Genomic DNA, 72,089 nt, shown 5'->3' on the forward strand with positions numbered 1-72,089 from the left:
GTCTTGAGAAATCATTTCAAGGACATGCCCAACTAAAAGGTAGGCAAACGTTTGCTTTTCTGTATCAGCGGTCAAAGTGAGGCAGTATACCACGCGCGGGCAGTTTGAAAAAGAAACGGTTAAGCACTGGAAGGGTGCTAGTGAAACGTTAACGAGAAGGCGGACAGATGATTGCGCAAGTTCGCGTTCGTCTTTTAGACCAATGAATCCCGCTGGCGTAACGGGCAGAAATCCAGAGACACGAGGCGGCCGCACTGCGCCCCGGCGCACCTGGTTATCTCGCTGCATCCCCCTTCTCCTTCCCGCAGCCCTTCCCCTCGCCCCCCTTAGGTCCGTGGCCCGACCGAGTCGAGGATAGCGAGCCTCGCTCAGTGAAGACGTCTCCGCTCGTTTCCTCCCCCAGCCTGCTCCCTTCGTTCATCCTCTCCGCTCTCTCTCCGGTGTTGTGAAAACACCGGCGCTAGGAGCGGGTGAGCGAGCTGCTCCTCTGGGCCGTGGGTGCGCGCCTGCGACCGAGACCGCTCGATGGACCGCGCAGGCGCGTTACCTCCGAAAAAAAAAAAAAAAAAAAGCCTTCTTGCCGTGCGCCCCCTGGCGCCGGGTCCTAGCGGCATCGTGAGCGGCGGAGGCAGCAGCAGCCATGGTTGTTCCGAGGAGGCGATCGTCGACGTCCGCGATGGCGGGTGGTGTTTCCACTGGTAGCGCGCGATGAAGGTGGCGGCGGCGGGTGGCTGGCGGCCGGCCGCCTTGTGTGTGCTCCTGCTCGCGCTGGGCGGCGCCCGGGCCGAGTTCACGCGCCTCAGCTCGCGCACGGTGACCACCAAGTACGGCGCGCTCAAGGGCTACATCGAGACGCCGTCGCCGCCGCCGCCTGGGCCGCAGCAGCAGCAGTCGCGCCAGCAGCACCCACTGCAGCCTGTCGAGGTGTTCCTGGGCGTGCCGTACGCGGCGCCTCCGACCGGGGCCATGCGTTTTATGCCACCGGTGTCACCGGCACACTGGAGCGGCGTGCGCATGGCCGACCGGCTGGCGCCCGTCTGCCCGCAGCGGCTGCCCGACATCGGCTCCGAGAGCGAGGCCGTCAAGCGCATGCCTCTCGGAAGGCTCGAGTACCTGCGCCGCCTGCTGCCTCACCTGCAGCGTCACAGCGAGGATTGCCTCTACCTCAACATCTACACGCCGGCCATCGGTCAGTGCCCGCATCATGCATGCACTATGCCTGTCGAGCCCGCCACAGTGACAGAGAGGCTCCAGAATGAGAGCACTAAGCGGTGCCTGGGAGGCTGGCTGCCTTTTTTTCGCAGTGGCTCAAATTCTTCTTTCAGTACCTCTGTATTAATCTTTCAATGACGGCTATGGTGGGGGTGGTGGTGGTTGGGAGGGGAGGAGGGAGGCGATTATCAGTCTCAGGGCATCGATATACTTAATGGAATGATCAGGTAAACCATGGTTCTCTGTATTGGGCATGGCGCGGGAGTTGTTGCCGATTCTACGCCAGAGTAGCGGGCTGTGGATCACTGTTCACGGGTGGTAAGCATTAGTTTAAAATAAGTACATCTTCCTCACTATCAGTGTGTTGAACGATGTGAGTCGAGAAGCGCATCGGTTAGCTGCTCAGTCCTTTAGCGCGCCCGACCTGTTCTTGGAGTTGTGATTCGCCTTCGTGCACTTGAAGCGTCGTTATACAAGCGTTCATGGTGCAATCCTGCATTTACCGACGCTCCCCATACAGAATGTTTGCATGGACTTCGCATTTTCGTCACTCTGGTCTCGAAAGCGGATGTTCTGTAGATTATTTGAAAATGTGTGGTGCTGGCGTTTTTGGCTGTGCAATACTTGCGGTGTATTTGCTTTCATGGTTTCCTTTCAGACTGTCTACACATTAATCAAACGAACTGTTTCCGTCTCTCTATGATCACCGAATGCCCGAGCTACTTATATATACTGTGCTTATAACTAACTGACCACTAGCGTGGTTGTTGACGAAGACGTGGCTTTCCGTCACAGGTATTGTCGTGCCGATAAGGAACTGGGGCGCTTTTAAGAACATGTGGTGTAAGTTATCCGCTCTAATATATAATATATAACATATTTATAATATATACACACTAATTTCTAAACTAAACATTGGTCCTAACTATTTCTGTAAACGTGATGGTTATCGAGGCAGAGGTCGTTGAGGCACAAATTAGCACAGTTTTTTTTTTCTTAGCATTAAAGAACCAGTGATCTTTGCAAACGAATACAGCTCAGCCTCATCAGACGCGTGTATCAAGAGCTAAATACAAACACCTTTGCGTCTAGCATCAGATACAAACAATATGGAAGGCAAGACCTTGCTTTGGTTAAAAAAAGAAGAAGAAGAAACATGCATACATTTCCTTTCATTATGCATCAGAATGAAAGAAGACATTGAAGTGGTCGTAGGTTTAGAGTAAAGCTGCTTAAAATATACGAATTGGGCGCTCTCATTTGTACGGAGACTGATGTGTTTCCTTTAATACTTCCTCGAGCAGTAAGACTCTCAAGCACACTGGCGACACCTTTCGGCATACTGGCGCCGAGATGAGGTGAAAGGAAGGAAGGTGGTAGTAATTCCACCGCTTTCATTCTCCCGCATGCCTCATTCTCAATGGCCACTGCTGATGAAACACTAAAAAAATTATCCGCTAACCTAGGAATCGTGGCTGCTTTGCTTAACGTTTAGTTTTCGCACCATACGTTAAGGCGACTTTCAAGAAAAAAAAAAAAAAGATTTGTCATCTTTCTGCAGCCTTCACCTTTCCGAAAAAAGTAACCTTCAAGCTAAAGGCAAACATCTGATGAGTACGTCGCCTCCCTAACTAATACCTCTCGGCAGCGAGAATGTTCGGAGGTCTTGATGTCGGAAAGAACAAAGTAAAGTGTACACAGTGCATCCGCTGCGAACAAAAGCTGTCTCTCCGTTCTTTGTTTAAGTCTCACAGTTCCGCCTCTTCCTCCTCCCATCCTTTTTCTTTCTCTAATAAATGTTCAACCGTCACTCTACAAGAAATGAAAAAGAAGACGCAAAAATACTACGTTCAAGAGAAACACATATTCAGCTGCAGGCAGTGGTAGAGAAGAGACGGCTTGAGAAGAGCGAGTCGCGTTCGGAAGGACTGGCGGCGTCCGTGCCGCTGTTTGATTTTTGCTTTTCGGGGCCGTTCGCGATTTCTTCGCTCACCGGCGAGCGGGCGGGATTCGCAGTGCGGGCTACACGTTGCCGTCGTCTCCGTGGAGGAGTCGTTTCGTATCGACTAGCCGGTTAACGGGGGCTCCGGTCGTGCGCCGGGAAACCGCGATTGCTCGGAGGACGTACGTCGTCGTCGAAGCCGAAAGAGCATGAACAAACAGGGGGCGTCACGCGGGCCGTTCGGCGACAACCGACGTGGAAAGCGACGCACGAGTGTGGCATTCTCCTCTGCGTGCCTCATTTGCATGAGCCGGGCAAGTCGCTCCTCGGGCGCTGATTAAAAAGGAATGCAGCCAGCGAGGGCAAGCGCGCGCCGGAGTGTTCGAAATACAATCCAATACTAATCGAATGCGAGGCAACGTACGCGGCGGCGAAGGACTCGGGTAATTGTCGACGAGTCCTTTTGATTTGTTATTTTACTGGATCGATAATATGCAAATATGAACGTGTATTGTTCGACTTTCAGATGGGCTGAGGTGGGGGCTCGCACGCATTTCCCGAATCAATTTTCTTTATTTACAGCGATATCGCGGCCCCCACGTAGCAAATTATTCCGGTGAACGGCAACATGGAATACAAATAAGATGGATGAGGGGCGTCTTTTAGGCTCCACGCGGCGATTATGAGAAATTCTTGTGAAGCGGCTGCTTGCGTTCTGGCCGCCTCTTAAGGCTATCGACTCCATTGCAGAGCTAACTTCTGATTCATAGCATATAGATAGAGACAGTTTGTTTGGCTCCGCGGAACGGAATACGCAATGTCTCTAAAACTAAACATTTTCTGTTCGCTTTGGAAACGTCCCTAAACGTCCCGAAGTCTAGAACGAAAATAACCGTCATACTCTCAGTCGGAAAAAACTACAGAAAATTTTCTGTCGTCACGACAGAATTTCTGTGCGGTTTTTGACGAGAAATCTGCTGTGACTACAGAATGTTCTGTAGTGACGTCAGAAATTTCTGTAGTTACAACAGAAAAGTGCTACAGAACTACGGACAACAGAAATATACTACAGAAAAACTTCAGAACTACAGAAAAGTACCACAGAACTACAGAAAATGCTGACGTTTACGACAGAACTACAGAGTATTTTGTTGTATTTTTAACATGGTTCCGTAAAGTTTTTCGACTGGGCTCTGAAGAATTTGTATAGTTGCGTTTTCTTTAAATGCATATTTGTTTAGAACAAAGGTGTGTTTCAATGCAGAAATTTCAGTATTTTTGTATGCGTGTTTGTTGAGTCTGCGTCCAATCGCTCAGCAGCTAGCTTTTTTTTTTTTTTTTTTTTTTTTTTTTTTTTTTAATGCTGCCGCGCAACTCGCCTGATACTTCTTGGGAATAAAAGTACCCAAACATTTGATTCCCATTAAATAGGGTATTTCGGCACTCGAAAACTTGTCGAACAGCCTGAAAGATCGCCTTTCTGATATACGTCTAAACTGAAATAAGCTTGCCTTGTATTCTGTGACATCTTTCCAGCCTGAACCGCTGCTTGAAGTTGGTCTGGCATCATGATGAATAGTACATGCACACGCTAAGACTGAGCACGCGAATAGAGCACCACCTTAGTACACGTGGCAGGTGTTGTGTATGCGATCGAGATTCCACTGAAAGTGCAATATTGAAAAAAAAAAAAAAAAACAGCAATAAACAAATGCGAGAATCTACCGAAGCTATACTGAATTGAAATTGTTACGAGCCGCACGCGTTAGCTTCTGCTCTTGGTAAGATATGCAAAGGGGGTAGAATTTCAGGTCGCTAGATTGTGGCCTCATTATTGTGGTTATCAGCAATTTTCTTTTTTTGTGTGTATGCGTCCGTAATAGTAATTCGTTGTTTTTTCTTCTTTTTGTTGGAAGGAAAATGTATTTATTCGCGTCGTCCAATCAATAAAAACTTCGTTGTATAAGCCGCGTGTCATACTTGTGTAGCTCCTTCTTATTGTCCCGTATAGTACTAGCGCGATAACCTTTCCTGTCACAGGCAAATAGCCTATTGAAGTTCTAACTCTGAAAAGTACTTCCTCGGCAAGGCTCATATTTTGCATTTGTAAGGCGCGTAGCGTACAGGAAGACAAGCGCGCACTTTCCGGAAGTAGGCCGTCCAGGAAGTGCATTCACGTGGAGCGCTACGTGATGGAAGCAACTTCCGCCGGAAGAGGCCTAGGGAGGCCTCTACGTCAGACCTCGCTTTCTCACCAGTCAACGCTAAGGTACCGTGATGACCCTTTCTTCCCGATATCGACAGGAGTGAGTCACCTTAGAGGGTGCACCACTAATGAAGTTAATTAAAAATTACGTCCTGTGTCATCGTTGAAAACCGTGCTAAGCTCAATGTCATTGAAATCGCTCGAATGGCTTATTTTCGTGGAGGTCCGTGATGACGTCATTCTATTCCTCTAAATTTTCTTTCTATTCTGGCACGCGCAGCGCATTCCACGTGATGTTTCTGCACGCTAGTAGGATTGATTTGATGCTTCATGAAACGGGACTGGCTCACCCGTCGATTCGATATTTACGCATGACTCTGTATTATCTTGGCTCTGGAGGACCTAAAATAAATCACGCAGCTTTGCAACATGCCAGTTGCTCCTCATGTTCTCGAATTTAAACATGGCTATCTTTTTATAGGCAGTTGTTGTCTCAGAGAGAAAGTAATATTCATATACAAGTGATGAAAGGGCACATGCGAAGAAACTGTTGAATAGCTGCATGATTTCCTTGGGTCTTCCATTATGACGCAATTATAGCGCAAACTGAATGAGATCTAAAAGGAAAAAGGCTACACCGCACCTCGACGTCCATCTTGAAAAACTTGCCCTAACTAGTGTGACACTTCCGATGTCCTCCACGACCAAGGTAACTAAAACTGAGGTTGCATGGAGGAAGAGCAGAATATGTTCATGGCTCATGATTAATTGCCACCACCAGTCTAGATATCGAAGTTCTGCCGCTGTCGTTGAGCCAAAAAGTAACATAAAATTTATCCCAAAAGGAAATGACTAAAACATACAATTTATACAGGGCTATGGGCCTATTACCTTGTCTAATGCCGACAGTAAATGTATGCACAAGGCTTGTCGAACTGCCTCCAGTTTGCAACGCCTCCTAACATTGCACTTTATCAGGCGTGGGGGTTAAGGAACGCTGCATACTAACCGATCATTTCAAACTTTTGCTGCAACTCTGAGCTGCAAGTTGAAGTGCTTCGAATTGCCTCCAATAGGCCTCTGATCGTCTTCGTCACACTTTTTCTCACATTTAGAATTACGTCAGTGTCAGTCCAACTGTATAGGAAGGATGTGCCTCTGCTAAAAAACAGCTTTATTTGATTAACTGTTAATTATTGTCAGTTTTTATAAGACAATCCGTGTTTTAACTGCCCAAAAAGAGTACCCATTAGCCACACCTCGGTTGGAAATTTACTTAGAGCTGCAGGATATATATATATAGTGCCGCCTCATGTTATTTCTGTATCTTGGATAATGAAACCTATGAAGATGATATAGAACATTTTTGTACAGAAAATGCAACATGAACCAAGTTGTTCACTTCAGGGAGCTATATGGGTTTATTTTTCGGTGCCAAGTTGAAATGGTGTAATAGTTTTAGTCCATGGTTTCAATTGTGGGTGTCGTCTAACGAAGTGCAAAGGTCATACAGCAAACTATTGAAAGGATCGCATATCGACTCTAAAGTGCCATGCTCAGACATGTGTCTCACATGTTCAGTGGATAATAGGGAGGGTCCCCACTTGCGACATATTTTTAGCAGCAAGAATTTATTACGAATTGCAGATTATTTATTCTGCCTTCACAAATTATTTTCGAATTTTACCAGAGTCTTGTTTGTTGAACATATGAGACGTGATTACCTTTCCCGACCTGTCAGAGCTGGGGGTTTGGTTTAGTACATCTTTATGAGCGGCAGATTGTTTTCTGCGTTTTTTATTTTATCGAGACACTTCCAAAACGATAGATTATGCGTTCTTGTAAACCGATTTAGTTAATGTTTTACCCACTTTTATTGTGTAATGGAAATTCTGTGAGAGTGCTGTTTATGGTAGTTAATCCAGGTACCTTATTGTGCTCTACACTTTACACCAGTTTCGTTTTTAACTAAATTTTATTTTCAGTTTCACAAGAACGATTGCGCGAAGCCTTGATTTTTTTACCTTTCTTTCACCCAATTACCGTGCAGCATATTTTGCTCACTAAAACATGATGTACACATATTCGTGGGGGCGCGTGAAACGTCCCATTCATCATGCATCACGGCCGTCTGCTACAAGCTGCACCCTGATATACTTCACGCGACGACATGGATCCCAAGACGGGCTTTTTTGTGTCGGCTGTAAACTTGCCGTCTCTGTTACTTTCAAGAAACAATTGGGAAAGTTGCTTCATCAATTTTAAACACAAAATGCTACAGTGGGCACCGAAAAAGCGATATAATTTGGCATTCCATAATGTACACAACAGTATTCAACAGTTGCATCTTACTTGTACTCACCTATGGGGCTGAAACGTGGAGGCTAACCAAGAGGGTTCTACTTAAGTTGAGGTCAACGCAGAGGGCAATGGAACGAAAAATGGTAGGGGTAACATTAAGAGATAGGAAGCGTGCAGAGGGGGTCAGAGAAATAACTCAAGTTACCAACATTCTAGTAGAAATTAAGAAGAAGAAGTGGACATGGGCAGGACATGTAGTGCGAAGAGAGGATAACCGATGGTCGCTTAGGGTAACAAAGTTGATTCCAAGGGAAGGAAAGCGTAGCCGGGGGCGGCAGAAAGTTAGGTGGGCGGATTAGGTTAAGAAGTTCGCAGGGGTCAAGTGGATGCAGCTAGCACAGAACCGGGTTAAGTGGAGAAATATGGGAGAGGCCTTCGCCCCGCAGTGGGTATAGTCAGGCTGATGATGATGATGATGATTAATGTACGACGGTGACGTGCCCAGTCTTGCCTCCCTCTTCGTGTTTTGTTGCCTCAACGTGTTTTGATTCTTCAATATGTTTTGCTGTCTCAACTTGTTTTGCTTCCTTAATATGTTTTGTTCCTTCAACGTGTTCTAGTTTGAGATCCTCCTCGCTTCCCGTAGGTTTTGTTAATAATCAATATACACTAGAACAAATTTGAGTGTAACAATTACCACGTAACAGAATAACAGCTGACAGCTCTGTTGGTTTACCGCCATGTACGAAAAGAGAGGTTGGACGTTCGATTCCTTCTACCGCCAGCGTTACGATGCTCTTATTGGTTTTTTACTTTCACAACCAACGATTGAGAGCTTTGGGGTGGAACTCAGCGAGAACATGCAGGCATCTGCGAGTGTTCGGTCTTCATTGATACCGCCCGCGAACACGTCGCGGTTAACGTGACATCTTAAGCGTAGATGGACGTGCGTAAGAGGAAAAACTCGAATAGAACGAAGAGAAAGAAATATCAGTGTGTGCGAGCTTGTGTGCCCTTTATTGATATTAGTCTCGCCTCTGCCTGTCACTGAATCTTTATACAGAAGTTTCCTTGGCACTATGCTGTGCCATCAGTTACAAATAAAACAAGCCTTTAGAAGTTTAGAGTGAAAGCAAATGTTATCCCTCGCGCTTCGTCTTGCCTGAGGCTCGATTCTGTGCTTCACGACGATACCACACAAGCGGTACTGTCACCGTAGGTGCACGGCTGTTCTTCGGCTCGGTGTGCGCGCTAGCCTTTCACTGCCTTAGGCTTGAACTGCGCCGAAAAACAATATAAATCGTGATAAAATAAAAAAACTTGATAAAACAAATAAAGTTTTATTGAACGCCGCTGAAAAGAGTTATCAATTAAGCGAAAGTCTGTCAGGAAGGGCTTGCCATTTCGCAAGAAACTATGATCCAGCGCCTTTTCTTCGTCGTTCAGATAGCCTTCTTCGCACTTTTCGCAGCCTCTTTAGGAGGTAAAGTGCGAAGTAAAATAGAATAAAATCTGTGTATTCGATCAGTATGAGGCAAGTGCATGACAGAGTAGGCATCACCCTTGCCGATGGTTGTTAGTGCGTGCGCTTAAAGAGTGCGTTACCACGAAATGATGGGAAATGGAGAGAGTTTGAGGTGGACTCTGAAAACAAATTCGAATTGGCCTAGGTGGATGCAATGCCTCTTTCTAACAGCAAAGAAAATACCTTCACTAAAAACGAAGCTGTAATGATATAAAAAAAAAAAAGCTTTGAAAAATGAAAGACAGCTGTTGCCACTAACGGCCTTTTTCACAAAGGGGCTGCGTTGCCGTCAAGTGAGATTTTTTGCTGAACACATGTAAAAAAAAAAAAAGAAAAAAGAAAGGAACGAATGGTGCGCGCCCGAATATTAGGGTAAGTATTGGGTCGCAACAGTCAGCGCATGTTTTTTCTCCTTAAGAAAGAAGAAAAGTAGGCCGTTGAAAATTTACTGATGGAAACTCCCCACACGAAGTATAAAAAAAGAGGGGGGGGGGGGGGCGCTTGGGGGAGCGATATTTTGTTTAATTCGAACCTTTTTGTAAATGAAGCCATATGCGAGCCAGACAACGTCCTCAGAGTCGAGAAAAACCCAGTCACCGGCGTCTTGCCAAGCACAGAAACGTGATGACATTTCCTTGTGCGCAAATTATTCAAGGGGCATAGCAACAGTGTCACAAACAAATGCTCTAGATTGAAATATTATTCAAAGCATTTTAAAGCTGCATCTGCCGCGAAATTCTGCTAAGAAGTCCTTCAGTACAAAGTGTACTTTCCACACGCAGTATGGTTTGTTGTTAATCCGAGGAGAATCGATCGAGCGAGCTACTAACCAACGCCCGCGTTTACAACTCTGGCCCTCGGAAACTAGGTTCTAATACCAGGACGAGTAATTACGTTCTCTTTTGTCTTTTTATGCAGAAAAGCAATTCGGTCTATATTTTGCCTGTACTGCCTTCATACCCAGCGAGTCCATTCCGAACTTCATGCATAAAGAGAATTTTTACATTCTTTTATAACCGTCGCTCGAGGCTTGCATTATTAATAGTGTCTAGTCACGGCAAAACCTGAAATGATGGTCGCGTGTCACACTCTCGGGGCAAAGAAATGTGGGCTTTTACGTGGGAGGCAGAAGAACAAAAACAAAAGGAAACTCTAAATATTATGCATAAAGCCAAAAGGAACTGGATTCTACTAATAGTGCACAATAAGGCCTCCTTTTCCATTAAACATCTCCATGCGCTTTTCTTCCCCATACCTTTCCCTACACACCTGCAGATCGGAATTTTTAGCGCGTAAATGACTTCCATCCTATGATAATACGTTGGGTGATTTTGGTTAAGGAGTCTCCTATCGTTAGTCGGCGAAGCTTATGCGGAATGCTGTGCCCAACATCTCCAACTGGTTCCGCCGTTCCGACCTCAACTTGTCTGCTCATGTACCGAATGTTTCCGAGCGTTGCATTAATTCGGCTTGTAATGCTTAGCGCTGCTTTGACTGGAGGGTTGCGACGAGCTCAAGTGTTTCAGTATTAGTGGAAATAAATAAATAAATAAATAAATAAATAAAGAAAGAAAGAAAGAAAGAAAGAAAGAAAGAAAGAAAGAAAGAAAGAAAGAAAGAAAGAAAGAAAGAAAGAAAGAAAGAAAGAAAGAAAGAAATAATGAGCCTAGTCTCACGCGTAATAATAACCTTTCTCATTTAGAATTTTCAATGGCATTTTATTGCCAGAAAAAAGCTCCCCATTTCTGCCTGAAAGCTGGTTTAGTGGCCAGGACATGGCATTTCGAAATATACCTACTTTCTCGAGGACGAGCAGCTTTGCATCGTGAAGGCTTTTCAGAAACAAAGAAAAAAATCTTATATACTAGGAAGCATGACAACCATAGGCAAGAACTGTGGCATTTGTACAGCCTGAACTTCGTCTGGGCGCACTGATAGCTAGGCGATAATTACGTTATGTGTGTAGTGAGTGTGTAATAATCTGTGCTTGACAGGGCTTACTTAGCTCAGCCTACGTGGGGACTTCGACATCTTGTCTCGTCGCCGCCTCGAGGGCCTTGCTGGACGGTCCAGCACTGGTCGCTGAGGCTGGAGGTGCCGAAAACGGTACACCACCTCGACGAAAGGTTTTCATAATTGACATCAGTTAGTTGTGCCTTACATTCCCAGAGTACGTGTTTAATGCGTCTGAGTGTAGCTACGTCTGTCTTGCAGACTTTGCACATATGGTGGTGGTATATATTTCTGGGTATATCCTACTATATTGTAGCGGGTTCGTGTACGTATATTTAATTCCCTCCAAACGACTGCCTGTGCTCTGCATAGTTTATTGCTAGGCGGAGGAAAGACCATCAGACGTTTTTTACCTCCGAGTTAATTTCCTTGACATCTGTGTCCAAAATAGGTTCTTGGATTTTTCCTTTTGTTTTTGCCCTCAAGGAACTCGCGTGTTGACACTTCTGTGCACATACTTCTGCGTAATAACCGTGAATATTTCAAAACTCGCTCGTAGTTTTTGTTAATTCACAAGTTCGATAGAATGCTGGATTTTACCGAGTGATAATGCACCAATATATTTCCGCACCCTATAGCCACACTGCCTCCACAGCTTTGTCTCCTTGATAGTGATGACATTATCGTTAAAGTGGGTAGAAAATGATTTTATCATGAACTGTCAGCATGAAGACTCGCGGTAAAAAAGATTTAAAACGACTGCATTTTTTTCTATACGAAATCGAGGTTTTACCAACGCGGCCAAATTTGGTGTTTCGAAATATTTAACGAGGATTCGATTATACGAGACCAGAGAAGAGAAAGGATGTTCCAGTCTTTAATGACATCGAGTGCCGCCAATCTGGGCTGCGAAATCGTCGAGTTCTAGGCTATTCCGTATTTGGAATGATGGTAAAGGAAACTGAGTGCTTAAGTTAGCTTACGAACGATGAAATTCACTCAGTTTTCACCAAATTATAAGCGCCCACGCACGCACGCACGCACGAACGCACACACACGCGCACACACACACACACACACACACACACACACACACACACACACACACACACACACACACACACACACACACACACACACACACACACACACACACACACACACACACACACACACACACACACACACACACACACACACACACACACACACACACACACACACACACACACACACACACACACACACACACACACACACACACACACACACACACACACACACACACACACACACACAACACACACACACGCACGCACGCACGCACGCACGCACGCACGCACGCACACACACACACACACACACACACACACACACACACACACACACGCACGCACGCACGCACGCACGCACGCACGCACGCACGCACGCACGCACGCACGCACGCACGCACGCACGCACGCACGCACGCACGCACGCACACACACACACACACACACACACACACACACACACACACACACACACACACACACACACACACACACACACACACACACACACACACACACACACACACACACACACACACACACACACACACACACACACACACACACAGGCGTTTTTAGCGTTTTGTGACATCAGCGCCACGACCCCTGTGTATGTTGAACCTACCCACAAAGCTAGTGCACCTATCTGCATAGGCTGTGCAGTGTTTCTTTCTTGACGTTATTTCTTCTTTTTTCTGTTCGCTTCTTACTCCAGTGTCATTTTTTTTCTTTCTCAAAGCCTTTTATATCAGTACGCTCATGGCGGGGCACTTACAAAATCTTCCCTCTCTTGGCAACCAAACATGGCGCCGCGGACACAACTTTCCAGTTCGTGCTTTTTTATTTTTCCGGAAACGCTCCGTAAGAAACTAAACAATTAAATCGAGCTATAAGGTACACGTAACACGGGCAAAGTCACCACCACTAAAGCAGGCGATCCAACAATGCTGTTTCCACGGAAGCCGACTCGTCTTAAGTTGCGGCCAAGTCCGGAAGCGAGAAGCGGGCAGGAAATACTCTGGGCGTCTCTCTCAAGGCGTTCTAAAAGGAACAGAAAGGGGTGAAAAAGTAAAGGAAGAGATGATACAGGGTTGGGAGCTGAGCGCTCTGCGTTTCAAGAGGTGCGCACTCGCTGGCCCTATCTTAACGCCACCCCGGGGAGGCTGAAGTGAGCGATAACGCAGATGTTGCTGTCAGAAATCCGCCGGCAAAGGAACGGCTGGGGAGATGCAGGAAAATAAGAAGTGAGCAGCGAGAACAGAAGGGAGTAGCAGCGGCGCTGGTAAAGAGAGGCCGGCGGCGAAGCAGTCATTTTCCGCAAAACGGTCCGCGAAGAGAACTCGCCCACTCCATATCAGTCAAACGGGCCGTCTCTCCGGGGGGGTCGAAATCGATTAAGGCGAGCACCAAATAGTAGTGGACTGGTGCTGCTGCAACATCTCAGCGCGCCGCGCAATTTGAGCCGCGAGCGAAGGAATGATCCATGATTCGGCGCACGCGAAGAGACGGGAGGAGGATGGTGCCCGCTGTCTGAGTATTATTTGGTGTGTTTCACCAGGCCTTGCTTGCAGTTCATTGCTTGGGTGGCCTGTTGTGTGTATCGGTGCCTACGGCGATAGATGATGTCGTCAGAGCACCTTGCTTAAAAAGGAACTTAAGGGTGGTGCCCATTCCTTGCCCAACTCGCAGCTAGGTTACAACAGGTGTTCAAGGAAGGAAAGCTGACGATGTCTAAAAGAAAAAAAAAAAAAAAAAAGAAAACGTTATGGCAGACTCGCTGGCCGCGTAGCCTGTTGGCCCTAGTGCATTAAGGATTGCGCTAGGATCTCAGCGCCCGAATAAAGAGGGCGGTTACCTTAGTATATACATAGCTACGCAGTAGTGGCGATGGATACAGATGAAACAGTATCCGACAGGTGCGCACCTCCTCGCTCATACAATGTTTGCCTATTGACAGTGCAGCGCAATTAGATGTACACTAATGTCTCTTCAACTAGCCCTGGTCGATGTCTTAGTAAATCATGATTTTGTATCTTCACTGTTTATTAGTCCCTGTATAAGTGCGCTAGCTGATATCAAGACGCATAAATGAATCTAGGTGGACGCTCAGCCTTGATAGATAACAGATGACCCGTTAGTACTTTAGTCGTCGGATCATGTACCCATGGATGGCAGAATGTAAGGTGGGTGGATGAGATAATAGGGTGCGCGCATGTTGGTGTGTAGGTGACTTTCTGGGTCACTGCGGTCTCAGCTGGTTCAGGATCAGGGCTAAAAGGAGATAACAGCGAGATGCCATTGTCCCGAAGCGTATAGGTAATCGTCCTGGCTACGATAAATGCATAAAAATTCGTCAAGGCCTTTTGTGGTGATGAGATCTGCAGTAACGATTTCTCCATGTTGTTTACCGACGGGTTTAGGCTGACATTCACGAGGTGGTCTTTCGCTCGCTCCTCAAAGCAGTTAATGCCATCAAGTGTACTTGACGGAAGCCATCTCAAATAGGAAAGCGGCTTTGAACGTGGACTCAATACTTGTGACGTTCCATCTTCTTGGTAGGCAGCGTTAATATCTACAACGTCTGCGTTGCACCCATATACCAGATTTTGGGTTCTCGTTTTCAGCAATCTTTTATCCAAGCTTGGTATAAATACAGCATACGCTGTATTCTTAACGCATAGCAAGGTGCTCCCGAAAAGATGCTCATGTCTGGTTTCGCAGCCTTGCAATCTGTGTTTCAAGCAAATGCGAGCTGCGAAGAAACAGAAATTTTGAATTCTTTTACACATAATATCTTACGGAGACATTTAAATGCCCTAAAGGAGGAGCTTTGAAACTCAGCGAATTGCAATAAAAAGACACTTGCGAGCTGACAAATATGAATGGAGTTGAACATTTTATTTCGCCCCTGAGCTCCGTCAAAATATTTTTTAAAGGTTTAAAAGAACAGTCTGCTTCGTTTCGTTTCGCAACCCCATCGGCAGATGTTCTTGTCCAAGCCTTGAGCTAGGCAGTTAGGACACTGCTGGCATCATCCCCCATCCTTTTTTTTTTTTACATAAACTTCAGTTAACTCTCGGAGTGGAACTGTCCTCATCGCGAGCGATTCGATACCGCGGTCCCACGTTCACCTCATCAAGTTAGACCAGGTCCTTGCTTTTACAGGTCGATCTGCTCAGTGCTGCGTCACGTATAGTTTGATTAAGTTACGGAAGGGTTTTGAGAAATAAGTTGCACCGAGAAATAAGGGCATCAAGTAATACGACCAAATAGTATAGGGCCATGAATTACGATACCCTTTTTCGATGTTTAATGCCCCTGACAGCTTTGATTAAACTCGTCCAAACATATATTCTAAAACCAGCTTCAGTTGCGCTCGCAAAAATCAATGAATGTGCGCCATTTATGGCGGCTGGATAAAAACATGCGGCTTAGAATGCAGGTCGAAGCAGATCTGCGCATGATATCAGAAAGAACGCCCTTGTTTAATTAAGAGTTTAATGGTTCAAATCCACGCATATAAAAGTAGTTCATGACTTAAATTCTTGTATCTCTAGTGCAATGCGACGGATCGTCCTCAGATGAGAGCTAGGCTCGTACGCGGCCTACTCAGCTTACAGTCATTCTTTTCATCCATATTAATCAGTACCTCCAACCTCTGATACTTTCTGCCCCGTGTCATTTATTACAGCTGCCTTAAATTGCGCCTTATTAAGCGCAAATGCTAATCATATTATGTTCATTGAATGAAAAGTTATCGCGCGTATATTTCATTTTTTTTTATTCGTTGCAAATGATAATGCAATCAATACAAAAAAAGTTAATTTTTTTTTTATGGTCAAGTAGCAAATAAATGTAACCGATGATTTGGCATATTTAGGCGAAATGCAAATTAGATGCACCAGCACATCGGATATCACTTCAATTTCGATTTCAGTTCGAAGCTCAGTTTGCATGCATGCTTCAGACAAAGATCGGTGAAATCAGTTATTGGCGATCTTAGTGATAGGCATTATAAAATCCGTGAGCCGCTTAACGCACTTTAAGGGGGCAATGCGATAGAGATAAGATCTGGATCAATTGCTCTAAGGTGGATTTAGATGGATACTCAGCATGCATACATCGGCGCGACAGACTGGCCTTTAAGCACGCGAGCGGCGATGGGGTCTGTACTTCGCGTTGCAAGCGACCGACATGACAAGCTCTGCTTGATGAGCACCGTCACGTGACTGCACAGCTTATTTCGGGGATACTATGCAGTGATACGCTACGTAACGCACAAGCGAAGTAATGTCCGTACTTGCAGACTATTACACGGCGTTTAACGCTACTCCTAATACACTTGTTTGAATGGCCCCCCGCATTTCACATCTCCGGTGACGTCTTTATCAGAAGGTGATTATTCTGTTGTAAGCTGCTCTTTCATGCGACAAGAGGTAAAACTAGTAATTGATCAGTTACATTATCCCCAAAACGTCCGGTTCTAATGAGATTCTGTGCGCATTCTACAAAGTTTTTAAATTTCTTCTCGCTCTGATCCTGCTGCAGATGATTCGAGATGCGTTTCGATGCAGATGTCTTTTATAAGACCTTTACTAGAAGTCACACAGTCTTACTTTGGAATAACACTGATAAAGAAAAAAATTAGGACAGAATATCCTCTCGTGTAAGACTGATGACACGGCGATGCTGTTTGCGTTTGGTTCGGCTAAGTTACTCGTGATTGTACTTCGAGACTTCTTATTTCTGTCCGTTGTCGTCGGAGGAGAAGTGTGACAGATACTGCGCCTTCTCTTTTCCTTTAAATCAATTTGAAACGTCGCTGATTCTTGCTTTGATGCGTCTGCTTCTGCATACTGTGTGGTGCGGCGTTCGAGGAAGCGCAAATAGGAAGGCCCAGCACGGACGCCTGGATCGGACACCCGGCGTTAAATCACCTGGTGAAGTCATCTGTCATGACCGGATGTGACGTAATCACGTCGTCAGTTCCGGTTATCAGACATGACCGAATGTGACGTCATTATGACGTAACATTCAGTCATGATGACGCCATTACTGTGAACGCATTCAGCTGTGCGCGATACCTCCGGCTTAACAGAATCGCTGTTAAATTGCTCTCTGTACAAGGCTATAGACAGACCTTGTGGGAAAATATGGAGTATAAAATTTCCTCCAAATATTTTATCAAATCGCTTTTAAATGATAACGCCAGTTATCATTGACCCTTGCCAGACTTGCAGTTTGAGAGGCCACTAAACTCATAGTGATGTAGTCGTTGCATTATACTATTCTCGAATCTTTGTTCTGCTCTCATGACCCCTCGCTTTGCTTCAGATAGACATTTCTTGTAATCTTTCCTGTAATCTGCCCCACTATGGTGGTTCAGTGGTTAAGATGCCCGACTACTGTGCCGGAGTACCCGAGTTTGATTCCGACCGCCAGTGGCTGCCTTTATACGGAGGCGAAACGGAGTGGCGTACATGCGCTTAGCGATGTCAGTGCACATTAAAGAACCCCAGGAGGTCAAAGTTTTCGGAGTCCTCTACTACGGCGTCTCTAATAGCCTGAGACGCTTTGGGACGTTAAGTCCTACAAACCATACCAAACGAAACGAAACCAAACCTTTTCTGTAATCTTTGAAGTCCTGTAATGTTTGTGCAGCTATAAGAGCTACTCTTATATAGCTGTAATTTGTAGACGCAATAAGCTCTTGTACAGCAACTCAGAGCAAAAAAAAAAAAAAAAAAAAAAAAAAAATCGTTTTTTTATTAGGTTGAGTAATATTCTCGAAGAAAATCGTAGAAACGATGCGTACCGCATTCTGGTGACGTTCTGTGGTCCATTAACGCCCCCAAAACCGCCTCCTTCACGGACTGCAGCGAGCGCGATAGCGTAGGCAGCAAGCACCGTTCTCTTGCCTCTGCTGTGATGGATGCATCCCTAGGTTCTCCTCACGTGTATGTAGATTCAAGATGGCATCACGAAACTGCCTTTACTTCGCCTTTAAAGTACGCAAAAAGGTCGCTTTTCTTCGTGAACAGAAGTGCTAGTCAAGTTTGAGTTTAATAAACAAACGTCGAGAGTAGTTATACTCTGTGCATCGAGTTTTAGCTCGTTCAAAATTTGAAAGGCTTTATGTCGAGCCATCCATCATGATCGGGTCTCGCAAGGCTGCTGAGTTTTATGCTGGTGTGTTGTAGCGAATGAGAGATAACTTTGAATCCTACGCCAACACTCCGCGTGTCGTGGGCGCGCCAGTCACTTGAGGTGTGCACAAAACGTTGTAATGTCATGTAATGTAATGTCTCATCAGAGACCCTCATGTAATGTCTCATCAGAGACCTTTGAGGAATAAATAAATAAATAAATAAATAAATAAATAAATAAATAAATAAATAAATAAATAAATAAATAAATAAATAAATAAATAAATAAATAAATAAATAAATAAATAAATAAATAAATAAATAAATAAATAAATAAATAAATAAATAAATAAATAAATAAATAAATAAATAAATAAATAAATAAATAAATAAATAAATAAATAAATAAATAAATAAATAATGGCTGGTGCGGGAAGAGCCCGGAGAAATCGATTTTATCATGCCTGCTAAAAGCGTACCGTGCTTGACTTTCAGCCATTTACTCACCGCTGAGCGTGATGTTCTTCTGCCGAAGTTCGGTGTGTCAAAGCGGCAGAATGAAGAGTGTTCTAAATAAATCGTGTGGCGTGGCAGGTTTCACACGTTTTCACCTATGCGATTCTGTATTTGAGAATATATAAAGAAATAAAATGCATGTACCGGAAGACAATCCAAAACTTAACTGATTTGCTAACTCTCGCATGATGTATTCTTGATTTATTTGCCGGAGCGCATAAAGGTAACAAAGCACAAACGCAATCTTGACAATCGCCAGAATATGAAATACTATGAAGCCCCAAGGCAACTCAACGGAAAAACACTCCAGCTGCAAATCGTACAATCTAAACATCATTTTAAAGGCAGAGCAGGCGAAAGACCGTTTATGACAATCAATATGGTGGGATTTTATGAAGCTTGTGAAGTAAACCGCAAATGATGGAAGGGCTGAATCTAATAGGTGGCCTGACAATGTTATTTTTTTTATAGTTCTTTTTGATAAACTAATTTATTTATTTATTTTACCCTCAGCCTACAGTGTACATTACAGAGAAAGGTCAATCACAACAATAAAAAAACACGAAGCATAATGTATACAATAATATAAACAATAGACGTAAATTCATTATGGTTAGCAATTTTTTCAGAACATAAATGATTTGAGTGACAGCAATATGAAGTGATGGGCCGAAATAGCATAATAAGTCAGTTAATGAACAAACACGCACTACTTAGGTAATTAGCGTTGCAAGGACCTTTTTAGGCTGTACACGATCACTGATACTGGTTAATAATGGAGGTAAAGAATTCTATTCTTCACAGGTTCGTGGAAAATATGATTATGCACATGTGACTGTATTGCAATGGGGCACTGAAAAATTTTATTGATGACTGCGGCGATGAGAAATGAAGTTTGCTGGTTGAATCCATCGGGAGCGAAGTTTAGCATCATGGTAGAAAATCTTATGAAAACATTTGAGGCATTCGACGGGTTTTAAGTTGCATTACATAAGGTGTGTTAATAAATTGCTATCTCCGCGTGACGTCACTTTTCAAGTGGGTGTCGTTGGGTGTTATTTGCAGGCGTAGTCATGTGACTTTGACGTCATGACTCAGATTACCAATCGGGGACGCCGACGGGACAGAGCTGAGTTTTCCGCTGAAGGGGAGGATTAAAGCTATCGGTTTAAAAAACTGCATTTAAGCAACTCATTAAGAGGATTGAAAAGTTAGGGGGACACTTAAGCTCCGCGGCTAAGGGTATGACGCGATGGCGTTTCACGCTCACGAAAGATGCTCTTCCACTTCCTTATTTTACACTAAGCACCAGAAAACGTTGGATTTTCAATCTGAGCAGTTTAACACCATTCAATGCATTTTATGTTTTTTTAATTATTTAAATTAATTCATAAATTACACACTTTAAATGTTTTTAATTAGCATAACCAAGCATTGACTTTTATTTTGAGCGCTTTGACACCTTTAAACCTCTTTCTTCAATAATTCAATAATTAATCATTTAATTACAATGATTTTATTAATTAATCATCGCCTATGACACACACACACACCAATAAATCATCCATTACTAGAACCACAAATTACCATGGTAAGACTTTTTTACGCAGCCCCCGATTAATTCCGACACGCGGTGCCGACTACTACTTCGACGGTTTTTCAATCGAGCGAGCTGCATAAACTATCGTTTAAGAATAAGAAATGTTTAGTTAACGACAGCTTTTTGACGCTGATAACTTGGTCTACGTGAAGTGAGCCATAGCAGAGCTTTGTTATAAATAAGATCGGCATGCCCTGACATAAATGCGCGCATGTAAAGTCGATGTATTTTTTTCCAGAGCTTTCATGTAATCGCCATTAAACGGACATTTCAATAACGAATTAGATGTGCGCATTGAAAACGAGACTTTTAGAGTAATTGATGTTTATTTTCCATGTAGCGCATCCCCCGCAGGATTTTGAGCAAGGCTTGTTATAAAAAGGTTAGCCCATAACCGTCAGCGCACATGCGCATGCCAATACATAAAACGGTAATCGTTGACGTGGAAGGGGAAACGAAGTTGGTCTAAAATAAAACCATGTGGTACGCCCAATGAAACACCAGAAACCAATGGTTAAGTTGAATTGAAATATGTACATTGCTAGCTCTGGGAAACAAAACTCATTTTGTCGTTAAAACGTGCCACGTTTCTTTTTAAATACAGACTTAAGCTTTGTACAGAGCTTTCAGTGGAGGGCAGTGTCGAATGCTTTTGATGAATCTATGTATGGGCTGTTGAGATGATGTATACGCAGCTTCGAGAATTCAGCCGATTTGGTGTGGTGTGCCGCTTAACCTGCGGCAAACGCCATGTTGGAGGTAACTCACTACATTGGTGGACTTGAACAACAGTATGTGATGCTTGAAAATGATGTACAGTCGTGAGAAAAAGTGGTATACACAACACTCAGCCGGTGGCGGAGCTTGGGAAAACTGCATTACGACTTCATCTAACAACAGCTATCGGGTATCGACACGATAGTGGCGGTGCCCCATTTTATCCACATGCACATGTCACAATCGCTGCCCCTGTCGCTACCGCTATATGGAATTTTTATGCCGTTTTCCCGAGCTCCGTCACCGGCTGAGTGTTGTATACCACTTTTGCTCACAACTGTAATTTCGGAACTTATATGAATGGGAGTTCCGCGATTACGGAACTCTAGCGGAGAGGTTTACGAGATATTGCGGTGACGCAAGAGCTTGTTCTAAATGCATATTGTTCCAGTCCGGGTTAGCTCTTTTTAGTCTCGAAGTCAAAGACAAAATTCAGTACATCTTTATTAGACACATGAACATCTTCAATTGAAGACAATGAATCACAAGTGAAGGGAAGCATTCCGAGATTGTCTGTATGTAGGAAAGGATAACTGAAGTTAGGTATTTTAAGTTGGTTCATTGAGACTTACGCTCATTGGACGAGGGTGCAATATTATGCGGGTGCAGACAGTGCTATAAATGTATACATTTATAGCACTACTCGTTGCGAGAACTTCAACGCGGTTAGACACAAAAACATCGCAAGAGCAGCGCAAGCTATGCAGGAATCGTATGCCATCAATTATATGATATCTGTTCTGAAAGCCCTCATCACTATTTGAATCTCATTTCCTGGCGCTAAATTTTAATTTAGAGGCTAAACTTATGATGAGAAACATACGCAATCATTTCACACTATGCTTCGCTAAGCTGTTTTTCTTTTTATTTCTACAATTGTGCTACTCTCACTCGGAAGCAAAGAAGCGACAACATCATGCTGTCTGTCTAAAGCAGACAGCATGATGAGAATTTCTCGAAAGAACTCATTTTGGTGAGTTGTTGAAACAAAAACCATAACACGTTTGTGTCGTCGAATCTGCGTTGGACAACGTCAAGAATAACGAGGGTCAAAGCAAGAGACAAAGTTTTCTTGGGCTGAGAGGCCTCGCGACGAGCATACCGGGCACGCAGATCCAGAGGGATAGCGTGGGAGCAGCACTTGAATTTCCTATCAGTAAACCCATTTTGGTAGAAATCGTTTTTCCTAGGCGGTAATTGAGAACTGCCGCACCAATGGTACTACTTTCGCTCGTTCCAATCTGCGGATACGATTCCGGCTTGTGTGCCTTCCTTGTACAAGGCGAATTCAAAGCTCCAGGAAGAAGATAGAACGCCTTTTTTTACTTGCACCACGCCAACAGCAGTTTAAGCTTCGTCGAAAGAATCTAACTTCAGTAGTTTAGTTTGAATTGCTTATGCGAAACCTTCTTTCGGTGAAAAAATAGATGTGTTAGCATTTTAGCTCTGGTCTAAAAGAATTGTTTCTAATGCGCTCTAAGAGGAGGAAGATACCTTCTGTACTTCTGCAGACGCTGTACACGTATTCCTTGATCATCATCGTCCAATACAATTCACAATCACCAACCAATCACCATCATTACCTAATCTATCATCATCACTGCCACCACAACAACAGCAATAATATTCAGCCGAGGTATATCCACTGCAGGGGAAATGCCTCCCTAAATTGCCCCGCTCGTGTGCCAGCTGCATCCGCTTGGTCCCCGCAAACAATCGTATCCGTTCATCTACTTTTTCCCAATGCATTCGTCTAACTTCCTCCTCTCCTACGCTTTCTTTCCCTTGAGCTCCAATTTGTTACCCATAGCGACTATCGGTTATTTCGCTTTTGCATTTCATCGACTGCTTATGCCGGTTTCTTTTTGTATTCAACTATAATATGATTAACTCGTGGTTGTTCCCTGATCTACCTGACCTACTCTGCACGCTTCCTGTCTCTTAACGTTTCACCTACCATTTTCAATTGATTGCTACCTGCGTTGTCTGTCCTATTTTGGGCTGCCGTTCTGCTTTGTGTGTCTAGATTATTAATAATTATTTGCGATTCGTCCCCTGACTTAATTAGCAAGGCAATGTCATGAGCGAATCGCAGATTACTGAGGCGTTCTCCATCAATTTTTATATCTAAGTGTCCTGACTCCAGGTCTCCTAATACTTCCTCTAAATAAGCGGCGAATAGTACTGGAGAGATCGGGTCTCTTTGCCAAGTACAATTCCTTAAAAAAATTCTATTACTTTATTTATGGGGGACCATGATTGTTCTGCGACCACTATATAGTATATATTATACATTAAGTAAGGTATTTAACTTATACCATATACCCTCTTTAATAATTATTTGTTTCGCTTGTAATGCGCTGCATAATTATACGCTATTTATTCTCAAAATAGCAGAGATTATACCATAGCTAGACTAGAAGCTCAGCACGAGAGGCCTTCTAAATCAGTCGTTAGTATAGATCATCATATCGAAAGGAAGCACGCGTCGTCAGTGCTGGGGTTACTTTACTATACGGTTAGCATTCAGAATGCGCGCTAAAGTAGCCCTGAGCCCCAACTCACCCGCAACATTTCCTCACTTACTGAGGAGGAAACAAGTGGTTGACGGAACACACTTGGTTGAAAAAAAAAAAAACTGGGAAAAATTGGCTTGCGAGGCTCCGCTTCAGATGCGGAGCCTCGGGTTAACAATGGTAAACTTAAGCAAAAACAGGCGCGCGCGCGCACGCACGCACACACACACACACACACACACACACACACACACACACACACACACACACACACACACACACACACACACACACACACACACACACACACACACACACACACACACACACACACACACACACACACACACACACACACACACACACACACACACACACACACACACACACACACACACACACACACACACACACACACACACACACACACACACACACACACACACACACACACACACACACACACACACGCACGCACGCACCGTGCATACCATGAAGCGACGGCGTGAATGGCTCTCGTCTGCGGCTTTTGATCCTCTTTCGCGTACATGCACTTTGCTGTTCGCTCCTATCACTGATGCTTTAATTTGTACCTCTTGTACCAGACGCACTAATTAGCATGCATTCGTAATCTTTGGCATTTTGGGAAATTCCACCCAACAAGATACAAAGCCCCGCATTAACCAAGTCGTAAGGACGTGCCTCCGTAGGCTAGGTACCGGTAGCGTGTCTGACTCGCGGGATAAAAGTTTCTGTGGACTTTAATTCCATTTTATTCCCATTTTACCTTCCCACCTCAAATAAGCTGTCCGAGTTGGCAGCTGCTACCGACTCGACCACGTCACGTGGTCTCGTGACGTTACACAACCCTCCGACCAATCAGCGCCCTGTCATCTCACCTGCCAGATGCATGCTCGTATTTTGTCGCTCGCAACGTCAACACCGATAACGTCGAAGCTGATGTTACTGTAGACCGGGGCCTTTAATGCTGTGTGTGTACGTCTAAGATACGTACCACAGGCCTGGGCTTCATTGAGATGCGTCCACTAGCCATGTTTAGCGAGCTTATTTAGCAACCCGCGGAGCCACCTCTCAGGAGGAGGGCGTAGGGGCTGAGTACAGGTAGTGCTACGGATTGTGAGTATTCCCGCAGGTGGTATATGATGGTGGCGTTGGCCGCCCAACATTTGGAGCAGAGTGGGAATAAAAAAAGGTGGAAAACGAGCTGATGAACTTCACTACAAACTAGAACTTTATTGTTTAAAGATAAAAAAAAAAAAAAAAAAACACTCGGACGGATCTTGGCAACACCACCTTGATTACGATTTTCTTCACGTTGAGGAATGTCGACTCCATTCACTCACTTGGAAGATTCATTTTCCTATTTTGCCCACTTCTGTACTATTGTAGTTCATTCCTTTTTTTTTTTGAGGCTCCCTCTTTCCTTACCATTCATCCCCATTAGGCAGGAGGCGAGCGCTTGGAACTTATTATGTCAATGGGATAATTAAAATGCGAACGAAATTAACGTTTCATGCAGTTCTTTTGACAAGGAACTCAAAGCGAAGTCATTTTGCAGCAGCAGTGCCTTTCGATAGTCCACGAGTCGGGAGTCGAAGGCAGTCGTGCCCAATGTTACTGCCTACATTTCGCGATATTTTCTGGTGCGTGAAAACGTTTTGTACGCGGAATTTGCCATAGAGCCCCGAGTTTCTTTCAAGAATACCCCGAGTGCACATGTAGAGAAAGGCACATGTAAGTTTGTACTTCCTTTGTGCCAATTGGAAACATCGAGGTCATTAGAGGAAAGTTATCGAAAGTAATTTCTGACTTCTTCATTGCAAATGGGCTCTTTCTGTTTAGCTCTTTTCTAACGAGGGTTCATTTAAGGAATTAATTTTTTTTCCCTTCGCTGCCTCTCTTGGAGCATGCAAGAATTTTGCTCTGTCATTAAACTTCTGTAAAAATTTTTTCTCACTCATAATGACTCATATAATGTGCTCCTAGTTACGGTAATATTTATATATTTTTTTCCTGACCAATGCTTTTATGTCGGCTGAAACTGCCCGTGGCAGTTGACAAAGGAATTCTTTGATTCGTCATCACACACATGCCAGCTCTGCATGTTCCTGCACGCTAGGCGTACGTGAGCTATAATCACGCAGATTATAGCTTGATTTCGACTCGCGATCATTTCGTCTGAGCCAAGTTATACTAACATATTTCGGACATATCGATTTTTTAACTTCGGTCACCATCAGAACTCGCTTTCTACGAAACTGACTCGAAGGTTACCTTTAGCTAATATTCTTTTAGTATTAACTAAAGGGAGAGGTATCATGAAAAAATTGCCGTGTCTAAAAGAAAGATCGATCGTTATGTTCCAATTTACTCAAGGGCTCTGCCTATGTGTTGGGCGAGATGGGCGAGGGCAGATGTTGGGCGAGTTGGTGTTTTCGATGATCCATAACTACAGCGCAAAAGACAGAACAGAGATGAAGGAGGGCATAGACGCCGGACACGTGTGGTGTTCCTCCTTTATCTCTGTCCTGTCTTTCTGAGCTGTAGTTATGAATCTTCGTTGTCTCTTTTTGCGGTCAAAGCTTAGTTTTTAAAGCACGTTACTAGAACGGTTGTTTTGGGGCTGGCTAATTAAAGGCAGACTTTCGTTGACGTGCTGTTTCGCTGGGTTGTCGGGTAGTTAAGTAGATGTGGATGGTTAAGTACATGGTTAAGTATAAGTAGATGGGTAATTATAAAGAGAGTTTATATGGCGCAAGACATGCCGGTTTCTCACCGGAAAACCAGGACAAAATTCCGGGTGCATTGTAAACTGTGCTAAAGTATCAAGATGCGCGCGCATACTGTTGGTGTTTTGCTATTGAAGCGCAGCGAGAGCGCGTTGAATTAACGATACCTTCTCCCTCTCTGATCTGGCACTAGCACAGCTGCAGGCATCGGTTCAGATCGATCTGCGAATGCAGATGCTTCTACAAACCTCGCGACATGGAACTCAGGTGCCAAATTTCCCGAGCGGATTAGCAAAAAAAAAAATGATAATAAAGATAAAGAGAAGTTTAAACTCGAGTTTCGGAACGCAACTGAGGATGGATCCCATCTCCACCTATAGACCTTTTCAAAATTGGCCAAAGGGCGCTGCCATATTGAAGACTGGGATGTGCTCATAGCACAGGAAAAAGCTGCGGATTCTCTCCCCACGCCTGCTTCACAGCCCAGTCAAACCAGTTTCTCCCAGGGTCGTGATAAAGGTCTATATGCTCCACAGGCTGAAGTAAGAATCTCATGGTCCCGTATTGGCGTTTAAAAGCAAGCTGCTTGGTTGGCCGTGGCCTCAGAGCGGGGTTAAGTGCAACCTTAAGCTAAGGTAACCTGGAATTAAGTGCATTATGGGCAGCGCGGCTTTTGAATGATACTTTGTGGGTCGGACAGGGATGACAGTCGGTCTGACGGATTGGAATCTGTTGCTTGCAACAGGAGCTACTCAGGCATGCACGTATGCAAATCCGCCGCCTCGATTCCCGCGGCCTAGCTACGGTTAACTGTGAGGAGAGCTAATGGTGGTCTTCTACCACAGTAGGCATCACTTTAGGCCCAATCAGCTCTGGCCAGTTAATGTGCTAAGATGCTAAACTTGAGCAAATTTCTGGGAGGTCGCCACGCTTTTTGGTAGCTGCGCTCTCAGTTAACGCCAGTTTTTCGGCGTTGCAGGCGAGCTGATGGCGCCTGCCCTGTTCGTTCCAACCGAATGGTTTGGCCATGGTTGTTCGGTTTACATGAGATGCGGTGTCATCGCCCCTCAAAACGAGGAGGGGGGTGGGGGGGAGTTGATGTTTCCCGTTAGCCCGATTCCATCGCAGAGCCTTATATGCCCTTTGGTACTCGTTTAAATCATAATCGCTGAATATGTGGCTTTATTATCCAAAATATAGTCGTTAGCGTATAGTCGCAAGCTATCACATTATACAAAAGCCCAAACCACAAGGACAAAAAGCATTGCTTCAACCAAGCCAGTACAACGTACCTACGTGATCTAGGGACAACGTGCCTAACTCGGTATCCAGGGGATGTGGAGGGCTGAATTCTAACACCAACCTCCACCTCAAAGACGAGGACCAATTTGGCAGCGCCTGCCATGTCACGTTGTTTCGTGACGTCACACAACCAACTGAACAATCAGTATACCCGCGTATGCCACCTGCCGGAACCTGGCCCGAGATGTTTAACTCACAACGTTAATGCCGACGCCGACATAGATCTTCTGAAGAACGAGGTCTTTAACGCTAGCGCATTCCTATTTTGAGAGTATATAGCATCTCTTTCGTTCGTAATAGGAGATTATTCGTTGTTACTGCGTTCGTTATGTATACACGCTCGACTATATTCGGTACTCGGCAGCCCTTATCTCTTTTATAAGGGAGCGTTGTATAATGCTTTAGACGGTAATGCGTTTTGGCTCGGATGTTACTACGCAAGGCAACTTCGTAAATAGCTATTCGTCCTGGTTATAGGGATTCATTACGTGGTTACGAGGGCCGTTTTGTTTGCTCCAGTCTACCATGGTGCATAATTTAGAAAAGAGACAACGCTGCTTAAAAAAAAAAAAAAAAAAAAGATCTAGCAATAATCGACGCTGAGGCGCATGCACTCACTTGCTTACGTCAAATACACAGGAAAGTGTCAACAAATCCTTAAGCATACTTGAACACACGCTATAGCGCATATCAACATGCTTAAGAAAACAGCGCATATTAAGCAACTGCACCGCATTTTCCGCCGGGACGTGTATAAAGTTATCACCACTCTTACTAGCCAAGACTACACTTGTTTGCAAAGAGTAATCGCCTGCAGGAAACAAGGGCCTAAAGCAGAAAAAAAAACAAAACAAAAAACATTTATTTATCGCTAAGGCGAGGTTTCTGAAATTGCTTGGTATAGTCCACGCGTTGCCGTTATATCAAGCGTTTTCTTGTTTTTGCCGTCGTTTCACCTTAATCGAGCAGAAAGTAGGAGGGCTTTTTTGCCTGCGACCTTTCTGACGCACATGCTGTGTCCATAATGAAAACGGGGTCGCTCCCTGTTATGTTAATGCCGCGAGCTACATAAATATGAAGCAGGACGCAGTAAGGTGGCCAGCCTACGCTGCAGAAAGAGCCGAACCACCCGCATATAGCTTCCTCCTACGCTCCGACGCTGGCTTTATTCGCTGTGATTATACATGAAGCAAGGAGTGAAATTAGGAGAAGAAGGTTACATTAAGGAAGAATGTGCACGACAAAGCGACATATATGAATAATCTTTCTTGTGGCCCTGGCCGCGACTGCAGGTGAACTTAGGAGCATTAAGCTTGTGAACGGGGACTAAGGATGCATGATACCATTCTAGCTGGTGCGATTCAGAGCTATCTTTGCAAAAACAGTCGAGCCTTGCTGATACCTTTGCTCTCACGTGCAGCGGTAATGAGGTATCTCGATCCACCACCTCAAACAACACTCGTTGGCTACAGCAATCACTGCAGGTGGGATATTTTTAATGCAGAAACCTTTGACATTTGGGGCTACGTCTCCCATGGATCTAATTCCTTTTTCACACTGCCAACTAACTCTGATAACGTTGAAGCTTGACTGGCTCAAGACTGGCTCAAAAACAAGCTCAAGATTACCTGAGTAACAGCAATAAGCACCCACTCCCTTTTCGACATGCGTCTCATTCACGACCGACTATTGCGTGTACTGCGGGCAGATTGGGGTAGGTGGGAGTACCAGTTATCAAGATGTCATTCAGATGATATTGGATGCAAAATAGCTGCTAGATAAAGAAAGGCTAGGTGGGCTTCTATTGACCTGTCTGTTATCAGTGCACATTAAAGCACCCGGATGGCACAAATTGTTTCGGAATCCTCCACATGTGGCCGCGCTTTCTTATACGCTCGTCTCTCACTACCTCATTTGTCACTTCTAGTTCTACATGGGCGCCGCTCTGGGGTCCACCATGAGGGGAGACAAGTACTGCGCTTCTACTTTTACTGAAAACCGGACTTTAAAGCGCACCTATCAGGTCGCCAGTAGGCTGAACCTGCTGGTCATTCAGTAGGGCGATGTAACCCAGCTGTATATAATTATCCGGCTTAATAAACGTTTCTCCTCTCTCTCTCTCTTCCGCAAGCTATACACGTTTATGTAACTTCATAGGGGATCTTCCGTGATTAGAACTGTATATAAAGTACGCTGTGACCTGTTATCCATATACCGTAGCGGCAACAGGTACGAAGTAGCCGTGCCTGATTGTCGAAGCGATCCATATTTAAATTCTTTCGTCTTAAAGACTTGTTCAGAGTGAAAACACCTCCCCGCCTTTGTTGCTACTATTGCTGATGCCGCTGCTTTCAAAACAAGCATCGCTAAATAAATAAATAAATAAATAAATAAATAAATAAATAAATAAATAAATAAATAAATAAATAAATAAATAAATAAATAAATAAATAAATAAATAAATAAATAAATAAATAAATACACGTGGTAATGCATTTCGCCAGCAACTGCATGCAGCAGTTCAGCAGTTCGACGGTGTATTTAAACTGCTCTTATGGTGCACGTTATCACAATGCATCCGCATGACTCTTGCCGTATTTATCTGAGAGGAAGAGAAAGCGGGGAGAGAGAAATACCGATTACTATGCACTGTGCTCCATAACTCCTCTTCCAAACCTTTCCACGTGCTCTGGTTCGCGGACGCACCGTGGTGTCGTTTCGCTTTCCGCTTTCACGAGGCCCTTGTTACGGCACCTTCTACTGGGTTGCGCATCTTTCTCTCTAGCGCGTTCACGACGAGCGCTCCATTTTTTATCATTTCCGAATTTACACTAATGTTTTACCTCGTACCCCAAAGGCAGGCTCCCCATCAGGCGCTCAGTATTGGCGTTTATATTAAATTTTCATTCATTCGAAGCTAATCTCCTTCCAGCGCTTTGACAAAGCCGGTGTAAAAGACTCGCCCGATGCTTCCTTGAATATTTAATATTCCGACAGCTTACTGCGGCAGAAAGGTTGGCCGGAATTTCAAAGAGGTCCCTGCAGCATCCCGCTGAATAGCACGTGCGAATGATATTTAGCACCGTGCCTTTGTGTCAGCATAACGTCAATCACATGTGATGGTCCGAACACGGATGCTGGTTGGACACATTCATACGCTCGAATGTTCTCACGTGCATTCATTCCCTTCGCATTTTTTTTTTGTCTCTGTCGTCTGTCGTCCCCTCCTCGCTCACTGTTTTGAATGAAGAGTAAGCCTCCCTGTCTGCGTTCATTCTAGCTTCCCCGCGCTGCCCAGCGGTTTCTATGCATCCATGTATCCAAATAGGCGTTATTGCTGGATGTTATACTGGCAACCGAAGGCCGCAGCTCCGGTATGCTAGAAAGTGTTTTGCCTTTTGAACGGCTTCGCCTCGTACGCTGCGTCACGCTGCTGATCCTCTCCCTCGCAGCACTGGACTCGGGGTCTGCAAATAAATGCATTTCATGACCGCTGTTTGGCAAAACAATCGCCGATATTCATGTTTAGAAAACGCCCACTTCAGAAGACGATCATCCGATGGAAAGCGGATGCTGTCTCGAACCGCATGAGCGTATTCGAAAACGAAATATTTGTGAAAACAAGCCTTGCAACTAACGCACTGTAACCATTCTTTAACTTTTCAGATTTTTCTTTTCGTAAGAATGTATCTGCCTACAATGGCTTTCGTGCGGAACTAAGCCAAAAGACGCATAATAGAACGTTTGGTTAGACAAAGTAACCACGGGGTCCACGAGCGCGCATTACAGACCCACTTACTCTCAAACGGATTTTCAAACGGGCGCATTCCTCAGCAAGCACGGTCCGAAATAATTTTTATTTTCATAACTTTTTCACCCTTACCGCCATCGTCAGCGTAATCGTTATTTTTTATTTTTTTTTCCCTTTTCACCAACGCAAACTGTTGCACTGAAATGCCTACCCTTAGGCTTTTCTGTAAGATTACTAGGTTCTATGGCAAAGCCTTCTGTGCTGCGACTGCTATATTCAGGCAACCATTATTTGGCTGGAGCAGAACCAAGTCATGGGAGCACAGTCGCAAGAATTCGCGCCTGTGCGATGTCAGTGCGCGTTAAAGATACCCAGGTGGTCGAAATTACTCCGAAGCCCTCCACCACTATGGCACCCCTTTCTCTCTTGCCGCTCTCCCTGCCACCTTCCTCCCTTCCCTTACTGCGCGGTTCAGAACCCGTATTCCGAGTTTGCGTCGTTATCGAAAGTGTCGCTATCTCCCTAACTTCGAGTCATCTGAGTGGTCGAAACCCCGGAGCATGATTTTGCCACCTCTTCCGGTTCCGTAGTGGCAACGCCCAGTTCCGACGTTTCGACCAATCAGATGACTCGAGGTCACGTGAGATAGCAACACTTCGATAACGACGCAAACTCGGAATACGGGCCCAGGCGTCCACAGAAACAAGTGCGACAGATACCGCGCCGCGCCTTTCCTTTCCTGTGAACGAACTACTGCTTCTACTACTACTACTACTACTACTATTATTATTATTATTATTATTATTATTATTATTATTATTATTATTATTATTATTATTATTATTATTATTATTATTATTATTATTATTATTATTATTATTATTATTATTCCTGCTCTAACATGGGTTTAGGATTTAATAAACTTTACTCAGCGCACCTTATAGTGAACATCGCAAATATTCAATCTTGGGGTAGTTCATGTGCCGGAGAAAAGTGCAGACTTCAGTAAAAACACTCAGTAATGGTGTTGAAAGCCTGGAGTCTTTCAACGCTTAATCCATGCGCAATATATTCAGGGCACTTAGGAGGCAAGCCTGCACAAAGGAAATTAGTCTAGTTCACATTATAGATATTGCACAGTCTAAGCTCCCAGCAAACATAATGGTCCACCCACCGTACCATTTTGTGACAACACCCGCTGTGGTGGGTGTTGTCACAGTGGGTAAGGCGCTCGACTGCTGCGACCAAGGATGAGGCTTGCAATCCCGGCCGCGGTGGCCGCTTTTCGGTGGAGGTGAGAAGCAAGGCACCCGTGTTCTGTGCGATGTCAGTGCACGCTAAAAGAGCCCCAGGTGGTCTCTCATGACTTGAGCCGCTTTGAGAACTTAAACCCACAAACCAAACCATTTTGTGACAAAATTCGTATCGTTAATTGAAAAATAAAAAAAAAGTTACGAAATTAATTTAAACGCAGGGCCAAATGTTCGGCACTGTCCATTCTCCTCCCTCCACACTTTTATTTAGCTACGCAGACCTCCCGCCAAGGCAAAACATGCGACAATACGCTGGATGGTCTATATTCTAGCGGGCAAAGTCCACCAAGACGCTTCATGGACAGTAATAGACTCTATTGTGGACACGGTGTGTCCAGTCCCGCCAAACGCGACGCGGCTGTGTACTGCATACGGGTCAGCGATGCGCTGCATAACATGTACTAACCCCAAGTGTTGAGGGCATGCAGGGGGATGCAGGGGGAACACAATGCAATGGCACGAACGATGGAGCAAAGTCGAGAGAAAGAGGTAAGCGGGCTCTCTGCTCGTCACGACTTAGAGAGAGACATGTGTGTGGAGAAGGGGGAGCGCAGCGTTCCGAGAACCGCCGAACACGCAGTTAGCGCAGACGCCAGATGGCCGTAGCACCAGCAGGCCCTCACACGCACACACACGCGTGCGGACAGAGCGCTGTCTTCCGCGCGGTCCAGTGACGACGCCTTTTCCGCGGCACCGCTCTCCGGACGGAGGCGCGGTAGAACGCCTCCCTCGTCGCCTCCGGCGCATAGGGCCCAGAGAGGTTGGGAACGTGCTCCGCTTTTGTTTTGCCTCGCTTCATCCGCGCTCCTCCCGCTGACACTGATTACATGCGCGCGGTGGTAAAGAGAAGGCGGCGCCTGCCGGCTGGCGATCTGCGCTGTCAGTTTGTCCGGGCGCTGAGGCAGGCAGGACCTTACCGGACAACAACGCAGAGGGAAAAATGCGTCGCCTGGTGTGTCTGTGTGATGAAGCGCAAGAAACGCTACGCGTGAAAGGGGCGGTGCAAGCTGATGTCGATGCGATGGTGACATAGGCGAATGCAAAACGACATGACCTTTGGAATAGAAGTGGATGAAATAGTGATAGTCCTTAGCTGCACAATATGCTGTGCGTGACGTCACGGCGGTGAGCTCCAAGTGATGTTAACCGCATGAGTGGGTTCTTTCCTTGCCGCGCCCACTGAGCGTGGCCGACTGGTAGCCTATAGATATTGAGCGCTTCTTGTAAACTACCAGTACACTTTCCGACTTGATACGTCATCAGTTATAAGTGTGTATTTGGAAATGAATGATAAGCTTCGAAGTAATTAGTAGTTTTGTTACTAGATAGTGAGCGCTACAAGAACACTGTTGCGAGGGATTAAACTTTGTACGTTACGTTGGATCTAACCGTGTCACGGACACTGGCGATGCTTCATTGATATTTTCGGGTGTTTGTTCGTTTAAAAAAACGGACGTTATTTTCTCCGGCGGCTATCACTGTGGCGAACGCCGGAGCAAAAAAAAAAAAAAAGAAAAGCGCACACAAAAACAATTTGCGCGGCAAGTTTATGCGCGCTGATACTAGATTAGAAAGAGCAGATAGCAGATACTTCGTCGCAGTTTTTCTCTTTGCGATCCTTGTTGAGCTGTGTTTCGCAAGTTTCCTTTCCTGCCCTCCTGAATATTGATTTTCAAGCCTACCGTTCTACTTTTCCTGTATAGGTCATCAATTATTATTTGCAGTTAATCCCTCGAGCTGCTTAGCAAGGCAATGTCATCAGCAAATCGCAAATTACCGAGGTATTCTCAATCTACCCTTATCCTTAACTGCTCCCATTCCAAGTCTCTGAATACTTCTTCTAAGCAAGCTGTGTATAGTACTGGGGAGATTTTGTCTCGTTGCCTAACACCTTTCTTTATAGAAATTTTCTTACTTTCTTTATGCAGAACTGTGGTCGCTGTGTAATCACTGAATGAAATGTACAAAGGCATTCATTGATTACGAAGCACAGATAAAAGCATATTAATATACAGTCGGTGCAGGGGTTGATCTTCCGCCATTATTGTATGGCTGTGTATAATGAATCTCCCTTTCATGACGTTCTGAGTGACGAAGTGTAACGAGATAGTTTGTGAGCCCTAGAAAAAAAGAAACATCAGGAATGAATATACCTAGAAAAGATGTATCAACGGCATTTAAACGAGAATGGGCCGAAGCGGGCTGAGCGTACCGAACGGTAAGCATTGTGAAACTCCAGTGCGCACTTTGGCGTGCGCGATTTACTCCTTCAGATACAGAGACGTGGTCGTTTCAGTGTGAAATATGCTTTGACGGTGCGCGCCTTTTTCGCGAAACTAAATCAGGGCATCGATGCACGGTTCATAACTTTATTTCTTACTTTGAAAAAATTGTCTGAGTGGGAGTTTCTCTCTGCATATTGATTTGTATGCTGTTAGCGTGCACGCGCAAGAAATATTAGAAGCAATATAACCCGCTAGTCCGCGACCTGTCGTTTCTTGCGAAGCGCTGGTCAGAAACTCTTCATGCTTTCTTTTTCACGGCAGTTTCTTTCGCATCGTGCGATCTTCATAACGCTTCAGTTGGATGGTGTAAACTCAATGCTAGAACAATAACTAAGAGCTCCATTTCGTGCAGCTTGTAGGTACGGAGCTTAAGAGAAAAAACTAAGTGCGGTGTTAGAACAAATGCTTGAAAACAGATTAACCTAACCCCTAACCACAGTGCTTAAAAGAACAGAACACAGGTAACGCTGCGTATTTTCGAAATGCAAACGGCACAGGGCAGACCCAAACTTCGCCACCTAGCGGATAGAGTAATATTTGCGAGAACGGGTGAGAACACAACCAGCAGGCCCGAAGACCTTTGTTTGCGTGGAACAATCGCCTAGCCCCTGCCTTTGAAAGCCTGTAACAGCAGTCCGAATCCTACTTTTGCTCGTAATTTTTCCTCTTTTTTTTTTTTTTTTGTTTTCAATATCTGTACCATACATGTGGCTCGTCCTTTATCCCCTAGCGTTTGTTACCTTTTAGGTTGCATTTTTAGGCTTTTTAAAGAGAAATCTTCAGTTTTGAACTAAACAAAGGAATTTTTTTAATTTCGACCAACAGTTTAGTGAGTAGTTTTCAATCTCTAAGGTTGCCTTCTCAGGTGCTTTAGACCCGATATAGTAATTTAAAATGCGTCCACACGACCCGAGAGTTTGGTGCACTGTAGCGTTTGCACTTGAGAATTATGTACCGCCTGTTCAAAGCAATAAAGATAAGTAAGTAAAAAGACCCCTATCAAACACTGTCCGCTAAGTACAAACCACGTTACGGTTACCGATCCGGGGAAATCCGAAATAAATAAGAAGAAAACAGGCAGTGGCTCCAGTGCAGATGATCAATATAAATCTCATTGCATATCCCCTAACTTAACTAAGACACCAAAGCATTCCAATGCACGTATCTGTAATGCAAAATACGGGTAGAATAGGCAGGTGCATTCATGACCTTTCTTAATGTATACTTTGGCTGAGGCAACGAAAGAAAAAAGAAAGAAAGACAGGTTGCAAGAAGAATAGCGATTTCGCGTTCTCTCAAGCATAGATAATGCTCGAGACACGTGCGTGAAAGGAAATACCATTTCTGAACGAAGAAGCATTGCTCTACGTTTTTGGTATCACGCAACCATTTGATATTATATATATTTTTTTCACCGGATATTATGCAAGCCTTAGCTGCAGCCTTATATTCATGCAGACGTTTTGTAGCAGCAATGAATCTACATAGAATTTTCGCTTCATTGCAGGCGTAGTATGCAATAACGATAAACTTCCTCGATAGTGTCACTAACATTGAGAATGTCTTCAAAATGGGCCTGGGTGACGTTGGCCGTAAGCTTGATGGAGAGGGGGGGGGGGGGGGGGGGGGGGAGGACTTACATTGCAGCTGTCGATTTCACTTCACCGGCTCGATCGAAGGGGAGTGAAAGGCTCCGGAGTGGCTCCCATTCTTTCCGGTGAAATCATAAGCACGATCTTTGCATGAGGTAACCTGAAACCCCAACATTTTGAAGTGTAACGTTCCCGACTACCGAGCTACAAAGCACCAAACAAGCACGTTTGTCCCGTAAATCGAACGTGAAACATGCCAGAATGTAACTCTTCAAGGCGTTCCAACCCGTTCTTTTCCTTTTTTACCCGCGGTTTCGAATGCGTTTCACTTCAGGTGTCTTTGCATTTTAACAGCATCAGCAGCAGACACTTGCAGTGTTTGACAACCAATAATACCTTCTCGTCATTGGTCATTGTGCGTGTGGGAGTATGGAGTACGAAACCTGGTCGCGAGCTTGGGTTGCATGAATGGGCACGAGCGCACCCCTAGTAGTGACGCGGTAAGCATTCCCAGCTCGACGACGCTGCATCCTGTCGATATCCGTCGCTTTGAACGCCCAAGCAATGAACACACTCGAACGCCGCTAAATTCAATTGAGTGCCGCCGAGTGCAGTTGACCATTTGCAAACACGCGAGCGGCTCCGGGGAATGCGTGCATACAAGGAGTTTTTCGCTGCGACAGGCACGGCCTGCGCGCAGTCATAACGGCGGAGCAAAATTTCTGAGGGGCGCCCACACGTCGGCCCCTCGTCGCCCACTCTTCTGCGACAGGACGTTATGCAGGAAGGAGATGGAAGGGAAAGAGAAAGGGGGAGGGGGGGGGGGGCGAGTCGGCCCAGGGTCTCAACGTGTCCTGCGCCAAAGCCGGGACGAGCAAGGCTGCTCCTAATCCGGCCACGCTGGAGGAGGAGGAGTGAGGGGAGGAGAGGTTATTTTTGCGCGGCCCCGGGAGGATGGATGCGTGCAGATGGATGCGTGTATGTGTGTGCAAATCACGCGCTCGCTTTCCTGAACAGGCAGCCGTAAGAGCTGCAGCCTGCCGAACGTCCTCTTCGGTGTCCATTCTAGCTGTCAGTGACGCTTCCTTTGACTTGCCGCGCGGCGGTTTCTTTTAACGCCTCCGTCCAACGGGAATAAACGAAGAAACTGGAAAAGTGGTGGCACGCGCGAGCGCGCGTTGGGAGGTCGTCAACCGTTCGAGAAATATGGAATTTCGAGATGAAAAAAAAAAAAAAAGACCAAAGCCAGCAAATAAGTTATACGCGAAGGAAGGAGAGGAGGAGAGAGAGCGCTTGGCTAGCTTCGGCTCATAAGCTGGTACCTTCTCTCTGACGCTTCGTAGCTATGACGAACTTCGCAGTCGTTGTAAGCAGGGCTGTAATAGGCTTCACAAGCCTGCCCGGTTGGCCAGAGGATGTGGTGCGTGCTACACTAATTATTCTGTAATAACATAAGACGCGGCAGAGTACGTGTCTGGGGAAAGAGACAGGGCAAAACAAGCCACCCCTTTCTCCTCGTTCTTTTTCCGCCCCTCGCGCGGAGCACCTGGACGGATGCTGAAAAAAGTGAGCTTCCTAGAAGAAGGCAACGTCGACGAACTCGACGACGCGCATCGGCTGTCTCCCTTCCTTAAGCGCCAAGCGAGAAAGTGGGGAGAGAGAGAGTGGGCGCTGACGACGCGGCGCCGTCCGCGCAAGATGTCGTCGTCCACCTTGCTTGCTTTGCGGCAGCCCTCACTCGAGGAATGTCAGACGTCTTCCGCGTGACGTCAGGCTTCCCCGAGAAGGAGTAATGCCTGCGATGCTACGCTAACGCAGGTACCGTGGTAGCCACGGTTGGTCGCACGCGCCATGCGACGTCAGGCGCGAGCATTCGGGCTCCTGCAAATATTTTTTCTCTTATTTGTCTTACTAGCCAAAGCGTTATCTCTGCGACGTTGTCTCGTCAGACTATGCGCCATTCAGAAATAAACGACATTCGTTGCTACGGGTCTTTATATTTATTTTTCTACTCATGTGTGCGCGTACGTATGCGTGTGTGTGTGTGTGTGTTAGAAAGAGAGAGCGAGATCTCGAGACGGATTTGGAAAAGGGAAGTTCTCTTGTTGATTGGTGTCTCTGCTCTTCGTCGTTTTAGGGCAGTTGATGCCTGCTCTGATAAAGCGAGGATGCCGAGGAAAGGAGCTGTCGTTCTCTGTCATCGTAGGGGCTGGCAGAGCAGCTGCTGCGGTTGCTAATGCTGCCGAGCGCACGGGTTTTCCTTTCTTCTCTGGTGCTCTGAGGAGACGGGGTAAACAACTTTGCGGTATATTTAATACTATTGCGCCAACGTACTGTGCCGAAATAGTTATTTAATTCATCTCAAAAATCGAGTTTGAAGTGGTATTTGGAATACTCGCTGAAGCTCTCGATGTATTGCACGATTTTGAATAGCGCTTCCGCCGATTCTACATGAGCACATAAAGATTGCAAGTTTGCAAAGTACCCTCCCCCTCCCCACCCTCTCCCGACCAGTGTATTCACTCCTGCGTTTCCGAACTTTCGCTTAGTATTGCCCATACAGAGTGTCATCGACCATCACAGATCAAAAAACGAATCCAGCTTGGCTCTATAGCTCTTCAGTTGAACATCAGTGCTCCCACAACTCCACTTGTGCAGTCAGGTGGTGTTTTGGGGAAGCTTAGGCGTTGACAAAAAGAAAATATATGATTGGAAACGAGGGTGTGATGTCTGAGATTTATTAGCCATATCCTGACCTGGTAATAAGCTCGAGATCATACCAAGGAGACCAACAGGAGGAGGAAGATTAGTGATAACTACAACAATCCACGTGAACGCACGAAGCAAGAAATGCGACTTAAGGCCGCGTAGTACACAAGCTCTCAAGCGCCTCACAAATGATCGTTCAACTTGCTCTTCAACATGCAACATCCCCCCCGTCCCCCTTTTTTTTCTCTGTCATAATGGTAGCATGTGGCACTTAGCGCTCCCTTGTTTTTCTCTCCACCCTGCTTCCATTTCTGCTCTGCGTAAGAAATACAGCCTGGTATCTATCTGCACAGGGAGACGCCTTCCATTTTTCTCATCTTGTTCAAAAGGTGGTATGACCGGAGAGCGCTTTCAGCGACCGATTGCTGCGAGCAAACCAACCTGCAGACATCGCATTAACACAAGCCAGGCGCTCCGTTAGATGAACGCCATCCTTAGTTTTGGCAGCGCAAAAAAAAAAAAAATAATATATATATATATATATATATATATATATGGGGACACTTAAGCTCCACCTATAAGTGTCCGCGAGAGCGTGTAGGCTACCATCCGACATCGAAAGCCCCGATTTAATCTAGCCGTATGAGCTTGCCTGCGAGACTTAGGAGTACCGTGCCCAATTCGTCACCAAAAAATGCGCTAGAAGGTTGATTGTTACTCCACCTCTACTCCTCAAATGTGCATCACGAGTTGGCAGCTCCTACCAATCATGTGGTCCGTTAAGTCGCACAAATAATCGAATAATCAATGCACGGCAATGTCGTCAGCTGCCATTTATCACCCCTGCCAGAGCCATACCCGTGATTCTTCGCTCACAATTCTGATGCCGACGCCGGATCTTCTGTGTAACAGGACTGAAGAAGAAGAAGAAGAAGAAGAAGAAGAAGAAGAAGAAGAAGAAGAAGAAGAAGAAGAAGAAGAAGAAGAAGAAGAAGAAGAAGGAGAAGAAGAAGAAGAAGAAGAAGAAGAAGAAGAAGAAGAAGAAGAAGAAGAAGAAGAAGAAGAAGAAGAAGAAGAAGAAGAAGAAGAAGAAGAAGAAGAAGAAGAAGAAGAAGAAGAAGGAGGAGGAGGAGGAGGAGGAGGAGGAGGAGGAGGAGAAGAAAAAGAAGAAGGAGGAGAAGAAGAAGAAGGAGAAGAAGAAGAAGAAGAAGAAGAAGAAGAAGAAGAAGAAGAAGAACGCGAACGCTTGGTTCAGTTCAGTTCAGTCGTTCAGTCGTGTCCGACTCTTCGTGACCCTGCTTTCCGGTCTCAACGCTTGGTTACCCGCAGCTAATGATTTCTCTTCATATTCGGTTCAGCAGCGTTGAACCCTTCCAAATTTTTTTTTATTCTCGATTCATTTACAGGCCTTAACAAACCCATGACGTGCCTGTTTGTTTTCAGAGTTAGCGGTGGACATATATATGAACTAACTGCTACTAACTAGAGCTAATAAGGTTTTCTCAAAAGAAACTTCCGCAATTCCCCGACTTGTTCTGCCGTTACTGTTTTTTTTTTTTACATTTTTTTATCCGCTTTAGTTTTCTAGATACCCTTCCATTCGAAGAAGTCAAATCGTTCGCCTCAGGGAACTTTCTCCTCTTGCTGTTTCTGCCAGAAGGGCTTCACTGCAGTTCGCCAATACCTGCAAAAGAAGCCACACTAAAAAATAAAAGGGTGGGGGTTGATTGCAGGATATAGTCACGCGCTAACTAGAAATGCAGCTTCAGTTGCAAAAAAAAAAAAAAAAAAAGAAAGAAACGGTGAGTAGATAAAACAAATATCAGGTGCACACTTTCTGCAAGCACCACCTCCCCCTCCTTTTTGCCCCTTTCCTCAGTCGGCGTGCTTTTATTGCTTTCAGCTCATTTCGATCTCAACATGCCAGAGGGCACGTAGTGTGTGGTGGACAATTTCACGAAAGCTCTCCGTTATGCTAATGATGCGAGGTCGTCGGTTCATTTTCGTCTGTCCCACGGTGGCTGCTCTTTGATGAGGTCGAAATGCAAAGGCAGCCACGCATAATGCCGAGAGACGTCCTTATAGAGACGTTGGAGAAACTCGAACGATATTTATACCGTTCGTTTAAAATTCGAATCCTGCAGACCCTTGGGTAGGGCCTGCCGGGAATTAGACGTGACTGTCCCAAGTGCATTGAAACTGTTAATATTATACAGTCGAGCCTCTTTTCATATCTCTTTACCCTCCTTGTGTCGTTTTTCCTGTATTTTGCAGTGGGCCGAGATGCGGTGCGTCTGCCGGTTCTGATGTTCATCCATGGCGAATCGTACGAATGGAACTCTGGCAACCCATACGACGGCACCGTACTGGCTTCGCTTGGCAACGTGGTCGTGGTCACCATCAACTTCCGCCTGGGCATCCTCGGTAAGCTAGGACAGAATCGATACGCGTGAAATCTCGCCATGAGTGCGCGGGCCCTGCGCTTTCGACGGCGCTCACTGACTGGAGCGGAGCTTGAACGCAGTCCTTTCTTGCCATCTCATGGAGCCTCAGTACAGCCCCCTAGAGAGTTAATAATCTATATAGTCTTAGAGACTGGGAGAATGCGCTCACTAAGTTGAAATATGAGCGTGGTTATTGCGGGAGAACCTGTAGCAAAGGACGCTGTGGTGGATAGCTCGAACCGAATCAGAATATGGCCTTGGTCCGATATTTAGGGGAACCCCCCTAGGTGGAGATTTGTAATAAGGGAGTAATACTCATTGACATCCACCCAAGCGCAGCCATAAGGCTACAAAAGACAACTTCGTAGTTAAAGAAAACTTCGTCCTGACCTGGGGACGAGTTTTCTTTGACTACGAAGTTTCTGAAAAAGCTGTGTAGCTTTCCTTTGTAGCCGTATGGCTGCGCGTGGGTGGATGTCAAGGAGTAATTACTCCCTTATTAGAATATGATTTGCTCGGTATGGTTCGAGTGATGCCTGTTTACTTTAGTTATGCTATAAATTGGAGTAGTTATGAAGAAAACATTGCCGTAGTTGATAATAATTTGATTTGTTATTTAGTGAATTAATCTGACTCATCTGCATTAAATGAAAGGTAATGCATGAAGCGCATGTAACTGAATGCGTCTATAGTTTTCGTGGGCACATTCTCGAGCCTACAGACTTTTTCTTAGAACGCGTCAGTTAACCCAGGACGGCTGGAAGCGTAAGAGAAAGAAGCAGCAGCTTGGTTGGTTGGTTGGTTCATAGGAAGGGAAAGGCGCAGTATCTGTCACACTTGCTCTGTGGACACCTGAACCGCGCCGTAAGGGAAGGGATGAAGGTGGGAGTGAAAGTGGATAGAGAGAAAGGGGGGCCGTAGTGGAGGGCTACGGAGTAATTTCGACCACCTGGGGATCTTTAACGTGCGCTAACATCGCACAGCACACGGACGCCACTTCGTTTCGCCTCCAACGAAACGCGAAACGAAGTGGCGTCCGTGTGCTGTGCGATGTTAGCGCACGTTAAAGATCCCCAGGTGGTCGAAATTACTCCGTAGCCCTCCACGCTGCCTCGATAACAATCTAGCTCCAAGCTACCCTTAATAACTAAACAGAGAAGCCAAACATTTAGAAATCTGAGTACATCCTGTACCTGGCTGCATATAGTGTGATCGGTGACGTATAGCGTATACGGTATACCAGGATAAGTTGCTACTCATGTTACCAAGGCAATACGAGGGATGGAGAGGAATAATAGAAGATAGCCTCAACAAAACACAGGAGCATCAATGAAAGCTGCATGTATCCACAACGCTTGGTGAGCATGCAATGCAACACAGAATGCCTTCCATGCAGCTCGGGTGAGCAAGGCGTTTGGAATCAAAGTAGCCCGCGGAAGTTTTCTTAATTATCTTGTTGTACTTTAAATCTTAAGCGGTTTCACTGTTGAGTTGCGCCCCTTCACATGTTGATGTCATACATGGGGCCCTTGTAAACCTTCTCCCGGCTGTAGCACTCGGTGTCATCTCGATCCTCCTGCACTTCTCGTCGGTGGAGTGATTTGAGGAGCACGCGACATTCTCCTCTTGCGCGCTCTAAAGCGACGCATGGCTTCGTAGGCTTCCTTCCGGCCATGGGCAACAGCGCGCGGGCCAACAACGGCCTGCTGGACCAGATTGCGGCGCTACACTGGATCCGCGACAACATCGCCGAGTTTGGAGGAGACCCGGCCAACGTGACGCTGGCGGGCCACGGCACGGGTGCCGCCATGGCACACCTGCTGCTGCTGGCGCCCATGGCCCAGTCGCTTGTGCACCGAGCCCTGCTCATGTCCGGCTCGGCGCTGAGTCCCTGGGCGCTAGCGCACGACGCGCCCGCACACGCTCGCCACGTGGCCCGTGCCCTGGACTGCCCAGTGGCCGAAGAAGAGGGCCTCGTGGAATGCCTCCGGCTGCGCCCCGTGGGCGACCTTCTGCGCGTGCCGCTCTCGGTGCCCGACCACTTGAGCGCGTTCGGCCCCACAGTGGATGGCATTGTACTGCGCGGCGAGCCCCTGGAGCTGACCGAGTCCTTGGCGTCGTCGGGCCGCCGCCTCGAGCTCCTGATGGGCGTGTCGCGGTTCGAGTCGTACTTCTTCGTGAGCGCATCGGAGGAGAAGTACGGCATCGAGGCGGACCGGCGGGACCGGCTGCTGCGCACACTGGTGCGAAACCTCTTCTCCTTCCATCAGCAGGAAATATTCCTGACCATCGTCAACGAGTACACGGACTGGACGAGGCCCTTTCAGGTGCGGCTCTCTCCTCGCATCGGCCCCGATTCCTACATCCCGATTAGCTTATAGCTGCCGAAGGCAAAACATCCCTGCTAGATTCATTCATTCATTCATTCATTCATTCATTCATTCATTCATTCATTCATTCATTCATTCATTCATTCATTCATTCATTCATTCATTCATTCATTCATTCATTCATGATGGGCTACCATGTGGAGCACTGAGAAAACGGGTTAAGATGGTACATAAATATAACGACAACAAACAGCAGTAGGAACGCTTACATTTCTTCTGCGTTAACAGCTCTCTTTTAACACTTCCTTTACGTCGAGCGCTACATGGTTCATTCGCGCGCATCTACCACGGATGTGGAAATTTACTGGACTGTTCAAGGTCACATGGTCACATGTGGCACCTAAACCATCAAGCAGTGACGCTTCCCGTGAGGAGTGCGGCGGAAAACAATATTGCGCTTTCATGCCATAAGCACTCATGCCATGTGTATCATGCCATATGTGTCATGCCATAAGTACTAATAATTCGTTGCAGCAATATGCGACTTCATAGGCTATAATGCGCTGAGATAATTAGCTAAAAAACACTCTCATTCCGCCTAGCTCTCTCTGCAAATGCCTGTTATCTGCAGGAGGTACACGTGATAAAAATTAGGTAAAAGATTCTCGTTAGCGCCACGAATGTCATGTTCTCACTTTATCGGCGTTACGTTACGCTAGGCTGCCTAGTGTACGGTTCATGCTGTCCCGCGTTAGAAGGTCCACTCTCTCTTGGGCAAATGAAGTTGGGCCAATGTCAAGACCTTGGGGGTGTTTCCTTTGCGCCCGAGAGGTCCAGGCGCCGATGAAGCAGCGCTGACGCTGCGGGCACCGTCAGAGAGCAGGAGACCTCCGTTATTGACATCTCGCTTAATTAGTCGACCGCGCCGGGGGAGGCCGAAGCGAGGGCGCGGTTCTGGTGGCGTAATGCAAGCTCGTCGAACGAAGCGTGAAAGGACCAATAGAGCTCTGTACCGTTCCTCGCGAACTGACGTCCTACATGCTGGCGATAGAGACCCGCGGTAAAAGCTGTTGCAACGACAACTTTCAGGAGTCTTGGACCTCACCGCGACTGTGACGCAAAGTCAGGCATATGGGGTTAGGAAAACAGTAGGTAATAAGTAGTTATGACGACACATCTCGTGGCGGAGATTATGAAACATGATCGCGTATACGCTGATCAAAGGCAAAGAAAACTGAGTAAGTGGGCACCAAAGGTCTGTCGTCATAACACGGTGAAGACACGGGGCAAAATGGAGAAGGCGGAAAAAATGAAGTTGATTCTGGCTTGCACGGGGACAAAGATCAATATAAAACTGTTTCATAAGCACTTCAGTAGCCAGTCAAGTATATTATCAAACTGAAAGAGAACATTGAAGAGTGTTGCACGGCCCTGGCGTTGCTTCCTTTTTGAAGAGTGTTGCACGACCCTGGCGTTGCTTCCTTTGCGGTCGTCGAAATGTAATGATTTTTTTCCTTTTCCTTCAGTGTGGGCAAGGACTCAGGCTCGCATTTGCTAAACGCGTGAAAACTGGTGGTTCTCCCCTTTGCCGAAATTGCTCACCGTACTGCATATACCGCACTGGTGCAGCACCCTCTCAACATCCTGGACAGCACGGGTGAGGCTGTAGGCGACGCGCTGGTCGTCGCTCCGTTGGTGCGCGCGGCGGGTCTGCTGTCCCGCGCTGCGCCAACCTTCCTGTACGTGTTCGCGCACCAGGCTGAGCTGTCGTCCGACTACCCGAGTCGTCTGGGATGCGTTCACGGCGAGGAGCTGGCCTTCGTGTTCGGCGCACCACTCGTCGCCGCCCTGGGGCACTTCGGCCGCAACTATAGCCGGCCCGAACAGGCACTCGCCGAGGCCACCGTCACCTTCTGGACTAACTTCGTCAAGTACGGGTGCGTATACGCGTCACGCACGGACTTCACGATTTGTGGAACGCTTACAGTGTCCTGAGAAGCTTCGGCCAAGGAGGAGGAGGAAGATGAGGAGCAAAGACAAGGAGGTTAACCGGTAAAAGAAATCGGTTTGCTACCCTGCACTAGGGGAGAGGGGTGAGCGGATATAAAAGTTATGGGTGAAGTCAGTACAGTCACATCACATCACGCCACAGTAATATCATGTAACATAAAAGCAAAATCATAGCTTTCGATCAGGCCTGTGCTTTTCATAAAGCGGAGCAGTGCTGAGGCCTTCACCGCAGACGACCGTTGTGGCCAGGGACCTAGAATCTTTCTTTCAGTCAATGGGCGTCCATCTAGATGCTCCAGCGCACGGTATAGGCGCTGTCTTTCCTCACTGTATATGGGGCACTCACAAACAATGCGGCCTATAGTCTCGTCGCACCCGCAGTTTGTACATGCAGGGCTATTTGCCATACCTATCACAAAAGAATAAGAGTTTGTGAATGCTACACCAACCCACAGGCGGCACAGCAAAGTTTCTTCACGTCGTGATAGGCCAGGTGGAAGCCGGAACGTGAGGTCTGGGTCCAGGGATTTTAAGCGCAGTTCGCAAACTGGCCAGAATTCCACAAGGAGAGCGTGTGTTCCCGCGCAAGTGCGCGCAGCCTGCCCGCTGCGCCTGCCCTGGAAAGGGGGATCAACACACAATCGCTGTCTTGGTGGGCTGTTCGTGCGACCTCGTCCGCCCGGAGATTGACCTCTATGCCGCTGTGTCCTAGAAGTCATTGATAGATGATGTCATGTCCTCCATTTATGGCATAGTGATGAGTTGTCGTATTTCCGCAACGAGTTGCTCATGGGCTCCACGGCAAAGCGCCGCTTTTAAGGCTTGCAGGGCTGCTTTTGAATCTGTGAAAATAAACCACCGCTGAGGGCTCTGCTGACTAATATACCTAATTGCGACGTGAAGAGCGGTGAGCTCTGCGGCTGTTGAAGAAGTATGGTGAATTGTCCTTTTATTTCTGCATTAATTGAGGGTATCACCATGCAGCCTGAAGAACTCACGGCATTCACTGAACCATCGGTGTAGACGTGCATACGATTTGCATGCTACTCATGGAAGTATTCAATAATGATTTGGTTTAGTTCTGTCGGCGATAGCTCGACCTTCTTCCTGATGCCGGGTATTGAAAGAAGCACGTGTGGCTGATGCAGGCTCCATAGTGGAGAGGATGGTCTAGATGCAGGTGTAAACTGGGACGGCAGAATAGCGCGATGCGCATCAACGGTCTCTGTAAACGATGTACGCGGCCTGGTAATAGGAAAACCGGCTAAATGATGACAGAAAACCCGAAAGATGTGTCGGAAATGTGCCCTCAGGGCGTCAACTGTTAGGTAGGTAGATATGGGATGCTTCTGTGCAGCTGAAATGGTATCAGCCGTAGAGGCACATTTCGGCAAACCCAGGCAAGCTCGCAGAGCTTGAGCTTGAACGCTCTGTAGAATACCTAAGTTTGTTTTCTTAACATTTCCAAGTGCAGGTAAGCGGCACCGAAGAAATCCCATAAATAATGGATGGTACAGCTGGAGCATCGACCGCACGGACGCTCCCAGTTTCGCACTGCCTAACGCTAATGAAGCGCAAAATGCTCGCAATGAGTCAAATGGATTTATGAAGCTCTCATAATTTTCGCGTATACTGTAGTCAAGCCCGCCAGTTCCGACAAGGTACCGACATTGTTACCCAAGTATAACGTGTCACCGCCCATAAATGTAGAGATGTCTTCACAGCCCCTCACACCTACGGTATTCTCTTAGTCGTTTCAGTAAAAGGTACAAAGAAAAGCTGTGAGATTCATTTACTCTAAATTTTCTCCGTATGACTCACCCTCTGAATTAATGCAGGTTAATGGTATTGAACGTCTTGAGCAACGAAGAAAAAATTTACGCTTGCAATTTCTTTCCGCGCTTTGGAATCGAGACCTAGCTATTAACCCTTCACCATATCTGTCGCTTTTATCATCGAGGCATACGCGCCACCATCATCCTAATTCGCTGACGCCGTATTTCGCACGAACTGATTTATTCAAGTTTTAATTTTTTCCTCGCACAGTAACCGACTGGAATGATTCATTATTGCCTTTCTCCACACTTTGATGTTTATTACTTTTGTTATTATTGTTTTTTTTGCCGTGTTTCCACCCTGCTTGGACCTGTACAAGGTTCGCAGTATTGAATAAAGAAAGAAGAAAGAAAGAAAGGAAGAAAATATGGCTTGCCGTGATCATCGCGCCTTTCGAGCCGTCATCAAATCTTTGCGAGACTTTCGCTCTTCTGGTTAGACGATGGGCATTATATAACCCTGTCGCACGGTCATTTCGAAGGCACTCTGACCGATAGTTGGTCCAAATCAACAGCCTTCTATACATATACAGGGCCTTCGAGAAGCGGTTGCGTGCACTATATGGGAAACCTCACAGCAACGCGGCGGGGAATAAAGTAAGGGCAAACATTATCCCGGGAAAATGTAGAGCTTCCAAATATACAGCTTAGTGGGTAAAAATAAATAAAAAGACTGGCCAGGCTACAAAACACTGCAGCAAGGGTAATAGTATTGCTGCCAGCGATGCATTAACAGCCAACGCCTGCTTCCCCAGAAGTACATAAATGTACTCGGTGTACAGTGTGTAAAATGTGAAATAACAATAAATATCTTGCTTTTTCATACCTGCGAATATATTGGCTGCGATGGAGATGTCTCAGCAGCTTGGAGTGAGATGATGGAATCTCTCAACGACGACGGAGTCTATATTGTAGCAGTAGCTTAACGTCTTCGAGTTGGACAGTGATTGAGAATCTCAATGACTTTCGATTCAATAGCCGATGAAAGTGCCCGTGTAACAGAGGTATTAGTTCAAGCATACATTTGGAAACGATAATATTGCTGTCTTACTCGATACCTTATGCGTAAGGGAGGAAATAGATGTTTTGGCAATCTCAGTGCCAAAACATCTCAAGATCTGAAGATGGCCATTACGAACAGGCAATGGACTTCTAACAGTGGAAGACTGTTCAGTAGATACAGTCGCATAATTTTTGATTATATCCTAATGAGAAAGGTGGTGGCACTGCACACTGTGTACGTTGGACGCTATAAGCATGCAGGACAGAAGAGTCACTTGGTATCGGACAGTCAGACTTAACTTGAGCTCGCAGAGAGTCATTAATGAGTTGCCTCTTTAAGAAAACGTTGCTCCATCCTGCCTATTCGCACCCAACGTGACTAGAACAAACTGCACCGACACACCGTCTATAGTGAACTTTATATGAGCCGGTGTTTAGGATTAGTGGAGAAAATTTCTCACTGCTGGCTAAGATGGAAAGTAGGATGATAAGTTCAAGTTTGCAATTCCTTACCCTTATCGGCGTGTCTCATTACAGCTTGGGTAAAAAAAGTTCGCAATTGTCAGTAGCTACCGTGGTCTTTGACGGCGGATGAAGTGATTGATTGATTGATTTATAGGAAGGGAAAGGCGCGGTAACTGTCTCACTTGTTTTCTGTGGACACCTCAACTGCGCCGTAAGGGAAGGGAGGAAGGTGGGAATGAAAGTGGAAAGAGAGAAAGAGGAGTCATTGTGGAGGGCTACGGAGTAATTGCGACCACCTGAGGATCATTTAGGTCAACTTCGGTGGTTTTTCCATCATTTTCTGTTTTTCATTGAATTACATTCCTCGGCACGTCCTGACTCCAACACAAAAAACCGTTTTTCGAAATTCCAATTAGAAGTATTTTTAAAAAAGAAAAACAGCAAATCGAAACCGAAACTGCTTTCACGGCCAGAAACGACGTCCCAGGTGACGAAATGGTGACGTCACACTCAGTATTAGAAAAACACTCGTACGGGCATTGGATGGTGAAAATAACGTATGGAAATCATGAAGCATTGCATAAAATGTTTCAGATAGTTCAATATAAGCCTCACAATTTCATAATCATGCGGGAAGTGGACAGTAACGCCGGTATACTGTTTGTGACGTCAGAAACTCAGTGTTGCCGGCAGAAATAGTCTCAACCTAAGCCATGAAAACAGCATATTTTAAAGTCGTGTTGCGCGCGAACGGATTATCGTACGGCGCCCAAATTTTGTAGAATGCGTCAGGGCGGAGAGGAGAATATACAGTAAACTTTTTATTAGAATATTCGAATGTCAAAAAACCTCCGGAGTTGCCCTTTAACGTGCGCTGACATCGCACAGCACACGGACGCCTCTTCGTTTCGCCTCCATCGAAACGCAGCCGCCGAGGTCGGGTTCGAGGATGAAGTGATGCATGCTGTTCCACTAACTTCAACCAAGGTTTTAAAAATGAAAGGCACTTCGGACGTGAATGGAACCGGATGGATAAATATAGCCTACAGTAACTTAGACTTTTATTTTCATCTTAACTAAATGAATAAGTATGTTTAATCAGTCTATCACCTCGAGTGTTAAACTGCACCGCACTCTCGCTCTATGCACTGCATGTCGTCGTCTTCATCAACTCCCATCTGAGCACAGATGCTTTGGTACGTTCTACTCGGTTTAACTACGCTAAAAGCACCATTTCTGTGCTTCCGCGTCATGTCGCATGACGTCGCGAATTCGTGTTGGCCCAACGTCAAGGAAGCGGTAAAACGATAAAGAAGAAACTCTAAGCTACTAGTAAGTATTTGTGCCATCACATAATACATGTAGATGCGCAAAGTATTTCGACAATAGACAGATGTGCTACCCACCCTTTTTACCTTAAGGTTTCGAAATCGGGCAGTGACCACGATAGCTTGCAGAAGCGACTTCATGAATGAATTCATTCACAGAAATATATAGCATTTTGCTCTTGTCAGCATGAACGCGACCGTCGTTTACTTGTGACAGGACAGGTTTCTACTTCCTAGTTCACGTTTTAGCTTTGCGAAATCCGAACTTCCAGTTTCAGGACATGGTCAATTCGACACTTGGCGCGCGCATACGACTATCGCGAGGCGTGAACGCAAGGCGCGAAAACCACAGCGCTGAAAACGCAATAGCAGACGGCACCAATGGGATGTTGTGGCTTGTATATTGTTTCGTAGCTTCTTTAGCTTTAGAAGCTATGGAAAGGGGAAAGTTGCTGGTGAGGGTCAGGTAACTACAATTGACGGACGGTCAGAATATTGGGAAATTGTTTCAGAACACTTCGGGGACCTATTCATAGCGACCATAGTAAAGCTGGCACGAGCACAATAAAATACAATCTTTTAGTTGTTCAAGAAAAAACGTTTCGACGTGATTCGTCAACAAAAAAGTAGAAAATGAATTCTGCCACCAAATTACAGTTCTTTACATTTTTTTTTTATCTGTAGCTGCTCCAGTGGGCTTAAGCATTCTGGATACGTGAATGAATCACACGCATTTCCAGAAGGAGGGGAGTGCGCCTGCCATGGCTGACACCTTCGTCGTTGGCAGACAGTTTGAGGATGGTTTATTTGCGGTAAAAGCGGTCACCGGCAGGTCTAACCCGTCATGTGGATGCTCTCAGCGGGTGGGTGGTACATACTTTCCCTCAACACATCCAATTACATCCATTTCAATAGGAACGCGATGTTCGCATAGCTAGATAATATACGGACTTGCTGACGACAATGACGAGACGCAGACGGGAAGGGATATTTTTTTCTATGACATTTTACAACGGTTCGCCATGTGGTAATGGAGTTCTCGACAGTTACTAAATTTACACCAACTTGAGCTTTCGCCTTGGCTAAATTTTCAGTTTGCAAAACACGCTGAGCGCGCAATCAGTTCACAACGATGTGAGCATGCGTACGGCACGATCACATGATAGAAGCAATAATGGCTCAAAGACATGTAACTGCCTGCATTCGAAAAACTCGGGCAGCCAGAAACGCAAACGCCCTCACGCATCTTGCAGACCATCGCACTCTATTCGCACAATTATTCGTGAAGGCTTTTTGTCGGTCCCACGATTTCTCATCTATAAATTCTATAGCATTCTTCTGCTATCTTGTAAATTACTCACGTGTCAACTCCGCCACTCCTGAACACAGCCAGAGAGGAAGAGTGACATGAGGCTTCTGTCTTTCTCTTATGCAGGGATCCCAGCTATACGGGCCACGGTGGAGGTAGCAGCGGAGTCGGTGGCGAGCTGCATGCCAAGGGACGCTTCGAGCGCATCGCATGGCCGCCCTACGAGCCTGCGCACCAGAAATACTTGCTCATCGGTACGGGGTGCACACAATTTTGCTCTTATCAGCATGCAATCCTTTTCCTTTCTTGCTGCTGCGGAGAGCTGAGGGCGCACATTACTTTATGTAGTGTGTCTTGTAGTTGCGGTGAGGCAACGTGCGAAACACTAGTGGTGCGATTGAGGCTCCGTTCTATCATCCTCGATTTGCTCTCTGTATCTCTAGGTACCTAAAAACTTTCTCTCATGTCTCCCGTGCACTCCTTTTTTTTTTCTTCTCCCATACAAAACACGGAGTTTCATCCGTAACGATCGGTGGGTCTGAGTGTGTTGCGAGCAGCACATGTCATTGTCAACCTTCCCACTATGTATGTTTATTCTATCAACGAGACAGCGCACCTGACACCAGAGTCCAACAATCAAGGATTCTGGTGACACGGTCGTCTTCACCGTCAAGCTAGTCGAGCAGGGCAGAGCAGTAGTACATAGAGTCTTCTTATGTGTTGCGTTATCTTGGACATGATCGCCGTGTCATTACACAATGCACTGCTCGACATTTGTGTCATTTACACGATACACCAACTGGTCCAAGCGTCAGTTCTATTGCACTGCTACCACTGTGTTGTCGCTGGCTGCTTATAGACGCGATGTCTTTCTGGCGGATATATTTTTTGCTGATTGCGTCAGCTGCAGCGAACACGTCCGTTACGGCGGATCAAAATACCGAGGCCACCCATTGCACGAGCACACACAAGTGACGGGGATTAAAGGCGGGCGTCGCCTCTTACTTCCCTGCAGGGCTGAAGCCCAAGGTGAAGGACCACTACCACGCGCACCGGCTGTCTCTGTGGCTGCACCTGATCCCGCAGTTGCATCGGCCGGGCGCCCCCGAAGCACACCACTTGCTCGAGGACCACGACAACCCGCTCAGCTACGACGGCCACGTGCGCTCGCTGGATGGCACTGCGCCCGCATCGTCCTCCTCGTCGTCCTCCTCGTCCACGGCGCCCAGCAGCAGCACGAGCAGTAGCAGCAGCAGCGCCGCCCCGCTCTCGCCGGCTCCGGGGGTGCCGCAGGCCTCGCAGGCGAGTGGGCAACACTGCTAAAAGGAAGGGGTGTTCCCAAGGAGGTTTTAATTCTATTATAACCGCCCTGAGTGTTTTACTATGGTAGTCATAGACGAGCGCAGGGTCCTGCATTAGGGGAAAAAGTTTCTCCGCTCCACCCCCAACCCGCAACCCCTCTCCTACTGAAGCCCCTAAAGCCAAAACGCAAACGCAGCGCAAAAATGGGAATTCTTTATATAACACTTGTTTTGACGTGGTGGAATAGACGATATGCGTAGGGAGCCTCGATGAAGGGCGTTAGCATCGAGGCTGATATGCGAAATGCGAAGCGCCATCTCTTAGCCATACGAGAACTACGCCCGCCATGTTGGCTCCGATCAACAAAACAAAACCACTTCCTTGCGCAGCTATGCTTCGTGTGAAAAATGAAGCCTGGATGCAACGTTTCGTTACGCTATTCCCTCTGTAAGAATACCACGATATTTGTGGGAACCAGGCACGTTTCAACCTTGCGTTTATTACATTTTTGTACTTAGCGCGAACGTTCACCAAACGCTTTGCGAGCTAAGCTAAGACGTGTAGAAGCGCCGTCAAATATACATCCTGTGCTGATTTTCTACAAACCTTTGCAGGCCGTTCGCGTTACAAATATGATACAGAATATGTTATTTGTTATCTGTAAACAAAAGAGGAGCAAACTTGCATGTTAATTAACTCTCCAGCAGAGCATATTTGCCAGATCGGATGTAAACACATAGCAACGTTTTCCTTTCTTCAGCCAGCGCACGTCGGTGCTGCTCAAGCTTGCCGTCGATCCGGTCTCAAAGAACGATTTTCATTTACTGGCAAATCGGACCCATGAGTTTTCAGTGAGCTCCAGCCACAAATATCGATTGGTCATGTCTTGAGCTATTAGGTGCACACATGACCAAGCGCAGATTCATGCTTAAATCGTTACGAGTTCAGTGCAAAGAAACTGATGTGTGGCGTTTAATTTTTTTAAGGGTTCCTGCAATTGCGCTTCACTCGGTTCGAGTTCGTTCAAAATAGCTAAGCGGTTATTTTATCGTGGTGGATTTGAGAAACTCGTTCCAAAGTATGACAGCATGCTGAAAACGCTTCAAGCCGTCCAATGTTATTACAGTGGCGGCAAGCGGCCTGCGACTTACTTCCGCAAGAAAGCCATTTGGTAGTTAACAAAATTAAATGTAGGAGGCCACCAAATCATGCAGAACTCACACCTGCACACACGATTTAACCCAAACAGCAGCTGCCGTATGCTAGTTTGTTCAGCGTGTTCTTGATAGTAGTAGGCAAGGTCGCTACGATATCACAACTAGTAATTAAATCAAAGAACCAACTGCAGCGTTGTTCGAAACATTCTAAATAATGTCCACCTGGCCCTAGAATTAAGCTAAACAGCACAAACCAGCACAACATACTCGCCGGTCTCTAAATATGACGCTGATAAGTCGCGGTGTGTATCGCACATTGTACTTAAATGGATATTAGCACCACGCAGCTGACCGAGGCTCGAGAATAGTCGTACTGCAGCGCACGCGGTCCCATACACGAAAATATGCAGTGTCACAAAAGTTGCTCCGGCCAACACAGGTACATGAAGAGTAAAATAATCGCTCCCTACCTTATCAGAATGTTGGTCCACTTGATAATAAACAGTGTTGATATTGTGCAAAGATTCGGCCAGTGTTTAAATGCGCGCATTAAAACGCAACGGGTCAGAGTCAGACTTTTTTACGCACCTGCTGTGTCGATTCCTTCCATCGTTAACACAAAATTTCAAACGAAATGAAAGCATGCTGGCGCTCATTAAAGACGAGGAAGAACCTACAATCGGTGAAAGATAAGCAGTACAAACAGCGCTGCGGCCTAAACACGACACTGAAAATTCTTATTGAGATATTCTTGACAGTTTCTCTCGCATCAAGAAATCACGCACAGCTGACATGCTGAATATATGGCGGCTATACCGATGACGCGACCGCTCGACCGAGCCATGTAGGCGAGCGGAAGCTGCGGCCGCTGTGTTGCCAGACCACCAAGCAACTTCGTATATCATACTATTGCAACAGATACAAAATAGTCTACGCTTAAAAAGCAAAACAAGCATCATCATGGTAGCAGAATTGAAAAAGATGCGAAGACGCGCATCTCAAAGCGGTTGCTGGAGTCCCCGGCTTTCCGGAGGCAAGGTGGCAGGAAATCAGTTTTTGGAACGCAACATTGCGCGTCCTTGCCCGCCAGTATCGTCATCAAAACCTGGATGTTCATAACCCTGCACTTTTAAAATGGCGGCGAAAGTACGACAGAGAAAATGTATGGGGCAGACTTGGCACCCCCACCCTCCTTCCCCTCTGATAGTATTAGGGGGTGCGGTTTATGCAAGTTTTCTCGGTTTAACAGAAACCTCGTTGTAATTGCAGCGTCTGCAATAGGTAATGTTAGCCATCGTTGTGAGTATTCAGTTTGTAATTCGTTGAAACGAGGCCTCGGACGATCGCTGCATTAGTCATAAGCTTTTTCATTCTCTGCAACAGCATTTTGGCTTATACCGAGCAAGTTCTGCATCCAACACTAAGGGGGTTGTCAAAACTGGACTATCGAAGGTGGTACAAATTTCCGGAGTCTTCCACAACGACGCCTCTCATAGCCTGAGTCGCTTTTGGACGTTAAATTCCACAAACCAAACCAAACAAAATTGAACTTGTCCATAGCTGCAACAGCTAGGCTCCAAAATAACGTAAATGGGAACTCAGTATAAACGGGAAACAATATATATTTTTTGTACTTCATTAAGTAACAGATTGCGCTTGTGTACGGGTCCTAGAAAAAAGCCCTAAAGAAGTCCACCACCACATAAAAACTACAAAGCAAGATTATGGCGTTTGCTATTCTGGAAACGTTGGGCAGCGGCAGCCAAGTTTTTTGCGAGCATTGTGGCATGCGTATAGTGTACTAGTACACTATGGAAGAGGGAAAGAGAACATGGCACCCTGGAAACTCTGGGCCACTGATTGTCGCGATGTCATCTGTCGAATTTGCCACCGAGTTCAACGTCAGTGGAGCGATAATCGTGTGCTCTCACTAGCTTTAAGTCGAATGAGCTTTATTGTACTGTTTTGCCTCGGACGTTGCCCTTCCCGTCAAACTGCCATTTTAATATTCTTTCATCTGCTATTTTTCGCATCCTACGAGAGAAGAGGAGAAAAGACGTCATTTAAAATTATAATGGCTGCTCTCGTACACCGGGAAAGCTCCAAGCCGTCTTGGAGTCCTCTGGCTTTCGCGTCTTACTCGGCATGATCAATCGGATTGAGTTGGTCGGTTCGGTTAGCGGACAGCAGGGCGTCCTCCCAGGAAGATCAGGATGAGGCTAACAGCACACCGTTGCGGTCAGGCCCACAGGTAGCGACACGGCGCTCGGATAAAGGGAGTGTGGTAGTGGTATATGTCAAACGTGGGAGCTTGGAAAGTGGTGAAATCGGATGGTTGTAAGGAATGTATTAGGTATGCCTCTTCTGGTGATATGTACAAATTCGTCTAAAGCCAACTCTAACGGGATGCACGTCGAACTATTTACTGTAACCACTGTACATCGAGCTCTTGATAACTATATAGCTCGCACGTTTGTCTGTTCACATTTTCTCATAGTTTCACTTTAGAGTAAGAGCAGTGTTATTCATACTATTCAGCACATTGCCATAATAATCATTTCTCTCGTGGCAAAACAAATAAATATGGAGCAGAATCTACAAATAACTATGGAGTAGAATCTTCGTCATTGCACAGAAACGCGTCACAACTGTAAAGCGTAACCAGGAGGTGTCGCTAGAAGGCTGCTTAGAAGGTAGTTTTGTTTTAGCGGCTGTACCAGTCACCGAACATACTTTTCACCCTTGTTCTGCTGTGCTCTTACCGTCATGTCGTATTCAGACCCTACGTGAAGAGAGTATTTGGTGTCTCCTGCACTTGAAACTGGCCTAAAGCCAGACGTGGAATGGTACATGGTCAGTGCAGCTCCAGCGTCTCAGACAGGCCTACATTTTGCCTCAGTGACAACGACACTGCACGGCGGAGGCGTATGACGCGATCCAGAGGCCGAGGCAGGGCAGCTTTTTTTTTTTCTTTCTTTCTTTCTTTTTTTTTTTTTTTTTTTTTTTTTTTTAGTTTTCTCTATTACCTTATAATCAGCACCCGTAAACGACAGCACGAGGACATAAGCTAGAGCTGAAAACAGGTGCGACTTTTCGGGCAAATATATTTCTAAAAAATTAGGCTGTGGTCCTACTGTTGGCCCAGAAGCTGAGAAATAGGATCAGAACCGAGCGTGCCACCCTGGAAAGCGCGGTCGAGATTCGTCTGACTACACACGAAGCTGCACGGACTCCACACGGCTGAAAAAAGTAATGATGCCACTTAGGACTCATTAAAATGAACTGCGATAATATTCTGAGCGGCATTTCCTTCGCGTGTTTACGTCAGCTGTATTCCTGCTTTGTCAGCTCATCATATCTAATACCCATTCAGGTGTTGCGGTAGGACCCCTTATTTTTCGTATGGGCGAAAGAGGCCATTTTTTATCTGACTATTGTGGATGTCGCTCCGTGATTGGCCCTTTGTAGTTACGTGATCTATATGACACCGTCGCTGTCTCGACCAACCAGAAAATTTAGTCTCAGATGCCGATGAGTTTCTTATGTGGTGGAAACCATAATGAAATCGCATTTAGATGCATTGAGATGTCTCATTATCACTCTTGTTGACTCGCAGGGCAACGAGAGCGGTGCGTGGCCCGCCGAAGCGGCGTCCACGGCGCGCCCTCTGTGGGAGCCGCTATCCGGTGGCGGCTACTCGACGGCGCTCAGCGTCACCATCGCCGTCGGCTGCTCGCTGCTGGTGCTCAACGTACTCATCTTCGCCGGCGTCTACTACCAGCGGGATAAGACGCGGCTCGAGGCCAAGCTGCACAAGCGCAGCTATAAGCTGGCCAAACCGGGCGAACCTCCGCACCTGACTACGGCTGGGGGCAAGCCCCTGGCTCTGCGCGCTCCACCGCCATCGCCCGTTGGTCCAGCAGGAGGAGGAGGAGGAGGAGGCGGTGGCACAGCCAACATGCCTGCTGCCGGCAACGCGGCTACACTGCCGCCTAAGGCGCCGCCGCTGCCCGAGGCACAGCCGCTGCTCGCGCAGGGCGCCAGCCTGGCGCGACTCGTCCTACGCACTAGGCCGCCGTGAGTACGACATGAGAGTCGATGCAGATGTGTGCGTCAGGGAAAGAAGTTATCAGATAGCTGACAGGAAAAGACAGAACGAAACAAACAATGTGCAGACTTCCACTTTACCAATGCCAGATCCAGAAAAATATGCTCAGACCAGCACGCAGTACTTAACGGAATTAACGAGAATTCTTGTGGTTAGATGGCACAACGCACTTTTCTTCACATAACATCATTGTTCACCATCAGGCTGCAGATATTTGATTTCGCATTCGACCGTGCAATGGCGGGAGCACCTAACTTTGTTGTCTCGTCAGCCTGAAACACCTTCTGATGCCAGAGCTCGTAGTTGGTACTTAAACACTAACCAAAGCTCCACCGAAGATTCTGGAGTAGGTTGCCATGTGATGTTGAACTGCATTGTGTGCGCTATTATCGGACTGCGTCATTTATTTATATATCTATGTGACTATTATATAGATAAATCCTGCCGCAAGTGAACGGAATTAAATGGCCATCATTCATAACACGATGTTCTATACGAAATTTAATTCAACATAAAAATTCCCAACTTTTTCATTGGTGTCGGTGGCTGTTGGCTCTCTACATGAGTATCGCATTACTTAGAGATAATAAAACCTTGCTGAACAAACGAATCATAACGAACTTATGAATATAATGAAAACAATACTATCCCCGTTGAAGCTCTTATATAAGTCCAAGTATTTGATATTGTTTTTACGAATTAATAGCTTCCCACAACACGATATAACGAACCTCCATTGAGCTCGACTGGTCACTTCGCGCTGAGTAAGACAATTTGTAGCACCGCCCAGCATTTCCATACTAATTAACTGCGTCAAATCATAACCGGGCGCATAACCGGCTCTAAATGCGGTAAACTCGTCGTGCCTCAGTTACGGTTTGTATGGAGCGTTTCTCTATGCAGTTCGTCAGCTTCAGTGCCTGGTTTTACGCTGCAAGCATTCTGCGAAGCCAGTGCACGTTAAAGAACCACATGTGGTCGAAATTTCCGGAGCCCTCCACTACGGCGCCTCTCATAACAACAGCCACCAAAACAAAACAAATCTTCTTCGCCGAAAATAGAGTGTGTGGTCCCCTGGATGCTGCCATGCTGAGCGGTGCGCATGACCCACTGCGTCATTCTCCTTGTATTCTTCTAAGTCGCGCTAGGATGGCCTTCAGAAGTGATCCGTGTATACTTATTGTAGAGAGCAATAAACGCATCAGGTTCAGGAGAATGCTCTGATGCTTCTCCCACCTTATTTTGCCCTCCTTTTCCACAGAGAGCCTCAGGAGAACGTGTGTGTGATGCAGTGGCGGAAGCCCGGCTGCCTGCCTCCCTCCGGCGCCCCTGGCAAGTATTTATTTATTATATTTTTATAACTATATTTATTGCCTCAGGACATCAGTAGGGTATAGTATGAGATGAAGGAGGAATAAATGATTAAATGAATGGAAATAGGTTGGCTGATTTTATGAAGTCCAGCAGTGAGCGATGATGAGGTCCCTGCGTCCAAGCGATATATGAGGCATGCAGGATTGCTTGCTGCAAGGCCAGCTATCATCAGGTGCCGGATTCATGTCGGTTTCAGTGCTGGGAAGTCCCACAAGAAGGGGTGAATTCCGGATTCAACATTTTCGTTTTTACAGATCGGACACCTTGGGCGAGGATATAAGTGTCTGAAGTGGGACCACTGTTTTGACACCGCTAAGGCAGACATAAAAGACAGAGGAGAAATATGTAACTCGCAATAAAAGAGGCACAACCCTGCTTACTCGAGAAAGGAGCAAGCGTCAGAAATAAGAAAAAATGCAGGGTTGTGTTTACCGAGTCCAAGGGAAGTTTGCATGCCTTTTCAACATGCCGTTATGCCAGTAGATAATCATAAAAACGGACCAACTTTTCAATTCGTGGTACTCCGTGATCGTGACCTTCACTGGGCCTGTGACGCAGGGGATCACTCAAACGTCGGCTATGAGCCCTGATCAAGAGATGGCCAGGATCCAGTTATATTTTCTTCGCAACCACCAGAGATTTCTAAAAATATTCATTAAACAACCTCAGTTCAGGTTCCCTAGTTGCTTATCGCAAGGCTCTGCTGCGTCTCAAAGGCCGAATACGACCGTAGAGCAACTCTTGGTATACTTGTTGCAGACGCATCGAGAGTGTAGTGTCGCGGTACGTTTCCAAGTGTTCATCTGTGGTTGCCCGAATGCATTTCTACGTCAACAGCGTGAGGCCTCGTAGAAAGAGCACTATGTAAAGACAAAGCATGCTTGAGCTTGTGACGCAACGACGCAGGCTCCGGATAGCAGACGCCGGCCTCCGGGACTCTTCGGCCAGCCCGACGAGACTCGGGCTCTGACTGTGCAGGGAGCTGAAAGGCGAGTGCGGCTCGCACTACTTCCGGTATGTGTCGTCTGTCGCAGGTTTTATTTTTTCGTTGCTGCCGCTTCAAAAGCTTGGGCATACAGAAAAAAAAAACAAAAAAAACAACACTTAGTATCAATGATATTAAAGATGCAGTCCAACGTTATGGGACTAAATGGGGTCTAAATAACTGGTTTGGTTTATTAGGTATAGCTTAAGTGTAGTATATTTTAGCGCGTTAACCATTCAGCCATCGCGGAAGCCGAAATATTATTCCGGTGCCCTCCGCTACCGCGTCTCTCAGAGCTCATGTGCAGCTTTGGTAAAATTAGGAATATTTAGAGTTTATAATCACATCACATTCTGGATTTATACTTCGTTGTCCCTACGCTGCAACCAGACATTTTTAGAAATACCTAGCGGAAACATTTTAGAACAGGGAGGGAAATAAAACCGAATTGAAACTCAGTCCGTGGCCAGGCAGGATGCTTTGCGTGGCGTGACAGTGACGTCAGAAATACTTCTAGCGAACCGTTTGTACGCACATTTATTGGTTGAACTAGCGTCAAAAAGTTAATCATTTCATGAATCGCTTAAGGCGACTTTGCGCAAGCCTAAAAATATTGTTAGTGAAACATGGAACGGGATCGAACTTATCTACTGGCAATGTTTCTGATGATGAAAATGCAGTCTTGCCACTCATTTAGGTGAGACATCAACAGTGAACTTCAAAAATTAATTTTGTTTGCGCGAAAATGTAATATCGCATGTCTGCCAAATATGACGAAATTAATAAGAAACAAAATGGCGATTTTTTTTAATCTACACCAGTTGCACTTGTGCAGCAAAAATCCATTGTAGGTATAGGAGATTTCCTACACGGGTGTAGCTGGTGTAGGCTAAACAAATGGCCCTAAAGAAAAGCCTTCAGTTTAAGTTAGCAATATAGTGGAATAGAAAAACCTCAGAGCATGCCTTTGCGCTTCCAGCATCACATCGCACTGTGTCCACACCCAAACACCACTCCATGCCACGTCACTCCACACCGGTGCACCACACTGCAACACCACGACACCACACCAAAAACTTCACGCTATAACACAGGGCTACACTCCACCACTCCACAGCATCATGCACACCACGATCCCACGCCCACTCCATGCTACAAAGACACCTATCGACATCACGCCTCAGTGCAACACCTCACCACACCCCGCCCCCATGTCATTCCGGACCACACCGCAGCACCTAATGTTATGCCACTCACACCATAAACCAGAGCCACACGACGATACACCACGATGTCATGCCACACCACTCCAAAAAGCCGGAACACCGCTAACAACACACAACGACGCCACAACACAACACCATGTCGTACTATACTGTATAACGACAAACTCACAGTTACGACAAACTCCACGCCTCAACACCACAAAATAAAACCATACCACTGCCCATATGCCATATGCCACAACATACAGCACATCACAACACCTAACGTCGCGTCACAACACTGTGCCAAGTGACGAAACCATACCACACCACGACACTCTATCACACCGCACAACCCTCCAACACCGGTCCACGGCACACCACCAAACTACACCAAACCATGGTAGTAACGCCACGCCGCAAACCACGACACAACTTCAGAATGCGACAGCAAACACCACATTACGCCAGGCAATGCTACACCGCACCACAACATATGCCAACCACAATGCGACACCACACCGCAGTACATTAGAGAGATTTAGCTTACCGTGATCCGCGATCCGCCACCGTGACTCTCTACCGCGCGTGGGCGGGGCGCTCAAGCTGATTGGTCCCGACGCGGTAGGTCTGTGTGCCGACATCCAGTATGTGGCGCCATCTATCGGCGTCAAGGGGGGTCTGGGCATGCGCAGTGGAACGCGCGGTGGCGGATCCCAGTAGCGGATCGCGGATCACGGTAAGCTAAAACTCTCTATTGTACCGCTTCACTTAACGTTGTCACAGCACCATAAGACCAAACCACGTAAGGCGGAAAGACCATTCCTCACCACTCCAGGCCACACACCAGGTCAGCCACTTCACTCCATGCCACAACACCGTCGCACATGTCACACCACGCCCCTCCAAATCTCACACGCATCAAAACCACACTGCAGCTATACGACAACACTTCACAGCTCCATTGCCATCATCATCATCATCATCATCATCATCATCATCATCATCATCATCATCATCATCTGCTGCTGCTGCTGCAGCAGCAGTCCCAGAATGACAATGCCCACGGCAGGACAGAGACCTCTCCTACATCCCTCCAGTTAACCCGGTGCTGTGCCAGCTGCGCCACTTTATCCCCACAAACTTTTTAATTTCATCCTTTCACCTAACTTTCTGCCGCCCCCTGCTACGCCTGCCCTGCCTTGGAATCCAGTTATTATTTAACCTTAGCAACCACCGTTTATCCATGCCTCGCCATGCCACAAAACACCGCAACACCGCAAAACCATGCTACGCCGCATACCAAAATGGAATCGTTTTCAGCGGAACCTAACGCACTCAATGAAGGGTCCAAAATTATTCTGTTCGGTCTAATCTTTCTAACTGTAAGAGAACTGCAAGCTTAACCGGTATTAAATTGACCTTGGTCTGCCATTCCTTGTGCCTTATCGTAGAGCACTTCGTTTTCGCCTTTTCCATAAAATTTTCCCCGTTCTTACCTGCACGAAAAATTTAATAAACCCCCAAAACACACATTACCACGGGTAGATAACGCCCACAAAGTTGGAATATCTTTTGGTTCCAGGAAAATGCGAAAATATAGACCAGGCTTCTCAGTGTGCGTTAAGCTCAATTTTCTTTCTTGTACCGGAACAGACAAGTGGCCTGAGGCAAGGTTATTTTCCTCGAAAGCCACGGGAAGCATGAACAGATAATGAATACGTGCATTAGTCCTGATGCCACGAGAGTCCGCTTTGGAAGCTGCTGCTTTGCTGGACGTGAACATATACCGCATTTGGCTTTGCAGGTGTCCCAGGACCCTCAACTGGGGCGTTGTAATTCAGGACCTCCGTTCTCGACGTGCCCTGCCTGCCTCGTGCTACGCCGGATAGAACAGTACCGCGCAGGTGCACGGGACCAGTGTGCGGGCTGCGGTGCGGAGTGGTGGAGTGAGGTGGTGTGCGGGAACGCTTCGCCGGCGCCGGACGCTGTGTTCCAGTCGTCCCGCAGTACACGTACCATCGAACTTCTCGACGCATTAAGGCGGCTTTGGCCGTGTACCATGGCCCGATGTCGCTGCGGCGCATGAATTGTTCTACACGACACCACGTGGTTGGGCATGATCATTCCGGAGGATCCGGCTGAAACGGTCTGCGAGGACACCAGGGACAAGTCCGAACGCTTTGTTTTGCGTCCATGCAACCCACCGCGCAAATGGCTAACGGGCGTTTTGAGATACTGTGGCTTTGTTTCAAGTAGTGTAGCGCGGAATGCGACAGTCGAGGCGGGATGTAAGCCGGTGAAGTCGTCAGTTCCGGCACCTTTCTTATCAGTGCCCGTGGTCTCAGCATACGCGTCTCCCAGATGCAAGCCGCGTAACTGGCCCGCATGTGGTGGGCAAACGGCGCATTCACCAGCATATTTCTCACGTCGGCATCACGTTGAGCGAGACCGTGGCTACTCGGACGCGAGCTTTATACTCGAGGCCAAAATGGTTTTTGATCTGCTTGGAAACCGTGTCATTTTACATAATGCCGTGTTACTGTGAGAAACAAACACTGCCAGAGCGATTTCGTCCTGGACAGATTTCACCCCCGTGTGTGCTCATCGCAAGTGTCAAAGAGATGGAAAAGTTCACATCCGAGTTCCTGCCATACTGGCTCATCCAACTCTGGGACGATGCCATCAAGTGTCTGCTACTCTGGAGGATCGCGTACGCGCCCACACGTCGTCTACGTGCAATATCGCCGGAAACCAAACCAACATAAAACCCTGTCAGCAAGTCGCACAAACAAGGTTGCCTAAAGCAGATGGCCAGTCTCACCAAGAGCCTCTGCTTGAAGGTACTGCTACGCAGTGTGGCGGACAAGTTTCACCAATAAGATTCAGGGTCAAGTTCTGCAAGTGTAAGAACCGAGGTTGCTTCAGCACGTTTCACCAGAATGTTCAGCCAAAAGTGCAGCCATCGACTTCGTTCGGCAGTTTAACCCAGTGGCTAGGTCGAAAGTTCAGTCATCAACATATAGAGACGATGACCGTGTTTTGGCTCGATGATGCATGGGCACTGCGATGCTTCTTTGTGTTGGAGACTCCCACTTATCACGTCTCGGAGTTCGCCGCAGTTCCCAAGGGAAGTGTGACTGTAAGGAATTGAATGCGTCTACGTGTACAATCACAAAGCCAGTAAAAAGATCGAGAAATGTACAGAACGTCCGGTTTTAGGGGGACTCATATCATAAAAAGAGCATGTCCACGTGCTGACTGTCTTCATATTATGCTTTTTCATGAACATGGGAAAAAAAGGGAACGAACGGCCTCTGATTTTGGTTTCGTTGAATGAAAGAAATAGCTATGACGTTCGGCTAAATAACCTGAAGTTATGTTTCGCCCACTGCTACTCAGCTGTATAATTTGAAATTACGAGAAAAAAAATTGAAAAAAAAAGCACGATAAACAGGATGGACTGCTTTTTACGTGAAAGGGATGCGTTACTGACGAGCTTTCGCAACTTGAGAACACTGCTATCCTATTACAGAACCGTACTCTCCCCACAGTACATGAAAAAAAAGAAAAGCGTAGAGCTAAATAGCGCTGCACACAGACACTGTGTCCGCAAGACTAACTAATCATCGTGGGTTGTGTGGTTATGCGTTCTATTACCATTCGCTGAGTCGTTAGCGCCTGCACATTAGCAAAAAAAAAGCGGTATCATATTTCGGGATATGGTTTATCATGTCACACATATAGACACACTGAATTGGTTGGTTTGTTCTACAAGAAATGGTAGTTTGAAGTTTTCAACTAGGAACCGGAGCCCGGAGGACGTTCCCTGGGATGCAGGTCGGATACAGCGATCTACGTATCGTTGCAAATGGTTCATATATATACATAATGCAGCACTTCTAGCCATGAACCTTCTATTTCATGGTTGGTGGTTGCAGACCGCTGACGAAAGGGCGTGGCTTCCTCCTCTGCCTTGCGCTTCGCATTCATTTGTTTATTGCGCTCCACAAATGAGGTCCTGCATGCTACGTAGTCGACGATTCTCTGAACCAAATCATTTGAACCGATAAGCTAGAACGTTTGACCAGTGAAGTAAAGTGTCCAGACCAGCAGTGGCATAGGCTGACTTGAAGGCAATTCAAGAACAACGAAAAGGAGCGAAATACACATCGGAAACCCAGTTGCGGTAAAAATATTATTAGCTGACAACTGCACCACTGCTAGTAGTTGCTAAGTGTGTTATACTCGATTGCACTTCTGCCTGCAGTGTCTCCCAGTCCGCCATCTGCTTTGCGTACGACAGCCATCTGAAAAGATACCTGCTCAACTTGTGAGCCTTTCCTTTAACTTCCTCTTTTTTGTGGCTTCTTAAACTGAGTCGGCAAACCAGTCTGCAGAGAAGATTAAGTTACAAAGAAACGTGCACAATGCAGCGTGCCTTCACGCAATGAACTGAGAGGACTGGGCAAAAAAATCGCTTCATTTCGTCTTGCTAACTTGGCATTCAACACTAGCTGAATGACTCAATGGTCAGCTGTCTACAAAACAGTGAACAACGCACAACCTTCACGTCCTGACATCCCAAAGTTGAAAGTAAATTTTAACACGATGTGTAGCTATATACAATAAATCGTCGTCCTAAATAATGGTTACTGACGGTAAATTCGTGGCAGCTGCTCTTTCTCATCACCAATATATGCACATCAACTTCTCTCTAAACATTTAAAAGAAAAAAAAAAATGTTTCATTTTGTTCGCATCGAATTTTTTGGGACTGGCTTTTTATGTGCATATATTTATAGGATTAATTTTTGCCCCATAAGGAACAAAAAAGAACTCATTTTCTATCTTGAACAAAAGTTCAGATAAGAGCCCACGAGCATTTGGGAAATTCCTGGACGCTCGGTCACGAAGCAGCGAGACCGATGACGCCGCTACAAACCGTCCAGGCAGAAATACCAAATTTTCTAGTAAACAATTTCTATTCATAATCGTGATCAGGGCTCTCTACTGCTGTGCACACTTTGGCCCCATCACCGAGTTCACACAGAAAAAAAAAAAATCAGAAGTTCTTTGCCCCCTCGAACTATCCCAGTCGAACCCTCCCCAAATATCGTGTCAAAAATACAACAAATATTCTATAGTTCTGTCGTAAACGTCTGAATTTTCTGTAGTTACAACAGAAAAGTACTGGAGAACTACAGGCTACAGAAAAGTACGACGGGACAACTACAGGAAAGTACTAAATAACAACAGAAAATTCTAACGTTTACGACAGAACTATAGAATATTTTGTCGTATTTTTGACACAGTTATGTTGTTTGCTTCGACTGGGATTGTTAGGGAGGGGAAAGAACTTCTGAATTGAGCCTTCTTGTAGCGAATAATTAAGTTAGCAAATTAGCATTTACTAATATACTTTGCAGATCACGGAAATAGTTATTTCCGTAGTCTTGTGTAAATCTTTGCTTTCCCCCTTGGTGTTCGCTGCTTACCCAATTAGCGAGTTTTAGCAAAGCTCTTCTGTAAGCGGCATACTAATCGCAACCTAACTATTATATCAGAAAGTGCCTTTTGCGTAAGTTTATACGACCTGCACGCCAACAGAAACGAGGGGAGCATCTATTGCTCAAGTAGCCCGCGTCGTCACTTTGCTGACAATAGTTGCTACGAAACGCGCCTTCTATTTCAATGTTTTGCAATGAAGGCTGTTGTATCTTTGGTTTCGTCAAAAAGCAAAGTATCATTTTGTGTTGGAATCTACAAAGTGGACCAAGGTAGATCGACCGATTGACAGCGTATGCCGAAAACTAGTTTGGGGGGAAATTAATATCACAGCAACTATCTGAGTTTTCGGAGGAAATATCAACTGCCCCGGGAGGGAAAGAAGGAAAGTGGGAGTGAAATACGAGTAAAAACAGCCATGGTTTAGCTTGTGGTTAAACCTGAAGTTGCGCGAGAGCTATCTGCACGGCTACGCTTAGGTTTGGCTTGAAGGTAAAGACATCGAAAGTATACATGGTCCGAAGCCTTCCACTACGGCACCTTTTTCTCTGTTTTCATTGCCACCTTCGCGATGACGCGATAGCATAAGTTACCACCCAACATATAAAGCCCCACTTTAACCGAGCCGTGTGAACGTGCCTGTGTGGCCTAGGGAAAACATGAGCAGTGCAATGGTTTTGGAAGCAGATAGTGATACTACCCTAGCTCTCATATGAAAGGAGAGGCCTGAGTTGGCAGCTTCTGCCAAACGTAACTTCAGGAAGTGCTACGTCCACTTAGTGCTCGGCTATGTCAGCTGCAAGCTAACGCCTCGCACGACTTCTACTTCTTCTTCCTCACTCTTCGCTCTTAGGACAGGCACGGACAGGCACAGTGAAACGACGAGGCTGTGGCTGATGCAGCTGTCGCTACAAAAAAGTGCGTTAACGTGTGATACTGCAGCGGTGGAGCGGAGTCATATAAACGCAGCCGATTGGATGCTCAATTGGAAGAGAGGAAAATCTTGGAACGTGACGAGGCTAATCTACTGTGCGAAAATAGAGTCCCTAGTTATATAGGGGGCTCGCATTTTTTGGGAAAGCGAGGAAGCCGGAGGTGGAAGGCTGGCGGGTGGCTCAGTCGAGACGGATCTCTCATTATAGGAGACGTCGCGACTTGGAAAACTAGCCGTGAATTTCGGCTGAGTGTTGCTCTACGTTTGTAACATGATAAAGCAGTCTTTCCACCAGTGTCTATTAATTGGTCTGAAGGGAGTCTGTACAGGGTAGTAAAAATGCGGCATTAAATGAACGAAGGATTGTGCGTGCGAAATCCCAATGAGCGTATATGTTTTAGCCTGCAGTCTGTGAGTGTGCACCCCAAACCTGTTTATGCAATTCAATCGACACATGGATTGTTTTTTAATCCTGTGAGGAATTGCGCGGCACCGGGATTCGAGCCATGCTCCTCTTGCATGCGAGGCCGATGTTCTACGTCTACGACACTGGTGTTCTACCTCTACAGCCTAGGGAAGGAACAGCACTTTACGTTAGGTAGCGAAGCACTGGAAGTAGTAGGCGAATATTGTCACGATATTGGCGACTAGGGCTAGGCTATCAGAGCCGGTGCAGGTGGAATTATAAGGTCCAAGCTTTAGGTACGTCCTTCTAGTCCGGAGCCGATTCACTTCCTCCTCTTTCTCCGAGCGCCACTTCAACGTCTTTCGCTGCGAGCGCCCCCTGGCATTCCTCCCTCCTTAAGCGTGACGCACACGGCACACGTGCACACAGGTGGACAAAAGCAAACGAAAAAAAAAAAAGTTTGCAGATGCCGTCTTTCAGTTACCGCGTAAAATACGGCTTCATGCGTAGGACATGAACTGTCTCTGGACGAGGTAGCCGACGGCCTCTCTGCTCTGGGCCATCTGGGAGGACCTCATAGTTAACGTCGCTGAGGCGCCGCAAGACTTTATATGGTCCGAAGTAACGGCAAATCAGGTTTTCTGATAGGCCACGGCGTCGAACAGGAGTCCACACCCACACCTGGTCCCCGGTGTTGTAGGAAGCTTGTTTGTGGCGGAGGTTGTACCGGCGTGAATCCTTGTCCTGTTGCTGGGCGATGTGGACGCGTGCTAGTTGGCGTGCTTGCTCAGCATGTTGGGCAAAGTGTTCGGCGTCAGTAGAAAGCTCGGTATCTGTTTCGCAAGGGAGCATTGCGTCCAGCATCGTCCGAACCTCTCTGCCGTAAACTAGGCGAAACGGCGTGAAGCGTGTCGTCTCTTGGACTGCCGTATTGTACGCGAATGTCACATATGGTAGGATAGCATCCCAAGTCTTGTGCTGGGCGTCGACATACATCGCCAGCATGTCCGCAATGGTCTTATTAAGCCTTTCAGTCAGCCCATTGGTTTGCGGATGGTAAGCAGTAGCTTTTCGATGCGCCGTACCGCTGAGATGAAAAACTTCGGCCATCATTTGTGAAGTAAAGGCAGTCCCTCTGTCAGTAATAATACAGGTCGGAGCACCGTGCCGCAGCATGATCTGGTGTACGAAGAAATGGGCAACCTCCGATGCTGTACCACTAGGTAACGCTTTGGTCTCGGCATATCGAGTCAGGTAGTCTGTGGCGATGATTATCCAGCGGTTGCCCCCGGAGGATCGAGGGAAAGGGCCGAGAAGGTCCATGCCGACTTGATCAAACGGTGCGCGTGGTGGTGTTATGGGCACGAGAAGGCCTGCAGGCTTTGATTGCGGAACCTTCCGACGCTGACATTGCCGACAGCTCTTAACATAGCGCTTAACGACAGTTGCAAGGTTAGGCCAGTAGAATGTTTTTCGTATTCTAGCAAGTGTGCGAGTATAGCCCAAGTGACCAGAAGTTGGTTCATCATGGCACGCCGAAAGGATTTCCTCTTGCAGTGCTGCGGGTACCACGAGGAGGTAGGTTCTCGAATCGGATCTAGAGCTGTGCTTATAGAGTACACCACTTCTCAGTAGTTGAGTAGTTCATCTCGGCGCGGGATAAAGCACGGCTGGCATAGGCGACGACTCGTTCCACACCCTCTTGACGTTGCACGAGAACCGCCCCAAGGCCAATGTTACTGGCATCAGCTGGCACCAATGTTACTGGCACCAAATCTGGTGGAGGTCAGGTCTGATGTCCCGTACCCCTCCGCTAAGCAGGAGTGCTGGTCATATATTCGAAGAAACGCCTGTTCACCGCACCAGCCGCAGGCAACGAGGCCTACCACCTGAGTTTTCCCCATCGGCTATGACTACCGGCAGCCACGACGTCGTCGCAATGCCTGGAGCGGCCCCTACTTACGTGACGATTCAGAACCCCCGCGTCCCAAAGACCTTTCACGGGGACACCTATGAAGACGTCGACGACTGGTTGCAGCACTACGAAAGGGTAGCTACCTTCAACCTCTGGGATGACGCCGCCCGACTTCGCAACGTCTACTTCAGCCTTGAAGATGGCGCTCGGACATGGTTTGAGAACCATGAAGACCAGCTGTCATCCTGGAGTGAGTTCAAGCGTCATCTTGCGGCTGCTTACGGTAGCTCAGATCGCCGCGAACGGGCCGAACGCGCTCTCCAATCTCGGGTTCAAATGCCCAACGAGACGGTCGCGGCATATATCGAAGACATGACACGCCTCTTCAAGCGGGCAGACCCTGCAATGCCCGAGGACAAAAAGCTGCGCTACCTTATGCTTGGCGTTAAAGAGCAGCTTTTTGCTGGCCTGGTGCGAAGCCAACCGAAAACTGTCGCAGAATTCCTTGCGGAAACATCCACAATAGAAAGAGTGCTTCAGCAGCGAGCTTCGGCACAGAATCGTACCGTCCACGCCACCTCCGTCTCTGCCGAGTTACCATCGCATGGCATGGACGCATCGGCGCTACGTGAGCTCGTACGTTCGATTGTGCGCGACGAACTCAGACTGCTGTATGGCGCACATCAACCAGCTTCTACCTCCATTGCGAGCGCCCCCTGGCAATATGTCTACTTAGGACAGGTAGTAACCGCAGACCCGGACCATGAAAGGGAAATAACGAAAACAAGATTGATATAGAGCGCATTTGGCAAGCACTCGCAGATTATGACCAGCAGCTTACCGGTATCGCTCAAGAGGAAAGTATACAACAGTTGCATCTTACCTGTACTCACCTATGGGGCTGAAACGTGGAGGTTAAGGAGGGTTCTCTTAAGTTGAGGACAACGCATAGGGCTATGGAACGAAATATGGTAGGGGTAACATTAAGAGATAGGAAGCGTGCAGAGCGGGTCAGAGAAATAACT

General features: G+C 46.5%; 1 protein-coding gene across 1 annotated transcript; it reads left to right on the forward strand.

Annotated features, from left to right (window-relative positions):
• Positions 1-559: 559 nt before the first annotated feature.
• LOC146199031 (neuroligin-4, X-linked-like) lies at positions 560-58,721 on the forward strand. The gene is made up of 7 exons (XM_084592698.1): positions 560-1,189; positions 41,723-41,872; positions 43,552-44,219; positions 45,852-46,159; positions 52,298-52,425; positions 53,187-53,473; positions 58,247-58,721. Exons 1-7 carry the CDS (start codon positions 709-711, stop codon positions 58,709-58,711), a joined length of 2,487 nt encoding a protein of 828 aa, XP_084448824.1. The 5' UTR covers positions 560-708; the 3' UTR covers positions 58,712-58,721.
• Positions 58,722-72,089: the final 13,368 nt, after the last annotated feature.

Source organism: Amblyomma maculatum, chromosome 2 (assembly GCF_055883805.1).
Source record: "Amblyomma maculatum isolate TAMU_Amacu chromosome 2, ASM5588380v1, whole genome shotgun sequence".
NCBI classification, from domain to species: domain Eukaryota; kingdom Metazoa; phylum Arthropoda; class Arachnida; order Ixodida; family Ixodidae; genus Amblyomma; species Amblyomma maculatum.

Excerpts from the sequence above, each read along its gene's own strand:
- LOC146199031 (XM_084592698.1), top strand. The coding sequence starts at position 709 with ATGAAGGTGGCGGCGGCGGGTGGCTGGCGGCCGGCCGCCTTGTGTGTG. Across the intron at positions 44,220-45,851 it reads ACTGGACGAGGCCCTTTCAG|CACCCTCTCAACATCCTGGA; the intron begins GTGCGGCTCTCT and ends GCACTGGTGCAG. Across the intron at positions 46,160-52,297 it reads ACTAACTTCGTCAAGTACGG|GGATCCCAGCTATACGGGCC; the intron begins GTGCGTATACGC and ends TCTCTTATGCAG.